General features: G+C 35.5%; 2 long non-coding RNA genes across 8 annotated transcripts; one reads left to right on the top strand and one right to left on the bottom strand.

Annotated features, from left to right (window-relative positions):
* Window positions 1–38,587: 38,587 nt before the first annotated feature.
* LOC131079911 (uncharacterized) lies at window positions 38,588–47,962 on the bottom strand. Its single transcript, XR_009114085.2, has 3 exons — window positions 47,828–47,962; window positions 47,589–47,654; window positions 38,588–38,695 (listed from the first exon to the last, which is right to left on the bottom strand). It is a non-coding gene; the product is annotated as an uncharacterized LOC131079911 (long non-coding RNA).
* On the top strand, window positions 39,478–47,371 carry LOC131079910 (uncharacterized). Of its 7 annotated transcripts, none has more exons than XR_009114079.2 (6): window positions 39,478–39,730; window positions 39,842–40,458; window positions 40,581–40,672; window positions 43,153–43,299; window positions 43,471–43,547; window positions 45,747–46,697. It is a non-coding gene; the product is annotated as an uncharacterized LOC131079910 (long non-coding RNA). The 7 variants fall into 7 exon arrangements; XR_009114081.2 differs by having other exon boundaries at window positions 39,488–39,730; window positions 40,060–40,458; XR_009114080.2 differs by having other exon boundaries at window positions 39,488–39,730; window positions 40,054–40,458.
* Window positions 47,963–72,089: the final 24,127 nt, after the last annotated feature.

The following is a 72,089-nucleotide window of genomic DNA, read 5'->3' as shown; positions in this document are numbered from 1 at the left end:
TTGTTCCTTCCACACACTCCTCATCTCTGATAGGCCCCCCTCATTTGGTTTGCCTTGTCGAGGTCTTGAAATAAAGTGTTTATTTGGCAGAGAGAGAGAGAGAGAGACCTTGATTATGAGGCATGGCAAGACTCAGATAAGGTGTCTATGTCGACCTGAATCTAGAAGTTTAAGTATCACCATAGGGAAAGGGCCACCAACACCCAAACTAAGAGTTAAATGCCATGGCCTTCCCCCAAAGCATAGGGAAATATGTCCCAATAAGTTGAGCCCAAGAACTGAGATAGTGCCCAAACCATTGCCTTAGAACTTTTGAAAAATCCAATCTTTGAAGCATGACTCTAAAATCGACATTTTTGCGACAAGAGATGAAAACACTTTGTAGTCACATAAATCTGTCCACTTAATTAAATGAATACTTAGTATTTATTTGATTATTTAACCATCAATTAATGAATTAATTAAATTAATATTTAATTAATTCATCTTAACCCTCTTGTCCTATTAATTAAATAAATTATTCAATTTATTTGATTTAATTCACTTAACCAAATTCAGACCATTAATTAAATAAATAAATCATATTTGTTTAATTAAATCTTCTCTCACATTTAAATAAATTAATATTTATTTAAATCCCCCAAAATCCCACCTCTCACATTTAAATAAATTAAAATTTATTTAAATCACCTTTATCCTCTATCCACTTGTATTTTCCTACAAAAGCAAGTTGCACAATTATTTTAAATAAATAATTTATTTAAATCACCTTTATCTTCCACCCACTTGTATTTTCCTACAAAAGCAAGTTGCACAACTATTTTAAATAAATTATTTATTTAAAATCCTATTTATCCTCACCCACTTGAAACCTTTAACGGTTTCTCTTAAAGTATTCAAACTTGATGGCTTCCTTCTATAGTCTTCTTAAGACTTTAATGGTTTTCCTTAAAGTCTTCAAGCCTTTAATGGTTTCCCTCAAAGTCTTCAAGCATTTTAATGCTTTATCTTCATTTTTCTCATTTAAATAAATTAATATTTATTTGAATATTTATCCAAATGCAAATTACACCATTTAATTGAAATAAATGATTTTATTTTAATTGAAAATACCAAAATTTCTCTCACTTGCATTTTCCTACAAAATCCACTTGCATGCCTAAACCCCTTCTAGAATTTTCTAATCACTTCTAAATAACCTAACCCCTTCTCTAAACTTTGTCACATTCCTAAGCAAAAGGGAAGTCACTTCTCAAACCCTCAAAGTCTTTGATAACCATTAAAGGCTTTCAACCTTCAACCACTAAATGGCTCAAAGTCTTTGATAACCATTGAAGGCTTTCAACCTTCAACCACTAAATGGCTCAAAGTATTTGATAACCATTGAAGGCTTTCAACCTTCAACCACTTAATCCCCAAAGTCTCCAATAACCATTAATGGTTACCTCAAACCCTCCCACATGGTTAAAACATTTGTTTTGACTCAACCTCTACCCAACCCAAAGGTCTCATTAGGCCATTAATGCTTTGACCATGATTATCTCTTAAACATTTGCACAAAGGTTTATCCTTGGATTAACTCTTAATCCAGTGGGTAATCTTAATTTGAACTTGACCTTTAGCCTCTAGATAACCATGAGGTCTTCTCAGGCCTTTAATGCCTCCAACCTCTTCTCTCAACCCAATCCTATGTTGACACTTGTCACCATTTTATTGGTGCCAATTGTGCACATGGATCCCCAACTTTCAAACTTGGCCCTTGATTAAACCATTCAATCTTAACCCTTCATTTCCCCATTTCTTCTATAAATAGAACCCTTCTCCTCAAGCAAAGAAGAGAAGCATTAGAGTATTGTTGTTAAACTAGCATTAGCATAGAGCTTTCTCATAGTATCACTATCTACACTTGCATAGCATTTGCTTATCATATTCAACTATCTTGAATCTTCATATGGCATCCATGGCTAGTGCTAAAAGCTGAGAGCTACACTCATTTGGAACTTGGAGAGGAGAGGAACAAGGGAGGAGCAACTATGAGCATCTTGATTAGCTATTTTATTCTATGTTTATATGCTTTCTATTTCATGCTTAATATCTCTCTTGATATGCCTGTTTAGGATAATTTTTTGTTGCTAACACTAACGTTTGTTTCTTGTGCTCTTGTGTGTGTTGCCATCAAATAGATTTTCTAATCCTTTTTGCAAAGCATCATTTGGTGAACCCGACGTGAATCCAAACACCACAAAGATCAACTTTTTTTTTTTTTTAACCAATAACATGTTTGAATGTTGAAAATGTCACACAGGTTGCACTTTTGACATTGTTTTGGCGCGTTTGACATTGTTTTGGTGCTATTCACCTTGTTTCAGCGCTTTTCCCTTCTCTGTCTTTCCCTTTCTTTTAGTGTGTTTGTGTTAAATAGCGCCTCTGTTCAAACGCAGACTAGCGCTATTGTAACAGAACGTTGTACAAATCACCTTGTAACCAAAAATAAATAAAAATTAGGCTTGTAGAAGCCAACCAAAACATGCGGATTTTTCTAACTAATTGTCTTTTATGCAGGTTCTAATCTTTTTGCGCAGGGGAAGGAGTTAGTTTAAATGCTTTAAAAGTTTCTTTTTTACTTTCTTTCAACAAAAGTTGGTTAAAAATAATCCATTTTTCCTTCTTGCACAAGTTAAAATAAACCTCACATTTTATTTTAGAGTGCATAAAATGAACCTCAAACTTGTTTTTGGTGCTTAAAAAGAAAATTCATCTTTCTTTATTGCAAAGTAAAAAAAACAACAAACTTCAAAATTTTGCTTTCATTGCAAGTTAAGGATACATTTTGTTTTGGTGCTTAAAATAAACAAAACAAATTTTCTTTCTTACATCAAACTTAAAAATCACAAGCCACACTTCAATTTTTGGGCAAATAAAAAGAACAATCCACTTGTTTTGATTTTTGCAAAAACAAATTTTACTTCAAGCAAACGTGTTTTTCTTTAAGTTGACCAAAATTTCCGAATTCTAGGTTACAAAAAACATTGCCTTTGAAGTTAAAAAGAACACCATGGCTGTTGGAGCAACATCTCCAAATAGTTAGATCACATTTGTAATGGTGGATTAAAAAGAACAAGTGTCTTTCGTACTTGGCACACTTGTGCAAAAAGTCAGTCGAGTGGTCCTACCTCTAACACACACTATCCTCTCCCTTGGCTTTCGTGGTCCTAGGTGCAAGAGAAAAGTGTTAGTAACACTCAAAATTTTATCTTTTTAAGAGAGGCCTGCCAAGGGATCGATACTCTTGGGAACGACCTCGAGCGGTAAATCCTTCGAGCCGCTATAGAAATCAGGTGAGAGCGAAAGCTATAGCCTTGGGTATAGCTGTTCCTACAGTATAACTGGCCGAAAGGACAAATGGGCCCCACCACTAGTTACAAGGCTCTTAAGTGAGTCACTGCAGAATGAACTTATGTCCAAAAACATCGAACATGACTAAACACCTTTTAGTAGTAGCCCACCTATTCTATTGATTGAGAATATTTGCGATATAATTTAGTGCAAGAGCATAGATGGTTTTGCTCCCAAGATACTCACCATACATATTTCCTTGCGTAGAAACATAGCTTTTTGAAAAGTCACTTGTGGCTTGATAGAAGTGGTGACTCCCCCATCATAGGGATCATCTATTTTTTATGCTCGTGCAAGACTTAGTATATCACATCCTTACCTGCCATGGCGGGATTCATAAGGTATGTAGTACCAAAGTCGAAGAAATATCAAGATGTGGGCTAAATTTATCACAACTGGCCATTTGACCTTAGGGATAAAAAGTGTTTGAAGTGTGTTCGTTTTAAAGACCAAGTGCAAATTGAGCCGACTTCAGGTTTTGGAAATACACCTTAAAATACATCTAAAGGAAGGGTTATATAAAAGTCCAAGGATTGGGTTGATCTAGACCCATACTCATTTGTGTCTTTGGGGCAACATTCTTGTGTTTGTGTGCTTGCTTTGTTTTTTTTGTCAAAGAAAAATCAGAAAATCACTTCCCAAAAACAAAGTATTCATCCAACCAAACATCTATCAAAACAACCAAAAACATCAAAAACAAGGTACAAACAACAAAAAGTCAAATTTTATGACCATTCTTCACATCTTGCGAAAGAAGAAGTGTCATCAGAATATCAACTTGAAAAGAAGACCATTAAGCTCAAAGGCTTTGATCAAAAGGAGGAAATTCTTCTATATAAATAGACAAATCTTTGTCTCACATAGAGTCTTTCTGCATCACATGCGTCTCTATCTTCAAGGCAAAACAAACGAATTTGATTCCGAATCATTGAACCGCAGAGCTTTCATGCAATATAGAGCTCTGAGTTATCACAAAAACCAAGGAGGAAAGATTAATCCCAACTTCTTCCCAAACGTCTGTATCACATACAACACAGCTCGAGAAATACCACCAACACCCGAAAGGGAAGAGATAGAGTTTGTCCCATTTATAACACAAATTTTTTATTGAAGTTGAAAACATTTTCATCCATCATCTCACTCATACATCATCACTTCATCATCAATCCGTCCCAACTCTCAAAACATTAAGAGGTTCTTGTCCCAAGTTCTCTTTTAGATATTGCTTGAAATCAAACACATCACATCACTTTTTAGATTGTTTCTACATCTAGGATAAACTCATCCTAAGAAACACATCTACGCAGGTTAAAACTAGTTCATGAGTGAATCTCTCATTACTAGGTAGTTAAATCTGTAACACATCTCAGATTTCTCTGCACCTTATCACATAAAATCTTATCAAAACAAGCAAGCAATTCAAAGACGGAATTTCGATAACATCTACCTTAAAAGTGTTAGAGATCCACGTACAACACAATTCACCAAATCATCAATCTTTCATTTCATCAAAAACTCATCATCATTTTCACACAACTTCAACAAAGGCTTATAAACAAAATGGCTCAAACCCGCTCACAGTCGAGACAACGAGAAATAGAAAGAGAAGAGGAAGAAGAGGAAAATCTCAATGAATTTCAAGAAGCACTTGGAGGAAATGCAGATGACGAAAACCCAAGTACTCCCACTCCTGCAACAATAGAAAGGGCTCAGCATAACCCTCTCTTTAACAGATTGTTTGACGAAATACTCAGGAGCAATGCGGATGCTCACTTCTTAAGACTCGCTCAAGAAGGAGCAAAACTCCCCTCTGACTTTGATCTTGCCCAATTAAGACAAGCATCAGAAAGACAAAGTCGTCATGAAGAGGAAAGAGGTAGAGATCCCATCAGATATAACATTCCTCGAGGTAACCCACCACCTCCTCCTCCAAATGAAATGGAAATGTTGCGGCAACAAGTCGAGACTCTCGCCCAACAGCTTCATAGTGGTGTCAAGATTAACCAATTCTCACTCAATGACATTTGTCCCTATCCTTTTGATAGGAATCTTTACATGCCACCATTTCCACGAGGATTTGAAACACCCAAATTCAAAAAATATAGAGGAAAGGGAGATCCTCGTGATCATGTCAGAGAATTTCATTCCGCTTGTCTTGAAGTGGCATATGAAGACACCTACCTAATGCGCCTTTTTCCCCAAAGCTTGGGAGGAACAACCACATCATGGTTTTCCCGACTACTAGGTGGCATTAGAACATTTGAGGAACTCATCCAGAAGTTCCTAGCTCATTACTCTCATAACATTGAACGCAATGTCACCATGGCTGATCTGTGCAACACCAAACAAAAACCAGGTGAACAATTCTCAGTATTCCTGCAACGATGGCGTCAAATGTCTAGCAGACGTTCTCTTCAGTTACCTGAACGAGAACTAGTGGAAATATTCATTTCCAACTTAAACGAAGAAATGGAATTTCACCTGGATGTCAAAGACACAAACTCTTTTAATGATATGATCACCAAGGGTTTGAAATGTGAAAGGGCACTCATCAAGAAAGGACTCATCAAAATCTTTAATGAACCAAAAGATGGTCCTCGCCCACGCTTCAAGAGCGATAAACCAAACTTCTGGAATAAAAACAAGAATATCGTCAATGATGGGGTTGTGGATGCCAGGACTATCCAAAATGCACAACCTGTGGTTTGGTTTGCAGGACAAAATCCTCCACCTCAAAACAACACAAATGTTCCTTCTAATCAAGGTCGCATCACATCTCATGATGAACCTAGACCTCGTCAGCAAAAACAAAAACGCACATACACTCCCTTAGGGGAACCCATTGAAACAGTGTTGCGACAACTCATTTCTCAAAATTTGGTCAATCTACCTAAGCTATCAAACTATGAGCCTCAGGTCAAACCGGCATGGTGGAGAGATAGTGAACACTGTGAATTCCATCAAGGAAGAGGACACAAGACAAGTAATTGTCACCGATTGAAAGATCTCATTCAGGATCTTATTGATCGAGGAGAAATTGAAATTGAAGGACATAACCCAAAAACAACCAATAATGATCATTTGATGTTCAAAAATCCACTTCCATCACAAGATCAAAGGGATCCTTCCACTTCCAGACGAGGCATTGATACCACTGATTATACGCAGGTTGCGTATAATTACACTGTAAATCATCTGTATGATGCCAATGAACAAGTTGCAACCATAACCTTCAAAAATCCCAACTCAAATTGCAATGTTGTTACACGTCGTGGCAAAGTTACCATCAAGGCAGCTCCACAAGGCACCACCTCCATCCCAAAGCAGTACAATCTTGTGGAACAATTAGACAAAACCCCTGCACTTATATCCATTTTAGAGCTTTTGCGTCTATCGCCATCTCATAAAACTATCTTGGATCAAGCACTCCAAGAAGCGTCAGTCCCCGCAAATCTAAATACGGACCAATTTCAAGCCATGGTTGGAAGTCTAAAGTCATCACCTTATCTCACTTTTTCTGAAAGTGACAACTCTTCCTTCCAACAACCACATAATGCCTCACTCCACATCGAAGGATTTATTAACCAGCATAGGATCAAGTGAGTCTTGATCGATAATGGAGCAGGCCTGAACATTTGTACACTATAGTTGGTCACAACATTGGGATATGCAGTCAAATCAGTGGATCCTCGTCAGAAGATCACAATCAAAGCCTGTGACGATGCGGAGCGTTCATCCAAAGGAGGTGTGGTACTATCAATCCGAGTGGGCCCCGTGGTAAAGCACATCATTTGTCAGGTTCTGGACCTTCCTCTGCCATACAATCTATTATTAGGGAGACCTTGGATACATGCCATGCAAGCCGTTCCATCTACCTACCATCAATGTATCAAGTTCCCACATAACGGTGTAGAGATCACAATTCTAGGCGATGCAAACCCCTTTGCATTTTGCCATAATATCAGCCATCAACCAGAGATTACTGTTCTTAATAATAGAGAAGCCATTTCCTCCACATCATATATAAGTCCAGCCTCTCTTGCTAGTTCAAACACCACTATACCCAAGCAAGAAAAGCTTAAGATGAAGATAGCAGAGGAAGGTCCTGGGGAATACAACTTGAGTCAACTCTTTTGTGTGGGACAAATGCCCACTTCTCCTCGAACACATGGTAAACCACAGCAGGTGCGCCAACAACCACTAGTCACGCCAGCATGTGCTTTGACACCTTTCATCCTTGGAAAGAGTCAAGAAGAAGAAACCCAAGAGGAGGACTTAGCGGACTGGATCTATAAAGATCCCATCACCACTGATATACCGCAAGTTAGACTTCCTATGGATCAGTATGGCAAAGGCCTCCTCATTATGCAAAGAATGGGATATGATGGTCAGAGTGCTTTAGGATATTGCAAACAAGGACGACATGAACCTCTGCTGCCAGAATTAAAGCCCAAAGGTAATACAGGCCTAGGCTTTGAAAAAGAAATCTTTCCTAAACTCAGATTCAAAGGAAAACCCAGCAAACCATTATGTCAACCTACTGCAAAAAGGACACCTTTCATCATTAAAGTAGCCTCAAGCACCATCCCGACTCCCCATCGAGGCTCACAACCCCAACACAGCCATCACCAATGCCACTCATCCCACAAAGTGAACTCGTAATCCCATCAACAACACCATTAGCAGCAGCAACTGTATTAGAACCTGCAGCAGCATCTATGGTACCAGCAATTCCCGCAGAAGCCACTGAGTCAACACTGCCGATACTTCCTATGCCAGATTCTTTTATCCCCATCAAACTTCCTGTAGCACCGATCACTACAAAGGTACATCAACCAATCACACCTACAGTGTTTAACTCAAAAGACATCCCAGTATGGTATAGCAATCGGATGCTGGAAAGTGATTCAGAGACTGACTCACATGAATGGGAATTTGATTCGGTACAGCTTAATACTTCAGATGAGGAAGACACATCACCACCTCCACCACGCAAAGACATCCCTGTTTACGGAGAAGCACAGATAAAGACCACTTGGGTTCCTGAACTGGAAACATCTTCCACAGACCCTACGTCTCATCCTACGCCTGATTCTGACAGGGAGAGTACCATTAACGACCTTCACCATAACGTCTTAACCCTCACTGATACATCTAACGCACTTAACCTAATCGATGAAGTAATGCCCATTATCCACCCTAAACTCATCGAATGGAACCAACCAAATCCCCCATGTCTTGACTTCTTCCAAAACGATGAGGCCATCATTGACTTTTTGGAATTAAGGGATAACCTACCAAGCGGGGATCACAAAGCTGGATTCGCCATAGAACTAAATAGCGCAACATACTTTGGGGCGGATGCCAAACCTTTCAGCTGCAAAAATATAACAATAAAACATGGATCTTCCAGTGAAAACCACACTGTGGCACTGTTTGATCCGACAAAAGTAAAAAGAAAGAGCGTATCCAATGGTGAAAACCTCTTTGAGGTGCCTGAGGATGAAGGGTTTGACATTCTCCCTGATAGTACACAACAAGAACGATCAACGATTCTCATCGAGGAAACCAAAGAATATAATGTGGGGACTCCTGAAAATCCTCATCTCATACATCTGGCATCTCTTCTCACTCCAGAGGAACAACCTAAATTTATAGAGTTCTTCCAGAAGCGTCAGATCAACTTTGCATGGTCATATGCAGACATGCCTGGGCTTGATCCTGATTTAGTCATGCATCACCTCACCGTAGCAGAAGGAGCCAAACCTGTCAAGCAGAAGCTTCGTTAGATGCATCCCCAGATTGCAATACTGGTCAAAACCGAACTCAAGAAACTCCTAGATGTTGGTTTCATTAGACCAATTGATTATGCAGAATGGATCTCCAATATTGTGCCTGTCGGCAAACCAAAAGGGGGCCATCCACATTTGTACTGACTTCAGAGATCTGAATAAGGCATGTCCTAAGGATGACTTCCCCTTACCAAATATCGACATCATAGTGGATCTAACAGCAGGACATGCCATGCTTTCACTCATGGATGGTTTTTCCGGATACAATCAAATAAAGATTGCACCAGAAGATCAACATAAGATAGCCTTCACCTGTCCATGGGGCACATATTGCTGGAATGTAATGCCCTTCAGTCTCAAAAATGCAGGAGCAACCTATCAAAGAGCAATGACCACCATCTTCCATGACATGATGCATACTATGATGGAAGATTATGTGGATGACTTACTAGCAAAATCACTCACCAGAGAAGGGCATCTCCACATCTTAGATAAAATCTTTGATAGACTGGAACAATACCATGTTCGACTCAACCCAAAGAAATATGTCTTTGGAGTGACCTCCGGGAAGCTTCTAGGATACATTGTCTCAAGCAAAGGTATTGAGGTCGACCCAACAAAGGTAAAAGCAATCATGGACATGCCACCTCCAAAGAATATCAGTCAGCTAAGGACATTACAAGGGCGACTTCAATCCATCCGAAGATTCATTGCACAATTGGCCGATAAGTGTCACCCATTTACACATCTGCTACACAAGAACATCCGCTTTCAGTGGGATGCCAGATGCCAACAAGCATTTCAAACACTTAAAGACTATCTCATGAATCCACCATTGCTGATGCCACCAGATCCAAGAAGACCGTTGTTATTATATATCTCAGCGACAAGTACAGCATTAGGTGTACTACTGGCACAACATAATGCAGAAGGAAAAGAGTGTGCTGTTTACTACATCTCTCACACACTGGTTGGCTATGAACTCAATTACACCCCTATTGAGCGAGCTTGCCTAGCAGTAATCTTAGCAGCCACTAAACTAAGGCACTATCTGTTAACACACAAGGTACAACTCATTGCAAAGATTGATCCACTCAAGTATTTACTCAGCAAAGCAGCATTGACAGGTCGCTTGGCCAAATGGGTGATGATTCTAAGTGAATTTGACATCGAGTATGTAGACCGTAAAGCTATCAAAGGTCAAGTTATTGCAGATCAGTTGGCTGATGCACCCCTCACAGGCGATCATCCTCTTATTTCCAATTTTCCAGATGAAGAGATATTCATGATCACAACAGCACAACCATGGAAACTATATTTTGATGGGTCATACACTAGGCATGGCTCGAGGGCAGGTATTCTGTTTATCACACCTCAAGGTGATAGCATCCCAAATCTTACAGGCTCACATTTCCATGCACAAACAATATAGCCGAGTATGAGGCCTTGATCACAGGACTCGGGTTATCCATCCAATGGAAATTACAAGAACTGCAAGTATATGGCAATTCACAACTGGTCATTCGACAAGCAACTGATGAATATCAGACCAAAGATGATAAACTCATGCCATATAAGCAAATGGTGGACACTCTAAAGGCATCATTTACTACTATCACTTTTGAGAAGATACCAAGAGATCAGAATCAAGCTACTGATGCCATGGCTACCATCGCATCTCTACTAGATCTTCCACAGAATTCAACACGCTACGAGTTCTTGGTAGAGCAACTTTGGATCCCCGCTTATGATATCCCTGAATCTGAGATGATATGTCACCTTGTCGGTTCTGAATCCCCATGGTACGGTGAGTTCTACACCTATCTCTGCGATCACACCCTTCTTCCCAACCAATCAAATAACCAACGTAAAACCTTCATTCGCCAAACTGCTCGATATACCATTATTGCCGAAACCCTATACCGACGCGGTCTTGATGGTACTCTCCTTCGATGTTTGGAACAAGGTGAGATAACAAAGGCTTTGGAAGAGGTCCATGAAGGAATTTGCGGGACTCACTCAAGTGGTCCATCACTAGCCAAGAAACTCCTGCGCAATGGATACTATTGGCCATCTATGGAAAAAGACTCCTACTACTTTGTCAGAAAATGCAAAAAATGTCAAGTTCATGGCGACCTGATACATGCACCAGCCCAGGAACTGCAACCAATCACAACACCATGGCCTTTTTGTCAATGAGGCCTTGACCTTGTGGGTAAGATTCATCCATCTTCATCTAATGGCCACAAATTCATTATTACCACCACTGAATATTTCACAAAGTGGATCGAAGTTGTTCCACTTACCCAAGTCACCGGCAAGCAGATCGCCTCATTCATCCTCAACTACATCATCTGCCGGTATGGTGTACCCATGTCCATCGTCACAGATAATGGTCTTCCTTTCAAAAATCAGGATGTCCGTGAACTTTGTAAGAAATTTCATATCCAACACCGCTTTTCCACCCCCTATTACCCACAAGGCAATGGTCAGGCCGAAGCATCCAATAAAAACATATTGAGGATCCTAAAGAAAACAGTCAATGATGTCGGCCGTGATTGGCATGTTCAACTCAATCCAGCGCTATGGGCATATCGAACTAGCATTCGAACCCCTACAGGTGCAACTCCTTATTCGTTGGTCTATGGTGCAGAAGCTATCTTGCCTATTGAGGTCGAGATACCATCATTACGGGTTTCCTTGCACAATCTCATCGATGACGAAGCCTACAGAGTCTCACGTCTTCAGGACTTAGAGTTACTTGATGACAAGCGACAAGCTGCATACAACCATCTCAAAGCCTATCAGCAGCGCATGAGCAGAAGCTACAATCACCAAGTTAGACCTCGTACATTTGAGGTAGGAGATCTTGTTCTTCGAGAGAATCCTCGCAACCAACCAAACAGAGAACATCAGGGCAAGTTTGAATCGAACTGGCTAGGCCCATATGTTGTCACTGCTGTGTTCGGGTCCGGGGCATATCAGTTGGCTACATCAGAGGGAGAACCGCTTGTAGATCCAATTAACAGCATGCACCTCAAACGGTTTTATACCTAAGGTGTACAAAGCATCAGGCTCCCCTGCATACCAGAAAATACCAAAAACATTCAGAAAAATGTCATGAAGAAATACAAAAACATTCAAAAAAGTAAAGAAAAATCATGCATCCAAATGGTGAACAACCACTCCGGTGGCACCTTGGGTAAGTACGATGGTGAAAACCTGGCAAACAGGCGTCACTCGTAAAGGCTCTGACTCCATTGTCTTTCAGACTTGTTGCGATCACATCTCCTTCATACATACATCCATCCATCCGAAAAACCATGGCTTGTTATTTCTCTGCAATTATGATAAATACTTCATGCATCTTGCGTCTCGCTTTTTCATAAGTCATGTCTAAAACTGGGGGCAATGCCTTTAACCTATTGATGGAAGTGGATTCTACATTGTCTTATGATTCATTAAGTTCTTCATTCAAACAATCATCAAAAATCCAAAAACATTCAAAAATATCTCGCAAAAATATCAAAAACATTCAAAACAATTCAAAATCCAAAAACATCGACAAAACCATTGAAAAATCACACAAAAACATGGCAACACCTTGTACATACCCATCCATGTAGATACCAAAATAAACATTGACAAACTACTCACACAATGACCATTTACCAATCAACCACACAATCAACATCAACAATCAAACTGTCTTCAACAAGGATGCATCCTTCCTTACCAAAACAAAGACAAAAGTGACGTTTTCTTTGACAAGAAAATTATGTTAAGCTATCAAATACTTGGTTGATTTGTGAGTACAATCGTTTGTTTATCTGTATCAGGATCTTGCAACATTGTTTTGTATCGTTTGCGCATTATTTCTGATGAAGTTCTAGGGCATGTACTAATGGTGTCTACGTGGGAAGTTTACCAACCTACGTGATCTTATGCCAAATGCAGTCATAGATCATTACGGCTTGCTGACTACAGCGTATACCTCGACCATATGGGCATGCACCATTACCAAGGATCCTTATTCTTTATTCTTTATGTATATACTGTTTGTTTGCAGGTACAATGCTCTTCCTTTGGTTCTTCCTACCTCATCCAAACTGGATAAAGGTTTTTATCTCTTAGTATGGTATGCACTTGTCTCAGGATATGATCAGCCTAAGATCAAGGAGGACGATCCAAGTCATGCATGAACAGAGATAATCCTTGTCTGTTCCGCAAGCAATACTCTGGTCAACTTGATCCATTATATCAAGTTGCTTGTATTAACTTGCTATATCAAAATCCATGTAAGAAATACTCTGGTCATCTTGAATCTTTATACCAAGTTGCTTGTATTTTCTTACAACATTTTAAAGCTCAATGATGAAAAATAAAGCACCATGGATCATCATTCCATCTCATTTGTATATATTGCATTCCATTACATTCCATCCATCCATACATTCATAAATAGTTGCATATCATTCATACATAGTAATGACAATGGATACTCTATTTTCCTCTTCTTCCATAGGAATGTAATAGGTCCTTCATTTCTTCTATCTAACATTGAACCCCTCCCCACCCTCCCCATCTCGATAATCACCATCACATACCCTACATCGTGTCCCAATCAACCTAATCAAGCCACGTTCATCACCATCCATCTCTAAATAGGAGGGATTGTGTTTCCTATCCTAAGTCATCCAATAAGTCAAGAAAGTTACTCTATCTGCACAGATACATCGACTCCCAAACACCTAGACTATCAACAGATACTCTGATCAAGTATCTTCGGGTCTCAACAGGTAATCGATCATGGTAATCCTAGACTACATCAGGCATTTATTATAATGACCTAGTCTCAACGGGGCTGCTATGATTCACCACAATCATCCATCCCACGCACACACTATCAATTGATCAACCAATCAAACACAATCCAATGGACAATTACATCAATTGTCTAAGTCTCAACGAGTATTTTGCTTCATATACCTTGACTTCATCGGGCAATTACATCAATTGTCTAAGTCACATCAGGTCACTTTGATTCACTTAGACTTTATCATGTCCAAGCGACCAACTGACATCAACTGTCACGCTTTGACTTGACCGGGGCAATTAAACCGATTGCACCAGATTGTCTAACCAATTTTGATCAATTGTATAGCATCAATCCAAACCCCACACTACATCTGCTATGTATCTCTTGCATGACCTCAGGGTACTCGCTGGCTTGTTGTTTCTTCATATTCACTCCATTTTCTCTCATTCTTTCATCATTAGTTCTAATTTCTTCTATTCTACATCCCCTCCACTTTTCATTCTTTTTCGAGAGATCGCCCGATTTTTCAAAAAAAAAAAAAATTCGGCCCATCTCTCGAGGGGGCATACCACCCATTAAATTTACATTTTATGGGGCATTTCTTCACACCTATTTTTCTTTCTTTGAAACGACGCGATAAACCGCACCGTCTCAAAGAGGGGCAAATGTAGTCACATAAATCTGTCCACTTAATTAAATGAATACTTAGTATTTATTTGATTATTTAACCATCAATTAATAAATTAATTAAATTAATATTTAATTAATTCATCTTAACCCTCTTCTCCTATTAATTAAATAAATTATTCAATTTATTTGATTTAATTCACTTAACCAAATTCAGACCATTAATTAAATAAATAAATCATATTTGTTTAATTAAACCTTCTCTCACATTTAAATAATTTAATATTTATTTAAATCCCCCAAAATCCCACCTCTCACATTTAAATAAATTAACATTTATTTAAATCACCTTTATCCTCTACCCACTTGTATTTTCCTACAAAAGCAAGTTGCACAATTATTTTAAATAAATAATTTATTTAAATCACCTTTATCTTCCACCCACTCGTATTTTCCTACAAAAGCAAGTTGCACAACTATTTTAAATAAAATATTTATTCAAAATCCTATTTATCCTCACCCACTTGAAACCTTTAATGGTTTCCCTTAAAGTATTCAAACTTGATGGCTTCCTTCTATAGTCTTCTTAAGACTTTAATGGTTTTCCTTAAAGTCTTCAAGCCTTTAATGGTTTCCCTCAAAGTCTTCAAGCATTTTAATGCTTTATCTTCATTTTTCTCATTTAAATAAATTAATATTTATTTGAATATTTATCCAAATGCAAATTACACCATTTAATTGAAATAAATGATTTTATTTTAATTGAAAATACCAAAATTTCTCCCACTTGCATTTTCCTACAAAATCCACTTGCATGCCTAAACCCCTTCTAGAATTTTCTAATCACTTCTAAATAACCTAACCCCTTCTCTAAACTTTGTCACATTCCTAAGCAAAAGGAAAGTCACTTCTCAAACCCTCAAAGTCTTTGATAACCATTAAAGGCTTTCAACCTTCAACCACTAAATGGCTCAAAGTCTTTGATAACCATTGAAGACTTTCAACCTTCAACCACTTAATCCCCAAAGTCTCCAATAACCATTAATGGTTACCTCAAACCCTCCCACATGGTTAAAACATTTGTTTTGACTCAACCTCTACCCAACCCAAAGGTCTCATCAGGCCATTAATGCTTTGACCATGATTATCTCTTAAACATTTGCACAAAGGTTTATCCTTGGATTAACTCTTAATCTAGTGGGTAATTTTAATTTGGACTTGACCCTTAGCCTCTAGATAACCATGAGGTCTTCTCAGGCCTTTAATGCCTCCAACCTCTTCTCTCAACCCAATCCTATGTTGACACTTGTCACCATTTTATTGGTGCCAATTGTGCACATGGATCCCCAACTTTCAAACTTGGCCCTTGATTAAACCATTCAATCTTAACCCTTCATTTCCTCATTTCTTCTATAAATAGAACCCTTCTCCTCAAGCAAAGAAGAGAAGCATTAGAGTATTGTTGTTATACTGGCATTAGCATAGAGCTTTCTCACAGCATCACTATCTACACTTGCATAGCATTTGCTTATCATATTCAACTATCTTGAATCTTCATATGGCATCCACGGCTAGTGCTAAAAGCTGAGAGCTACACTCATTTGGGACTTGGAGAGGAGAGGAACAAGGGAGGAGCAACTATGAGCATCTTGATTAGCTATTTTATTCTATATTTATATGCTTTCTATTTCATGCTTAATATCTCTCTTGATATGCCTGTTTAAGATAATCTTTTGTTGCTAACACTAACGTTTGTTTCTTGTGCTCTTGTGTGTGTTGCCATCAAACAGATTTTCTAATCCTTTTTGCAGAGCATCACACTTTATTGCCAAGGTTTTGGAAAATGCCAATAAAAAACACCAACTTTTGTTTTAAAGCGTTTAAAGTCAAAATCTCAAAAAAAATGGAAAATGAATCAAAGTTTGACGTTTTATAAAGCTCTTAGGTCGTGTTGTTTTTCAAACCCCCACTCACCTGCCAAAATCGATAAAAACATCGAGGTTTGTGATTAAAGCAATGAGAGGTCGAATTTTCTACCATAAGTCAAAATCAACTTTTCTACCAAGGCAAAAATAAAATAATTTTCTTCCAACACCCTTGTTATCACATAAGAAAACACCAAAAAAGGTATGACTTTATTACAATGAGGGTGTATTACATTCACATAATTGATGCACATACATGTGTTAATAAAAAATAGAAACATTAAATTTGACGTGTTTGTGACACTTAAATCCATGGAAAATAAAAAAATATTTAATTTATTTTCTCCTCTTAACTACTATTCACTAAGTTTAACTATTAATCAATTTTGTCTATCTCCATCATATTAAGAGTTAACTTCATAGGGGGGATGACCCCACAACGTAGCAATTAGCTACGAGCCTCCTACATGGGAGGTCTTGGGTTCAAGTCTACTCAAGGCGCATGTGTCTCACACATAGGTAATGGAGAGATAAGGTGATGCTTGGGCACCTCAAAAATGTGGTCTCACTGGTTCATAGCTCCAATCAAAAGCAAATACTGCTTTAGTTGTGATTGATAAAAAAAAAAGAGTTAACTTTGTGATTATGTGAATCTAAAATTATAATAATAATATAAAGATAAGATAATATAATAATAATTAATATTTTTTGTTTTGGTAAAGAGTTTGATAAAAATATAAAAATATAGTAATATCATAATAATAATTTAATATTGATTACAATATCATAATATAATAATAATTTAATAGTAATTACAATATAATAATATAATTATTTTGTAAGTGGAATAATGAACAAATATGATATCTGTAGATCAGGAAATTGAAAATCATCAAAACAATAGCAATTAGGACAACCACAAAACCTAAAGCTGCTATGAAAGCAATCCCAATCCAATCAATGAAGAAATAAAGACAAGATATTCAAATCAAATAAAATTGAAGCAAACTGATGCAAATATCTCCTTCATGTGGCTCCATTGTTCTTCTTTCACCTTCAAATTTGATGTGGATCTCACCTACAAGTGCAAAATGCAAGTGGAAAGCAAGTTGTTGAGAGATGCAATTCGTAGCATAAGGTTACTCGAAAATGTGATTTATTTCCCTTCATTGAAGAAAATCATCCAATTTATAGACAAATTGGAGAGAGGACAAGATTAGCATGAAGAGATTTGAAAGGAAATTCAAATCAAGAATGGCAAAATTATGACAAATGTATGATAGTTTCTATGCAAGGAGTGTGACAAATTATGACAAATTATAACAAGATTGAAATAGAAATTAGGAATTAGGAGAAATTAGCAAATTAGAAAATTGAGGAAAAAGATGAAATAGAAATTAGGTGAATTAATTAATAGGTTTTCATCCATTAATTAATTCATGAAAGAGACCTAGGACTAAATAAATAGATTTATTTAACCCATAAAGAAGAAGAAAAGGATTAAATGAACAAATCATAAAACCCTAGAAATAAGAGGACAAGGAATTAGGTCAAGGCAACAAGAAATTAATGTAGGTTCGATCATGATTCTGATTGACAAAGGACCAATGTTGATAAATGATTGAGATTGGTTGACAAAAATCAATGACAAATTGACCAAGATTGACAAGAAGATCAAATTGATAGGGACCAATTGACGAGGAACAATGACTAATCGATCCAAATTGACATGATTGAAAAGGACAAGGATCGATGACGAATCGATTGCAAAATGACAAGATTGACAAGGACAAGGATTGATGACGAATCGATCGCAAAATGACGAGATTGACAAGGAGAAGGATCGATGACGAATCGATCGCAAAATGACGAGATTGACAAGTTGATAATCGCAAATGATTATTAACAAGCTAAAGATGATTGAAAGATTGACAAGAGGATAAAACCCTAATTCTATCATCGATTAGGATTGACGATGTCCAAAATGATGATAAATGAGCACGCACCATGATGCGACAGGATAAGATCGACCAAAATCATGACTGAAGATTGCTATCGACAAAACCTAATTTGAAAGCGATAAATATGAGGAATGCAGCAGAAGGACTCGATGCTCACAAATGATAAAGACCAAGTGCGCAACATAGAAGAAATGTTAATGTGACGCAAGAACCCTAAAATAAGGCAATGCGCAAATGTTAAAGTATGACTCCATAAGCGTTGACCATTTTTAGACGTCTACATTTTGCCCCTCTTTGAGACAATGCGATTCTAAGCATTGTTTCAAAGAACAATAATGAAAATGCCTCAAACAATAACAATGACATATGCATGCCCCCTCAAGGAATTGGCCAGAAAAATCCAGAAAAGAGGCCAAGTGATCGATAAGAATGACAGAAGACGATAGGTTCAAATGAAAGAAATGTTAGTAAGAAGAAATTAGACAGAGGACAGTTAGAGATGAAGGAAAAATTGCTTTCACAAATGCACATAAGTAGGTGAGAACCTTTATTTATTGTAGCAAAGCGGATGCAGAGCATCATGGCATTGAAGGCCAAAGCTGGAACGCAACCCCTTTTGCAAAAGACAGACACATCGCACACAAGGAATGAGTGAAGCATCCTAGGGTGCATACATCAAGGGTCAAGGTATGTGCGGCGTTCACAAAGCGAACGTACTTATCACAGACACCCAATGATATAGGTGCCCCAGTTTGTGACAAACATTCCACAAACAACAAACACAACAAAAAAAAGAAAGGGACCATGAACCATCCCGGTCACTCTAAATCACTCAGTGACATCATCGAGCAACATAGGAACATGATCGAAGCCAAAGATAAATCAGTAAAAAGATAAGACACACAAATTCAACCAAGTCAAACAAACAGACTGATCGTCATTGTCAAAAGTGGAAAACAAGAATGATCATGTTGTCTGGTTTCAGGGAATGCGGTACCCCGTCTAAGACAGGACACAGTCTGGTTTCGAGTATACCACACCCTGTATAAGACCCATGATAATGTTGGCAAGGACCAATGGTAATGTTGATGCTATTTTGATTGATGTGACAACTGTGATCAGGTTGAATGCTTGCTTGGTCGAACAGTTTATCTGTTAATGTGTGATTTCATTAAAGCACAATGTTTGATAGATTGTCATTGGATGTATGCTCAGCGATCTATCTATGCACAAAGGGGACCATTTATTGACAAAATGCAAAATGCCAAAGAAATTGTTTTTGGATTTTGATGTTTTTCACTTTGTAGGAATTTCGAGGTTTTTACAATTTTTTGTTCGTTTTTCAGGACTTTATTTGACTTTTTAGGGATTTTTTTTTTTCAGGACATTATTTGATTTTTAGGGATTTTTTCAGGACATTATATGATTTTTAGGGATTATTTCGAGACATTTTTGGATTTTTTTTTTGGATTTTTCAGGACATTATATGATTTTTTTAGGGATTTTTTCAGAACATTATTTGATTTTTAGGGACTTTTTCAGGACATTATTTGATGTTTAGGGATTTTTTCAGGACACTATTTGATTTTTATGATTTTGCCCCCAGTGTCTAGCAAGGCAAGGAATATGACAGGTGAATAAATAGGCTTGTTGAAATGTTGGTAGATAGAGCGAAGACAATGGGACAAGCAACTGGATATGACAATGTAAAGCAGTGACATGGCATGAAGGATATGTCAAGAAGTTTTGAAAAACATGTTTTGCATTTCATTTCCTTATGTCAGGTCAAGATCAAGGGAAATAAAGAGTGTATGGACGATGGGATATGGACAAGATAAGCAAGACCAAGAATGGATAAAGGATATGAATAGGATAAGGATATGATAGACTAAGGGACAATGACAAAAGGTTACAATAAGCCAAGGAATATGGACAAAGGGTTGGTGATAAGCCAATGGAATATGGATGAAAAGTTGTAATAAGCCAATAGATAAAGACCAAAAGTTATGATAGACTGAAAGTTGTGACTAGGATGCATGACGCTCATGAAGATCCTCAGTCTTGTCAAGATCAAAGGTGGAAAATGGGATATGTACATGAGGGACAATAGGATATGAAGGGTAATGACAGGGGTGTGATAGGATAATGGAACAATGAAGGACAAAAGGATATGATAGGATAAAACCTGTCCCCAAGTATGGTATGCAAGAAGTTCATAGATTACGCATGACGCATGTTTACCAGGTTTTCATCATGGTACTTTCCCAAGGTGCCTATTTGCCAAGTTTTCACCAGTGGACGAATTATTTTTGCTTTTTTTTCTCATTTTTTTTTTTTCTTTTTTGGATTTTGACATTTTCAATAGAAGATGGACACATGATAGGGGATGGAAGAAGGACTCAAGCGTCTTTTTTTTTTTTTGGATAGTAGCCTTAAAAAAAAAATGGACCATGACCTTTAAAAGTATGCTCAAAGATGTTGGTAGGATAAGGACATGGAAAAAGAGATGAAACTAAGGCAAGGATTTATGCAAAGGAATGGACCAGAGGGATGGAAGGATGGAAAATATGCATTGGATAATAGATAGGGTATTGGAAGAATTGGGCTTCAATCGATGGAAATGAAGGCAAGATCAACATTGGCACACACCTTGAGGGATGATGGACTGATGGAGGAAGAGTGGGTTTTGGATATGGAGATTTTGATGAAGGAATAGCTAGGGATTTGTGGACATAAGGACCCAAAACGGATGAACAAGGTGATGTAGGAACAAATTTGAGAGGGTTGGATGGAGGAATATCAATTTTGGATGCCAAGTTGGATTTTTCTTTAGGCTTTTGTGCTTCAAGGAGCCGCTTAGGGATCCACATGTTTTTTGATTTTTCATGCTTTTGTGGTTCCTTGGAGTGCATTGCCAACACAAGGGATTTAGGAACCCATATAGATTTTAACTTTTGTTTTTGAGCAATAGGCCTTTGTGACCTTTTGGATTTTTCTGTTGCTTTATAGATCAAATTTTTCTTTGTTTTGACATGTTGATTATATTGGACATGTTGATCCTTGAATACATGTGGGTTTCTAGACTTATGACTTTTATACTTGGCATCCAAATTGCTTGGAGGGAGAAAGGAATGCATGGATGGATATGAATGAAATGGAGTTCTTTTGGATGGATAAAATTTACTCAAGGATTTGTGCCTTTGCTGACCTTGCATAAAGGATGAAGGGATATAAGGACCTAAGATGGATGGAAAGTATGATGGGGAAGGGATATGTTTGGATTTTGAAGGGATGTTGGATTTAGTAGAGGTACCCACGTCTTGAGGAATTTCACTGAGGCCATGACCCTTAATATTTTCTTTAACATGAATGGATTCTTGCTTATGGAGATCTACTCCTTTGCCTTTATGAATATCTTGACTTGTAGGATACTCTTTTCTTTGGGAAGAAAACGCGAGTCCATTATGAGGTGGATATGATATGAGAGAAATAATGAGATCTTGAAGTGGATCGGATTGCACCAAAGTGGAAGAACCCATTATGCATGTCGAGGGTTCATGAACATCTTGCACTGACACGTTAGAATCATGAGGGGGATTAGGATCATGAGGGAGATTAGGATTGTGTAGTGGACATGGTTCAAGAGATGGAATGGGAGAAATAATGGGATCATCAAAAGAAATGAGATCTTGGAGTGTATATGGAGCATTAAGACAAGGAGATGGAGGACCAAGTGGATCTTGTGGAGGATCTGAAGGAATGATAGGGTCTTGTGTTGGAAATGAATTTGGAAGGATTGACATGATTAGCATCCTCCCCTTTGTACAAAATTATTGATTACATGAAATGAATTTTTTATGTCATTTTGCAATATACCATGGTTGTATATGTTTATACGTAAAGTTCTGAATCCAAAATTGTCAAATAGATGTTACATAGATAACAGTCTTTCCTTCTTGCTATCTATTATAGACAATGGAAAAGTTTCCATTGTCCTTTAATTCTCGTATACATTACTTGAACCATGCCAGAATTTGATGTTGCAAGATCCAAGATGGATATTGCATAACATAGAGAAGCCATCATTTGAAGGAAACAAGAACCGAGTGAAGACACTAAGAGGGCATGAAGGCACAACCAAGGGCCATTGAGTAGAAGACAAAGGAAAAATCTTGGAAACAAGAGGAGGAGCACTTGGAGAAGAAGGTAGGGAAAATAGCAATCTGATCAATAGAGAAGCTGAACTCTGAGGGCAAACTACCAAAAATAGCAAGAAACTCTCCAGCCAAAGCAAGGGAGACAAAACCAACAATCTCTGCTTAGGGGGGAGCTCTAGACCCCAAATATGAAGAAAGAAATAGAGCTAAAGTAAGTGAATTGGATAACAACAAGAATGTAAAGTGCACCCCTGATTTGCTAACCAAAATGCTCAAAATTAAATGAAAATCTTTAATGAATACACAAAATTATTTACATATGCAGGCACACCATAGTTGAGATGGTCCAACTCCCTAGTCTCACTCTACGACTAAGCTCATTCCATATCTAAATCAAAGACATCTCAAATACATCGTCGGTGGAAAGCTACAAAATGTCATTTTCATACATAAGCAAGACATACACAATTGGGCACAATCAACAAGAGAACGGTAAAAAGTGTGTTTGAGATCATTGTCCTAATTGTGGTGTAGTCATGAAGAGATCATGTGTGTATAAATTGGAGAGCTTTCCAAAAATATAAGAAAATCCAAAAAATTCTCTCATTTGCTTTCAAAAAAAAATTTATGAAAATTCATAAAAAAATTCATAGAAAATACAAATATGCTCCACAAATTCTAAATTTTGGATTGAGAGCTCTTGATACTGTCTTCAACTTGACAACAAAGTTTGGTGCAAAATTTCCAAGTCATTTGTGAAAATGGATCAGACCTTTCCAAGATCTTAATTTTGTGTCCAAAACCCTAACTGCACAAGCTTATTCTTCAAATTGTTTTACAAAATAACAATATATGGTTAGAAAAATCTGCAAAAAACATAGATCTAACAAAAATTCATGTCCCACTGAGCATGTCAAAATGTTTATGGTAAAAATGGAAACAACAATATTGAAAGACTAAATGAATTCAACCACAAAACCTTAGCCTAACAACAACAAAGATCCACCATAATATATGAAGATTACCTAAGACAATGTAAATCAACAAAATCACAAAGATTATACCATCACATGTCCAATAGGGTTTGGATCTCCATTCTTCCTATCTCTATTGATCTTGCTTGATATATTTGCTCTCAGATTTTATGTGTGCACAAGAGCTCAACAAAGAACGGAAATGTGGTTGATAGTTTGATCGCATATGAAAGTTTGAATGTTAGAATGCTTATGAGTTTAATAGAATGATTAGGAGGTTGATAATGAAGGAGAGTATCATTTTATATAGAAGACATTGCAAGAAATGAATGGATAAGATTAAGATGTGTAAAAGATAAATAGTTGGTTAAGATTAGAGGGTGGGTAGAGGAAATAATAAAATAATAAGAGGGTAGGTAGTGTAGGAATTAAGAGACGAATGACATGTGTCATGGGTAGAAAAGACTAATGAATTAATTAAAGATTTATTTAATTAATAGAGGAAGTGGGATCAATTAAATAAATAAAGGTATTTATTTAACTTGGAAAAAGGATAATTTAAATAAATGAGAAAAGGCTAAAAGAGGATAAATTAATTAATTAAATAAATAAAGACTAAAAGAGGATAAATGAATTAATTAAGTATGTATTTATTTAAATGAGAAAAGGATAAAAAAGGATAAATTAATTAATTAAATAAATAAAGATTCATTTAATTAAGAAAAAACTTAAGATAAAATAATTAAATAAATAAAAATATTTATTTAATTAGACAGGACAATTTTAGGTTTCTACAGATTGATCTAGTGGTCTCAATTCGTAATCTTTCTCTTATCTATCTTAATGTCTTCATTTTGCACAAAGTCCAACTGCAATGTGGTATGTCCAAACTTTGTGTTCATCTAAAATGACTCTTTGTGGTTCTTAGATTGACTCAAATTCAAAGCACATTTAAAGCTCTTTATGATCTAATTTATGGCCTCTTTTGAGTTCAAGATCCTTGAATAGGTTGGGAGATCGAATTTCTAATATGTTTTTTACAAACTCATCCGCCATGGAGACTTCCTCCTCAAAGTTGAGTTCCTCTAGTCCAACTACTTCTTACCCTCGGTAATATCATTCAACACAATCACTCTTTTTATCCAAATAATATACAACTAAGCCTTGTCTAAAAGGTCCTTAACATGTGAGCAAGGTTTGCCACACATTGTGCTTTCACACCTACACTATTTTCCACTCTTCATTCTTTGTGGGTCATAGCTCCATTGGTTTGCTTGAAATATGACACATGCACAAACACACTTTGTTATAGAGATTATACAACTTTAATTCATAAGACTTGGCTATTGATTTGAAAGCATTTGACACAAACTATGTAAGTTGGTCAAATGAACAATTGACTTAAATTCAAGAAGATCAAAGAAGAATATGCTCAATATATTATGTTGAAGAAATGAACATCCTATGGGTCACTCCAAAATAGATGACATCCAACCAAATTTTACTAATTGACACAATTGAGATTCTCTAAGTTATAATCTTATCCCTTTTATAAAAGTATGTTTATGCTTAAGAACTGCTTATTTACAATCTTGTTTTCAACTTTTATTGTATGTATGATTTATCTATTTTAAACCATTACAACTAGTTGTGAGTGACTCGGTTTTCTAATGATGTGTATATAATAATGAAAGAGTTTAACAGGTCTAGCATTCACAATCTAGTTTAACTACACCTTTGAAAGAAGTGTGATGCAATAGTCATCCATGAATGGGAGAAAAATTATCTTTCATACTACCTATCTGTCACTAAATCTTCAAGAAAACTAATGCTTCAACTTCCACTATTCCCTAGCTTTTGTTGAATTCCACCATAATAGTAATAAAAAATTTGTAGTCAAACATATCTAATTGACTTGAAATTGATAACACATCCTTTTTGGATAACCTGAGCTTATGTGGTAACACATGACACCATGTGACATCATCTACCATTGTAGTTATATTTGATTTACTTGGTTCAATAACAAATAAGCCCTTAAGTGCATCCCAACTAGAAAGAGGAATCTCAACTCAACCTATATTAAACCAAGGGTCTCATCATCTTCATTGTTCATTTTTTTCTATGTTGACAAGACAAGCACCTCTCAACTCAACCTATTTATGTGATCACTAGAAATGACATAAATATAACAATACATAACAACTAAGGGCATTATTACACAAGTACATAATGATTAATTCACAAATAGTGTTCAATTGACAATAGGAAGTGGATGCAACTTTATTGTGTGCATCATCTCATTAGTTGGTTCACTACTCACCCTCTAAATACATCCCAAATAGAAATGGGAATGTTAATGCATCTCACACTACATTGTAGGTTTTATCCTTCTGAATTAATTTTTAGCTATATTGACAACAAAAACATCCTTAGAAGTTGTCATAACCAAGGTGTCTTTCAAAATACAACATATAGAAAGAAAATTAATGATATTCAGCAACTTCTAAACATTTGATTTAGTGGATCATAACTTCTACCACCTCTTTACAACTAGCAAAAATCGGTCTAAACTAGAACAAGGTAGCTTATACACACATCATAGGTACACATAGTGGTTAACTCATGCATACATCCTATCTTTTGTGTTTGAGATAAAGTTCTTACACTACTAAAACTAAATGAAATAATTATAGCAAATCATAATGAATAATTAAAATACACTTTTATTTTTGCCTTTAAAATCACAAATTCTTTTTACTTTGAGAATTTCAACAATCTTATAATGACTTATATAAAACATTATTTATTTTAAATGAATATATTTACACAAGCTTCTCTTAGTTTCAAGAATATTTATTCAAACATTCTCTACTAACAAGGTCAACCACGTGAAGGTGGAAACTTGTTTGGCCTCTCCTAATTGACCTAAGACAACCACAAGACAACACAACACAACATGACACAAAGGAGCTAAGGCAAAGAAAACAAAGAAACAGGAAGCAAACTTATGTTGTGAATAATTGATTAATTTATTTTTAAAATTGTGATTTCTTCTAGAGGTATCCTAGCGATCCACCCCAACGTCTGGTTCACCTTAACTTGGTCTTACTTATTGTCAAATTGGGGTCAGGAAAGAGTTGAGGCAAAGAAAACAGAGGAATAACAAACAAGCTTATATTATGAGTAAATGATTAATTTATTTTTAAAATTGTGATTTCTTCTAGAAGTATCCTCACGACCCACCTCAACGCCCAATCTATCTTACCTTGGTCTTACTTATTGCCAAGTTGGGGTCAAAAAGGAGCTAAGGCAAAGTAAGCAGAAGAACAAGAAACAAGCTCATGTTGTGAATAAATAATTAATCTATTTTTAAAATTGTGATGTATTCTAAGGTATCCCCACGACCCACCCCAAAGCCCCGTCTGTCTTACCTTGGTCTTATTGTCAACTTGGGGTCATAAAGGAGTTGAAGCAAAGGAAGCAGAACAACAAAAAACAAGCTTATGTTGTGAGTAAATGATTAATTTATTTTTAAAATTGTGATTTCTTCTAGAGGTATCCTCACGATCCACCCCAACGTCCGATCTGCCTTACCTTGGTCTTACTTATTGCCAAGTTGGGGTCAAGAAGAAGCTGAGACAAAGTAAGTAAAGGAACAAAAAACAAGCTTATGTTGTGAATAAATAATTAGTTTATTTTTAAAATTGTGATTTCTTTTAAAGGTATCATCGCGACCCACCCCAACGTTCAATCTGCCTTACCTTGGTCTTACTTATTGCCAAGTTGGGGTCAAGAAGGAGCTGAGGCAGAGTAAGCAGAGGAACAAGAAGCAAACTTATATTGTAAATAAATGATTAATTTATTTTAAAAATTGCAATTTCTTCTAAAGGTATCCTCGCGACCCACCCCAACGTCTGATCTGTCTTACCTTGATCTTACTTATTGTCAAGTTAGGGTCAGGAAAAAGTTGATACAAATCAAACAGACGAACAAGAAGCAAGCTTATGTTGTGAATAAATAATTAATTTATTTTAAAAATTGCAATTTCTTCTAAAGGTATTCTCGCGACCCACCCAAATGTCTAATCCACCTTACCTTGGTCTTACTTATTGCTAAGTTAGAGTCAATAAGAAGTTGGGCAAAGGAAGCACTGAAACAAGAAGCAAACTTATGTTGTGAGTAAATGATTAATTTATTTTTAAAATTGTGATTTCTTCTAGAGGTATCCCCGTGACCCACCCCAGTGTCTGATCCGCCTTACCTTGGTCTTACTTATTGCCAAGTTGGGGTCAGGAATGAGCTGAGACAAATCAAACAGAGAAACAAGAAACAAGTTTATGTTGTTAATAACTAATTAATTTATTTTTAAAATTGTGATTTCTTATAGAGGTATCCCACGATCCACCCAAATGCCCAACACAAACATCCTTACTTGTTATCATAACTAAGGTGTAAGTCTTTCAAAATACAACATATAGAAAGAAATTAATGATATTCCACAACTTCTAAACATTTGATTTAGTGGATCATAACTTCTACCACCTCTTTACAACTATCAAAACTCGGTATAAACTAGAATAAGGTAGCTTATACACACATCATAGGTACACATAGTGGTTAACTCATGCATACATCCTATCTTTTGTGTTTGAGATAAAGTTCTTACACTACTAAAAATAAATGAAATAATTATGGCGAATTATAATGAATGATTAAAATGCACATTTATTTTTGCCTTTAAAATCACAAATTATTTTTACTTTGAGAATTTCAACAATCCTATAATGACTTATACAAAATATTATTTATTTTAAATGAATATATTTATACAAGTTTCTCTTAGTTTCAAAAATATTTATTCATTCTCTACTAACAAAGTTAATCACGTGAAGGTGGAAGTTTGTTTGGCCTCTTCTAATTGACCTAAGACAACCACAAAACAACACAACACGACATGACACGAAGGAGCTAAGGCAAAGGAAACAGAGAAACAAGAAGCAAGCATATGTTGTGAATAATTGATTAATTTATTTTTGAAATTGTGATTTCTTCTAGAGGTATCTTGGCGATCCACCCCAACGTTCGATTCATTTTACCTTGGTCTTACTTATTGTCAAGTTGGGGTCAGGAAGGAGTTGAGGCAAAGGAAATAGGGGAACAACAAACAAGCTTATATTGTGAGTAAATGATTAATTTATTTTTAAAATTGTGATTTCTTCTAGAAATATCTCCGCGACCCACCCCAACACCCAATCAGCCTTACCTTGGTCTTACTTATTGCCAAGTTGGGGTCAGGAAGGAGCTGAAGCAAAGTAAGCAGAAGAACAAGAAACAATCTCATGTTGTAAATAAATAATTATTTTATTTTTAAAATTATGATGTCTTCTAAGGTATCCTTGCGACCCACCCCGACATCTGGTCTGCCTTAACTTGGTCTTACTTATTGCCAAATTGGGGTCAGAAAGGAGTTGAAGCAAAGGAAGCAGAACAACAAAAAACAAGCTTATGTTGTGAGTAAATGATTAATTTATTTTTAAAATTAAGATTTCTTCTAGAGGTATCCTCACGATCCACCCCAACGTCCCATCCGCCTTACCTTGGTCTTACTTATTGTCAAGTTGGGGTCAGGAAGAAGCTGAGACAAAGTAAGCAGAGAAACAAAAAACAAACTTATGTTGTGAATAAATAATTAGTTTATTTTTAAAATTGTGATTTCTTTTAAAGGTATCAGCACGACCCACCCCAACCCCCAACCCCCAATCCATCTTACCTTGATCTTACTTGTTGCCAAGTTGGGGTCAAGAAGGAGTTGAAGAAAAGTAAGCAGACCAACAAAAAGCAAACTTATGTTGTAAGTAAATGTTTAATTTATTTTAAAAATTGTGATTTCTTCTAAAGGTATACTCGCGACCCACCTCAAAGTTCGCTCTGCCTTACCTTAATCTTACTTATTGTCAAGTTAGGATCAGGAAAAAATTGATACAAATCAATCAGAGGAACAAAAAGCAAGCTTATGTTGTGAATAAATGATTAATTTATTTTAAAAATTGTGATTTCTTATAGAGGTATCTTCACAACCCACCCAAATGTTTGATCCACCTTACCTTGGTCATACTTATTGTCAAGTTAGGGTCAATAAGAAGTTGGGAAAAACAAGCACGGAAACAAGAAGCAAACTTATGTTGTGAGTAAATGATTAATTTATTTTTAAAATTGTGATTTCTTCTAGAAAAATCTCCGCGACCCACCTTAATGTCCAATCCACCTTACCTTGGTCTTACTTATTGCCAAGTTGGGGTCAAGAATGAGCTGAGACAAATCAAACAAAGAAACAAGAAGCAAGTTTATGTTGTTAATAACTAATTAATTTATTTTTAAAATTGTGATTTCTTCTAGAGGTATCCCACGATCCACCCAAATGCCCAACACAAACATCCTTACTAGTTGTCATAACCAAGGTGTAAGTCTTTCAAAATACAACATATAGAAAGAAATTAATGATATTCCACAACTTCTAAATATTTGATTTAGTAGATCATAACTTTTACCACTTCTTTACAATTAGCAAAAATCGATCTAAACTAGAACAAGGTAGTTTATACACACATCATAGGTACACATAGTGGTTAACTCATTAATACATCCTATCTTTTGTGTTTGAGATAAAGTTCTTACACTACTAAAACTAAATGAAATAATTATAGCAAATTATAATGAATAATTAAAATGCACTTCTATTTTTGCCTTTAAAATCACAATTTTTTTTTACTTTGAGAATTTCAACAATCCTATAATGACATAAAATATTATTTATTTTAGATGAATATATTTACACAAACTTCTCTTAGATTCAAGAAATATATATTCAAACATTCTCTTTTAACAAGGTCAACCACGTGAAGGTGGAAGCTTGTTTGACCTCTCCTAATTGACCTAAGACAACCACAACACGACACGACACAAAGGAGTTAAGGCAAAGGAAACAGAGAAACAAGAAGCAAACTTATGTTGTGAGTAATTGATTAATTTATTTTTTAAATTGTGATTTATTCTAAAGGTATCCTAGCGATCCACCCCAACGTCTTGTTCGACTTACCTTGGTTTTACTTATTGTCAAGTTGGGGTCAGAAAAGAGTTGAGGCAAAAGAAACAGAGGAACAACAAACAAGCTTATATTGTAAGTAAATGGTTAAATTTTTTTTAAATTGTGATTTCTTCTAGAAGCATCCCCGCAACCCACCTCAACGCTTAATCTGTCTTACCTTGGTCTTACTTATTGCCAAGTTGGGATCAAAAAGAAATTGAGGCAAAGTAAGCAGAAGAACAAGAAATAATCTCATGTTGTGAATAAATAATTTATTTATTTTTAAAATTGTGATGTCTTCTAAGGTATCCCCGCGACCCACCCCAACGTCCGATCTGCCTTACCTTGGTCTTACTTATTGCCAAGTTGGGGTCAGAAAGGAGTTGAAGCAAAAGAAGGAGAACAACAAAAAACAAGTTTATGTTGTGAGTAAATGATTAATTTATTTTTAAAATTGTGATTTCTTCTAAAGGTATCCTCGTGATCCACCCCTACATCCGATCCGCCTTACCTTGGTCTTACTTATTGCCAAGTTGGGGTCAGGAAAAAACTGAGACAGTACACAGAGAAACAAAAAACAAGCTTATGTTGTGAATAAATAAATAGTTTTTTTTTTTAAATTGTGATTTCTTTTAAAGGTATCACCGCAACCCACCCCAACGTCTGATCCGTCTTACCTTGGTCTTACTTATTGTCAAGTTGGGGTCAAGAAGGAGCTGAGGCAAAGTAAGCAGAGGAACAAGAAGCAAACTTGTGTTGTAAGTAAATGATTAATTTATTTTAAAAATTGTGATTTCTTCTAGAGGTATCCTCGTGACCCATCCCAACGTTGGATCCGTCTTACCTTGATCTTACTTATTGTCAAGTTAGGGTCAGGAAAAAATTGATACAAATCAAGCAAACGAACAAGAAGCAACCTTATGTTGTGAATAAATGATTAATTTATTTTAAAAATTACGCTTTCTTCTAGAGGTATTCTCGTGACCCACCCAAATGTCTGATCCATCTTACCTTCGTCATACTTATTGCCAAGTTAGGGTCAATAAGAAGTTGGGCAAAGGAAGCAAGAAAACAAGAAGCAAACTTATGTTGTAAGTAAATGATTAATTTATTTTTAAAATTGTGATTTTTTTTAGAGGTATCCCTGCGACCCACCCCAATGTCTGATCCGCCTTACCTTGGTCTTATTGTCAAGTTGGGGTCAAGAAGAAGCTGAGACAAATCAAACAGAGAAACAAGAAACAAGTTTATGTTGTTAATAACTAATTTATTTATTTTAAAATTGTGATTTCTTCTAGAGGTATCCCACGATCCACCCAAATGTCCAACACAAACATCCTTACTAGTTGTCATAACCAAGGTGTAAGTCTTTCAAAATACAACATATAGAAAGAAATTAATGATATTCCACAACTTCTAAACATTTGATTTAGTGGATCATAACTTCTACCACATCTTTACAACTAGCCAAAATCGGTCTAAACTAGAACAAGGTAGCTTATACACACATCATAGGTACACATAATGGTTAACTAATGCATACATCCTATGTTTTGTGTTTGAGATAAAAAATTTACACTACTAAAAATAAATGAAATAATTATGGCAAATTATAATAAATAATTAAAATACACTTTTATTTTTGCCTTTAAAATTACAAATTCTTTGTACTTTGAGAATTTCAACAATCTTATAATGACTTATATAAAATATTATTTATTTTAAATGAATATATCTACACAAGTTTCTCTTAGTTTCAAAAATATTTATTCAAACATTCTCTACTAATAAGGTCGACCACGTGAAGGTGGAAGTTTGTTTGGCCTCTCCTAATTGACCTAAGACAACCACAAAACAAGACAACACGACATGACATGAAGGAGCTAAGGCAAATGAAACAGAGAAACAAGAAGCAAACTTATGTTGTGAGTAATTGATTAATTTGTTTTTAAATTTGTGATTTCATCTAGAGGTATCCTCGTGATCCACCCCAACGTCCGGTTCACCTTACTTTGGTCTTATTTATTGTCAAATTCGGGTCAGGAAGGAGTTGAGGCAAAGGAAACAAAGGAACAACAAACAAGCTTATATTGTGAGTAAATGATTAATTCATTTTTTAAATTGTGATTTCTTCTAAAAGTATCCCCGCAACCCACCCCAACGTCCAATCTGCCTTACCTTGGTCTTACTTATTGTCAAGTTGGGGTCAAGAAAAAGTTGAGGCAAAGTAAGCAGAAGAACAAGAAACAATCTCATGTTGTGAATAAATAATTTATTTATTTTTAAAGTTGTGATGTCTTTTAAGGTGTCCTCGCGACCCACCCCAACATCCGGTTTGCCTTACCTTGGTCTTACTTATTGCCAAGTTGGGGTCAGGAAGGAGTTGAGGCAAAGGAAGCAGAACAACAAGAAACAAGATTATGTTGTGAATAAATCATTAATTTATTTTTTAAATTGTAATTTCTTCTAGAGGTATCCTCCACCCCAACGTCTGATCCACCTTACTTTGGTCTTACTTATTGCCAAGTTGGGGTCGAGAAGAAGCTGAGACAAAATAAGCAGGGGAACAAAAAACAAGTTTATGTTGTGAATAAATAATTTATTTATTTTTAAAATTGTGATTTCTTTTAAAGGTATCATCGCGACCCACCCCAACGTCCGATCCGCCTTACCTTGGTCTTACTTATTGCCAAGTTGGGTCAGGAAAGAGTTGAGGCAAAGTAAGCAGAGGAACAAGAAGCAAACTTATGTTGTGAATAAATGATTAATTTATTTTAAAAATTGTGATTTCTTCTAGAGGTATCCTTGTGACCCACCCAAATGTCTGATCCACCTTACCTTGGTCATACTTATTGTCAAGTTATGAATCTATAGATAGGGTGAGAGCATCCAACCGAGCCATTCCATTTGGACATGGGTAAACCATGGCGCCCCACGAATACTATCCAAAATATTCGAATCGGGGAGGAAGAGAGAAGATTGTCCGAAAAGCCTTTACCACATAACCTCAACGCACCCAAACCAACCTCCCCAGATGGGGCAACCATTCCCCATGAACCATAGGGATCGTTTCTAGAGAGTTGTGAACCCCGATTGGGCAAAGATAGATGGATTGGGACTAGTCGACGACATTCGATGCTCCACTTCCATATGGACATCTTTCCTAATTAGCAATGCTTGAAGAAGATTAAGAGAGCGCTCACTTCTCTGCTTGTGGCCTGAGATCTTTCATTAGCAGGCTGCCCCCCCCCAACCCCCAAGATGATTGAGCAACCGGTCGTAGAAGCCTTTACCCGAGGAGGTGCCCCCAGTCCGGTCAATATTGCTTATTCCGGTGTTTATCAGTGGTGGTATAGGAACTAGAATGAGAATTCGGGGTGGGAGGAGTCGACGTTAGTTTAGCCGCCTGCCCTGAGTACTTAATCTCCCAAGTATAGTTATAATAAGATTTAAAAAAATAAATAATAATTAATGATGTTATGTGTGAGAGAGACAATCATGAGGACCATAGAAAAATAGAGAGGTATGGGATGTGAAAAGAAAAGATCAAGAATCCATAAGTAGCGACATTATTGGGAAACAAGTGTGAAGATAGTCCATCCCATTACTTTGTGAGACAAATCGATGGAAAAATAAAAGCCAATTAATTTTAAAGAAGAGCAACATGAATGAAAAGACGTAGGAACCTGAACAAAAGTCTCAAACAATAATAATATTAAGAGTAATTATTAGAGAAGCAAAGCGAATCAAATTATTTTTATTTTTGTAGATTATAATGATGAAGTGGAAACGCCTCCTCTAGGACTACACTACGTTGGAAAAGATAAACAATTTTAAGGCAAAGTAGACAAAGGGGCATAGAATTTGAAGAAATTCTTGACTAGAGATGGCATAAGAATGAGAGAGTTATGTTTAAAACAAAGTTACAATTTGAGAAATGGGAGAGAATCATAGTAGAGTGTGCAAGGAAGAGAAATCAAAGTTGTATAAGAGTTGAATAAGTTAGAATGGTAAAGTACGTAGAAAATAGAGGAGAATGTGGGAAGAGAGAGAAAGTGGATTCAAATGCCCAAATTGGGATTAAAATCTAGAGAATACAAAATAAAGAGGGAAGGCGTCCATGCTAGACGAAGAAAGAACTTGTAGACTTAATTAAACAGAAAAATGAAGGAAAGTGATATTAAAGAAGAGAAGTAATAAATAAGTGCAAGAAGAAAAAGAAATACGTGTGCAAGGAAGCAAAGGTTAAAATGTATAGAGAATGAGGTAAGGAAGGTGAAGTGAAAGGTTATTAAAAACAGAGCAGATGGAGAAAAGAAATATATGTTGGAGTTTAAAGAATTAAAAAAAATCAAACCCAAATGTTTAGCAAGCAAAGGGCATTGGATTGGGAAAGAAAACAATTTAAGAGTGAAGTTGCAATTTCAAATATATTGAAAACTATGAAAAAAATATATCAAAAACTATTTTGAACTTTAGAGAGTTTTGTTTTGCATAGTAGCAATAGAATGTAAATGATGTTTGCAACATAGCAAACTGTGAGATAAGTTTTGTTTTGCAAAATAAAAATAAACATGTTTGAATTTTCTATTGCTTGCTTAGATTATAGGCAAGGGAGTTCTCTCTCTCAATTTGATCTGTATCACAGTCAATATGGGAAATGTCCTTTTAAAGGGTTTTCAGTCTGTTTGTTAGACAAAACAGATGTGTGTAGTGTTGATTTTAAGGTTGTTCTTGTTAACCACAGGGAAACATCAGATATGTTGCCTTCCCAACCATTGACGATAAGCTCTTATCGTCACCCCCGAGCACGCTACATATATTTATCACCATCAATTGATCTACTTGTACATGAATTCGATCTTCCTAATTATTATCGAACTTGTTGTCTCATCTCTATTTCAAAGAGGGAAGACCACGTCCATATATATCCAATGAAAGGAGATATACAAGAGTCAGCACTCATCAAGGAGGCACGACCTTCATGAAACATTGCATGCCTTCAAATGAGGGGTGGCAGACTTTCACCAAAAGTCAGCCCCCTTGAAACAAATCTGATGAGTCAAACTCGATAATGTATGTTTAATCATTAAACCTGACAATGCATATGTGACTTAATAAAGACATTAAAAGATTAATTTAAGTTGATAGATTCATCAAATGTGTAAGGCCAATAGGCCATTCACACATTTGATCTTGTTGAGTCGGCCTGTAGGATTTCTACTGACGATATATCATCAACACTCCCTCTTAGCTAGGGAGGAATCCTTCTTAATCTCTACAAGTCAAATCACCTCATCGTGATGTTTGACCACAATGGCTACTCTTGGAGGGTGAATACACACAAATGCTAAGTCATGGAGTCTCTCACATGACATACACCATACCTACTCTGAGAGAATGGAACAAGGGCTAGAACCTCAAACTTCTCTCACAAAGAAGAATGCACAACAAGGGTTGAAACCTCAAACTTCTCCCAGAGAAGCATACATTAACAAGGGATTGCACCTCGAACTTCTCTCTCACAGAGAAGAACTCATTAACAAGGGATTACACCTCAAACTTCTCTCTCACAAAGAAGAACTCATTAACAAGGGATTACACCTCGAACTTCTCTCTCTCAAAGAAGAACTCATTAACAAGGGCTTTCACTTCAAATTTATCCATCACAGAGAAAAATGCATTAACCAAATCTTCATTACGACGTGGCTCCCTCTGAAGCTGAAATGTCAGGCTCCCTCTGAATGTTGATTCTTCCTCTACGAAGAAACGCAAGCAATCTTCCTTCCTTGAATAGAGATTCGTCAATGCTTGAACCTTGGGTAGAGGGACCATCAATGAAAAGCATAATTCTGGTAGCAGTGCCAGGCATATAAGCATCAACCAGCCACGCTGAGAGCAATGCCAATGCAACATGCAGCTCTTGCATCCGTCTGCGCCGCCCACAAATCCTTCTGCAACTCTTCCAAAACTAAATTCAAAGTGAATTCACACTGGAAAGTTGGCAACAAGAATCGGGTGATGCTCTGAGCAAAGAGGTCATCCTTGACATTGATTACATCGTCAGCAAACTTGTAGATGGCATCAAGCATTCTGTCAATCTGCTCCCGCAAATTAGGATTGGGAGCAATACTAGACTTACTGAGCCAATAATGTCTGACCATGCGGCCCTCGTTAGGATTGGCAATCGAACAGCACTTTGAAACTTGGGTTCCAATGCCTCCACGAATTCATCTGTAAACCCGATTAGAATGACATCGATATACAATATGAGTTCCTTGTGTTGATAAAGCCAATCCAAGTACCAATTCCACAGAGTTGTGGGCTCTGTCTCTAGCCCTTTCTTCTTCTTCAAAGAATTTGTATCCAGCACACAAACCTCTCCAACCACAGCAACCCGAGTTTGAGTCATAAGTTGGCATATTTCAACACTGACAATGTCGAGCTTTGAAATCTTGGGCGAAATCTTGTGACTATGTAGCAGGCAAATTTTTGCATAGGTTGTTGTCTACATTTCCCCACGGAACTTCAAACGCAAAGGATTTTGGGCCATCATACTTGTTCTCGAGGCCTGGGGAGACTCAATCCCCTGATTGTCACCTTATTTGTTTAGACGCCTGACCGATGCCATTGAGAAGGGTGGACGTCAGCGAGTGTAATCATTGCATTATCCTCTGTAGTCACCTTTCGATCTGGAAGAGATCTTAAATTTGCAATTGTTTATGATTGAATTTCGCTTGAGAGCACAGGATCTACCTTCAAGTGGTTAGGCTTCTATAGAAGGAACCTGCTCTGATACCATGTTGATTTTAAGGTTGTTCTCATTAACCACAGGCAAACATCAAATTTGTTGCCTTCCCAACCATAGATGATAAGCTCTTATCGTCACCACTGAGCACGCTACATATATTTTTCACCATCCATTGATCTGCTTGTACATGAAATTGATTTGTCTGATTATGATAGAACTTGTTGTCTCATCTCTATTCCATAGAAGGAAGACCACATCCATATATATCCAACGAAAGGAGATATCCAGGAGTCAACTCTCATCAAGGAGCCATGACCTTCATGAAGCATTGCATGCCTTCAAATGAGGGGTGGCCGACTTTAACCAAAAGTCGGCCCCTTTGAAACAAATCCGATAAGTCAAACTCGATAATGTATGTTTAATCATTAAACCTGATAATGCATATGTGACTTAATAAAGATATTAAAGGAATAATAAAAGTTGATAGATTCATCAATGTAAGGCCAATAGGCCATTCACACATTTGATCTTGTTGAGTAGCCTGTAGAATTTCTACCAACGTTATATCATCAACATGTAAGACATATTTTATAGAGACAAAGAAAAGAATATTATAATGTAATAAATTATCATATAAATGATTTAATCTATCAATCTCAATTTTTATTGTAGTTCACTTATATTCAAAGCATCAAAACAAAGTAATGAAATGTGTACCAATATTAAAAATTCCAAATTTATAAAATTACTCTTAAAAATTTATCATAGAAGGGTATACACAAAAAACACAAAGAACAAAGCATGGTGGTCACACAAAGTGGTCGTGAAAACAATCTAAAACATTAAGCACATGTGCATACCGAGTTTCATATTTAATCATTCGCGTCAACCTCACCTAACACGTCAACTTCGACGATTGCAACTTTGTTGTAATTAATGGAAAATCCTTTGTCAATCATAACATTCCAAATTTTGACAAAAAAATACTTAAAATAAAATTCAAAAATATACAAAAATATATCCAAAAAGACAAAATTTCGCACCCTAAGTTTTTAAATAAGAAAAAAAAGGGAAAAAGGAAAAAGGAAAAACCTAAGTTGATGATGCAGCTCAGTAATCCTCTGTTGTTAATGGCCTATGCGAAGTGCTAATACCAGCAAGAGAAATGGACCCAACCCATGAATCCAATGTGAGTGCCATGAATGGCTGAAACATAAACATGAGTCAATCTATAAGAAATTAAACAAATCAAAACATTTATTATCAAGAAAAATAAAACATGGTGTAAAAACTTAAAGAATAAGAGAAAAATATTGTTTGAAGTGGTCAAATCTATAACTTATTATCTACAAATTTATACTATTTTTATCAAAACAATGAATTACATCCCAGATCTAACATGTAATGCCCACAATTATCATCATAATGTCATACAGAATACATCACATCATAATAGTATAGCGAGTATGCCACGTCAAAAGCAACAAAGATAATAATACTAAGGATGAATAAACCATAGACTAGCTATGGTACTAACAGTATAAACAATTTTAATTTCTATTTTTTGTTAAACTTTATCACAATTCTTGTTTTCAAAGTTCTATGTCATGATATTTTCTGAAAATTATTTTCAACTCCTATATTATCTTACTTTCACTAAACCATTTAGACTAGCTATGATACAAGCAGTATAAGCAATTTTGATTTCTATTTTTGTTCAATTTTAAAGTTAATGTTAAACTTTACTACTATTCTTGTTTTCAAAATTCTATATCATGATATTTTCTAAAAATTATTAAATTATATTGAAAATTTGACATCTCCAAGTAAAGAACATGTCTCTGCTCTTCTGGAAAACATAAATATTATCTTTCTTTAACTTTTTGGGTCGATTAATTAATACAAATTGTTGCAGCATTTGTGGGTTTGATTTTTTTTTGGTGGTTTTGTGGTCAATTCAGATGTCGGTATGTTGGAATTGATATTTCGGAAAGTGTGCTGAATAAGGATAGAAGAAGCCTGGCAGAGCTTGTGGCAGGACTGGAACCTAGTGCCATAGAGTTTGTACATGCAGATTTTATCAAGGGTTTGCACCAGGTGAAAAGTTGTTATCCTGAACAGCAACTCTGCCTTTATGGCTTGGAAGCAGTGTTGGCAATTTGAAAAGAGAAGATGTTGTAAAAAAATGCAAGGATGTTCTCAAAGCTATGGGATTCACTTGCCAACTACTTGTCTCCATGGGTAAGACTCTAGTAATACCATATTCATTGATTTTATGTAAATCTGAAGAAGATTTCTAATTTTACCCTTTGATATAGCTTTATCAATATTATTGTTTCTTGATTCAAAAAGTAGAAGCAATGGATTCATTACTTATTATTAGTTCCTGCTACGCATGGAACTATACCGGAGGGTGCTATGGTAAACAACGATTAAACCAGGTTTTAACAGCCAATAGAATCATTTCTTTGTGGTGTATTATACTATAATCTTTCATAAGAGAAACCGATCAAATTTTAATTATGGACTATTAAAAATTAATTTTGTAAGTTTATGACTGGAAGATGTAGAGGCTTCACATTTCACCATGCGAGAGAACGCACGACTATCCAAGGGCTGACAAAACAAACAGGCATGCTGGAGCTTTCATTTATGGGGTTTAGCATACCTGGAGGAGGCTACACGAAATAAATCTTGGTGGCCAAGTGGCATTTTCAGTGTAGTTCACATGTCTTGACTCTACTATCAGCATGGTGGCTAAGTGGCATTTGCAGTGCAGCTCACATGTTTTGACTCTATTATCACTGCTTTCCCAGTTTGTATACATGTGAGGGAGCTCAAGATCGAAGCAATACATTTGGAAATGATCATTTTGTTTCCTGCAAGCTTTGCCCAACAAATACAGTCATCGCCACTTTTGCTAGTGTTTGTTGCAGAATGAGCTGATAAATCCTTTTTTCCTACAATTGGTGAGTTCATCAAGCCTTGTTATTTGTAATTTGATCTTGAATGTAATTTCACTTTTTCATATTGATAAATATTATTTCTTTCAGATGGATCTAACTATCTTTGTATGTAACCCCAATCACAGCTCTTGCAGCTGCATCTTCCCCACTAGGGGTTATTGGAGGTGCATTAGCTGGCCATGGTGTTGCTACCTTGGTACTTCAATCATTCTAAAAGGTGTTTTATTGCAAATAATTGAATGAATATCTATTATGATTTTGCAATAATCATTCTAAATGCATGTGAATGTCAGCTCATAAAATTTAAAACAAAAACATTTTATCATTTTTGTTGTATTTTATCATTATTGGATATAATACAAATCTCATCCTTATCCTCAGCACATATGGAATGTGTCATATGAAAATAACTAGCAGTAAAGATACAAAAATGAGGTAAGAGCTTCATGTAAGAAATCATGATTTGAAGATTAATAGGAAGGGATCTTGGTTTAAGTTCGTTCTCAATTTGCCCAGAAATTCCAATCATATCAACATTGACTAAAATGGTTCCATTGGAAGATTTAAGAGCTTGAGCAAAGTCTGTATTATTGTTCACAAAAAAGACAGATCATGAGATGTTGATAATTTATGTCAACAGTTTTACCTTCACCGCAATTCACATTACATAGTAGCTTAAAATTAGTTATGCTCCAAGCTTTCTATTAGAAGGCGTTCATAAAATGTTTCCCAGGGAGAATAGGAAATGCACCAGCTATTTTCTTACCTTCATATAGGATCTTTTCCAGTATTTTCAGAGTCTTATTCAATTGATGGGTCCAGTGAACTTCTCATCACTTGACCTCCAAGAATTTTTGCAACTACAAGGTGCCAGGTGGTACCAACGATTCTGGACTTGGTTTGTTTTTATTAGGGCTTTTCAAATGCCCATGCCATGCATTTTCCTTGTATTGGTGCAACTTTTCTATTTATCGAGAGTTTTGGAAGTGGGTGTTTCGTCAGGGTTGTGGGTATTTTATCATGATCATGGCAGGGTGTGATTTTTGTCTTTATTTCCTAGCAAAGATTCATCAAAAGAGGGTGATGTTGATGGGAACCTGGTATTGAAGCTTGGAGCGAGTTGTTACTCTTATGTTGATGATGCAAGCTCATCCAGGCAGACCAAGTGCATAAGATCAGGCTCTCTAGGTAGCTCTTATCCACTCCTGCTACCGCAGGCACCACAAAGTCTGACGATTGTAATAGGAAATGGGAATGAAATCCAACAATTTACATATATAATTATTATAATCCCTGGACTCACTTACGCCTTTGAATTAGCTGCTTTCTCTAGATTTGTAACTTGTTTCCATTTTGACATCTAATACAGACAGATGCACTTTGTTAACAAAAATTGGGATATGTAGGTATGATCAGCTTTTACCTAGTTTACAATAGCTTTCTAGAGATGCATCTTTATCATTTCGTTGCATTGAAGATTTAATTGATGGAATCGACTACTCTCCCTAGGTAAAAAGTACATGTACTTTTATTGTCTGAATTCTACAAGCAATCCTTAATTAGTGGCCTACTGCTTAGAAAATCTCCCAAACTATCTTTTCAAATTTTTGGATAATTAGCCTCGGCGTGACCTATCTTGTAATCCATACACCATGAGTCCCTGGTTCCTTTGGTGGTTGCCCTTTGGAGATCGTCATTCATAGCATGTGTCTTCATAAATCTTGAATCGTTTTTTTGGGTTCACTGTCATTGTATTCAAGCATTCATCCTCTTCACTTCCTCAAGAGCATAAAGGCATAAGAACATTTCACTTTTTCTATCAATGTACATTGCTCCATTGTATACATCTTCACACGATGGTGGTGCAACCTTCATGTTCCTTCTAAATGAAGGTCTCAAATCTTTGATGACCAATGTTTCTTCAATCCATCTATTGATTCTTTTACTAGTTTCCTAAGAAGTTCTTTGAGCGTACAATTATATGCATGCACATTCTCATGCTTCCTTGAGAAAAGAATTATTTAATTTGTATATTGGAATGCCAAAATAATTGTGCACTTCTTAACTCGAAATTGTTTTCTTTCTAAGATGTGAGCACTATGACACGTCGATTATTTTAACTTTGAAATGTGTTGGCCTGGTATCTAGATACTTGTTAGGATCCAATGTTCAGTATTTTCAAAAAAATTGGCAAAATTTATTGCCAGCCCCGATGGAATGAATCACAATATGCTTAAAAAAAAAAAAAAGAATATGAATCTTTCACCAAAAATGCTAAAGGAATATGATGGAGGCTAAGACTGGTGGTTGTATTTTTAGTCACTGTTGCAAATTAGTAACCCCCTTTCATGAATTATGTTATAATTTCCTGCTGCCTTGGTCAAAGTTTGGAGAAAGAATCACTGATAATGTGAAATTCTAGTTACCGATTTCTCTATGAATATTATTTATTCCCTGCACACAATATATTCAACTTTATCATTTTTTTCTCTACTTAAATATGCAATGGTTTAACGTTGAAATGGTCAAATATCAAATTTTTACCTCATTTACAAGTCAATGTGGTAAATAATTGTCCTATTTTAATTAGCAAAAGTTTACCTTGATTTGTTAAAACATATCATGTTTGAAAATGACCCATTTACAGATTTGATTACATATGATAATATTTTCAAGTGTTAATGTGTTTGCTTATAGGCTCAATAGGAGGGCTTTTGGTATCATCGTGCAGATCCAACATATGTAATGCTTACTTATTGGATCCCTCAAACCTCTTGTACACTCCCACCTAATGCTTCTCATCAAGTGGGAGTTGGATGTTTTGTGCTTAATGATCAAAATCAGGTATGTATGTCAGTGCAACGTAATGTAAAATGGAAAGATAAATACTACAGTTATTTTGATAGGAAGATAAGGGTGTGCTGCAGTCACTTTTTTGGTAAATCAAAGTGGCTATTATATTTTTAATGCTAGTACATTTTAGTAATTGGACCACTAAATCTATCATGTAATCAGGTGCTAGTGGTGCTGGAAAATAATGGACCATTTAGAGGCACGGTGTATGGAAGATTCCAACAGGAGTGATTCATCAGGTATGTCATGTTTGTCTTGGGTAGACAAATGCTTGGATATTCATTTAAAATCACTGTTTGAAATGATGATAAATTTGGAGCTGCTATGACATGAATCTTCTATCTGCACTGTTCCATTTTGCTCAACATCAGTGTTTAAAATGATGATAAATTTGGAGCTGCTATGACATGAATCTTCTATCTGCACTGTTCCATTTTGCTCAACAGGGTGAAGATATTTTCACTGGAGCAATCAGAGAAATCAAGGAAGAAACAGTAGTAAATGATATTAGACTAAAGCTAATGGTTGATTTTAAAAACCGGTGCAATCAAATGATATTTATGATCTCTGGAAGCTAAGCTTGTATTACTTAATAGCAGTGGTGTCAAATCTTTTAAGTGGTGTTTAACGTTTGTTTCCCCTTGGAGATATAGGGTTGATACACAGTTCATCGAGCTGGTAGGATTTGGGTGAGGAATCTCTTTTTTCAGATAGAGATACCAAGCAATGGAATCCTTCATCTTATTTATCGCACTTCGAATACAATAAATATTCTTTCCTTTTTGGGATTTTACATTGGTTTAAACATTAGACATAGCCACCATGCACCATTTGAGAAGTCAAATCTATTCTTTCTTTATGTACTGCTGCCAATTTCTTTTGAAATTGTTGTGCAAGAGTTAGAAATTGACAAAGCTCAGGTGAGTCACTACATTTTGCTAATTACATATACTGATTTCTGTTATCAGATCCTCGATCTTATTTATAATTTATTCCTCACATTGCCTGTTCAGTGGATGCCACTGGAGGATTTTGTGTCTCAACCCCGCTATAAGGAACATTCTAGTCTAAAGAAAATGCTAGAAACATGCATTTCAAGCTAAGAAAATGTATATTTAAAAAAAAAAATTGGGATTATCAACTGTTGAAACAAAGTCAACAATTTCCAATCTTCCAACTGTATCCTATTACAATAATGCAAACATTAGTTGATGCAATTCATTGCATGGCTCAAGCTCCCAATTATGTAATTTTTTAAATTTTTATGAAAAAGATAAACTCTTACTCCATGAAAATTATTAAATGTTTTTATAAAAATTGATTTACTGCATGAAAATTATTAAATGTTTTTATAAAAATTGATGCATATTTGATGTCTTTATTTCCTTCTTTAGTATGTGATAACGTTTGCATGAAATTACTAATGTTACTTACATTGTGTTTTTTAACACAATGTTATGCTTAAGATTCCTGATTGCCCAATGATGCTAAGAGAAGCCACCTCAATTAACCATTCTCCCTTCATTTTATTTGGAAGCAAGAATATTGGCTCTATCATGCTACAGTTGTATTCAGTTCATATAGAATTTTATATTTAGAGAACGTTAAACGTAAAAGCAGTACATTTGTGGTATTTTTATGCCTAACCTAGTTCTAATAAATTTAATTAATCCACATATCTAGTTTTATTTTGTTATAAAGTATGGAACAACTAGAGTTTAGAAACCATGGTGCATCTTTCCCTAGTGTGGGTCGTAGGTAATCCCTTAACACTCCATTTTAAATCACACTCTATGTCATCCTAGTCTTGCATCCAACATTCTGTTAACTTTTGGTTGATTAGTTATGAGTCAGACCTAAGACCTTTCCTTTTGTTGTTAGGGTGTTCTACCACTGAATTGTTTCTCAATCTTGTATCAATATTGTATTGACATATTGTTTCTCAATGATTCTTTCGATTCAGTTAGTCGACAGATGCACAAATTCAAAACTGTTCTTTCAGTCTCTAGTAGGAACTTCGCTGCCCTGCAGCCCTTGTTATTATATGCTATTATCAAATTTCTACCTTCTTAAACATACCCATATCAACAAGGTATGAAAGTTCTGTTAGTTAACATTCACTTCAATGCTTGTGCTCGAGTGATGATAGTCTTTCTTGGCTCTGCACTGACAATATATGAATAATTAAGTGGTAATATCTTATAATGGCTCTTTGGTTTTTTTGCTGGTTTTTCTTAACTATTAGTGGAGTTAGTGCGACTACTGTCACATTTTCATCCATCCCCGGTGTCTAAAGTGTAGGTCCTAATTATTCAATTTTATGGTATGAGTGCCATGACATGTTTTTCATTCTCTAAATCCCCTGCTATGTTTCCATTGCCAAAATGAGTATGAATAGAAAATATATTTTCTGACGATAAAGGTTTTATGTTGGCCAGATATGTGGAGGAATCCTGAAACCCTTTATTCAGCGTACCATGACAAGAAGGGAGAAACTGAGCACTTCATCAAGCATGGTATGCAGAAGGCACTGTCTTGTTCGGATATGCACCAGATGAGGACTCTGTAAATCTTGGTGTTATGATGTGGAGATTGACAAGCTTCTTAGAAGAGTACAAATGTATATCTCATTCGCCCGAGGTTTGAATCTCAATAAACATCAGATCCAAATCAGTTAACAGCTTCTTCCACAAAAAAATTCATCGTGTATCCTCTTCTATAATAAGATTTATCTACATCTATACATGATCATGAATTCTGATGTATATATACTATTTACATTTTGACAGACCTGGGGAGAGGGTTTTGGTAGAATTCTCCACGAAATATAATGTGGATGATATAAAAAAAAATTGCAACCAAAGCCTGCTGCCAGGTTCCTAGATGTTGGGGAGACAGCTCAGATTACACCTGTCAAATATTCCTGCCTGTCAGTCATGCTTTGGTGCAGTGCTGGAGGGACACTGATAATTTGTTTGCAGGCATCTTGGATTGAAACTCCAAGCCAATTGATCTGCGACATCCATATATCTTCTTCTAGTAATCAACCAAAACCACTTAAAAACCATTTTGCTAGATCAGAATTTCTTTATAGTTTTTTTGAATGTTTTTATTTTGTAAATAGGCTGCTTTCAGATCAGTTAACTTGTGCACAACTCAATTACCTGCTTTGGGTTTAGCTATCAGCACCGTGGATATAATCGATCAGATCAAACTAGCATATAAGATTAGCTCATCCAATAACCTCTGTTCTGAGTGTTCTCCAAGGATATCGGAGAACCCAAATTTTTGAAGGATTTCTTGTACATGAATGATAATTTCTTAAAAAGTCAAGAAAGTAACATGAAACTCTTCGGACTGGGGAGTTTGCATTATATTTTCTTCTGATATATGGTGTGTAAATGTTGTGTCATTGCGTGCAGTGGTCATGTTTGTGCCTTCACAAAGATAAAAATGATAGAAAACCAGGAAGAATCAGAATTGGATACAATATTTTCAAGAGGAATTGATCCCAACGTCCTGGATCCATCGCAGTGCCACAGCCATCCAGTTATACCCTCAACATGGCCCTCAAAGAAAGTTGTGATTGACTATATCAGAAAAACAAGAATATGGATACAGAATGAGGCTGCAAAGGAAAAATTGGATACCAGGATTTTCTCCCTGGTAATTGAGCATGAAAGAATGCATCAAGAAACCCTGACCTACATGGTAGTGATTGACTATGTCAGAAAAACAGAAAATATGGATACAGAATGAGGCTGCAAAGGAAAAATTGGATACCAGGATTTTCTCCCTGGTAATTGAGCATGAAAGAATGCATCAAGAAACCCTGACCTACATGGTAGTTTTCATCCATGGTTTTAAAGCAATTTTACAGTAGTTTTCAATAGTGGAAAGTAGAAAGTGATTACGATTTCATTTACCGGCTACTACGTCTATCCAAAGAATGATCAGAGACTGCTCTTGTACCCTAGCCTCATATATTCAATGGAGAAGAATGCCAGGAAACCTAAAATTAATGCAAAGGATTGAATCCTAGAGAGGTCAATTTTTCATGCCATTTTGAGCGATCTATTAGTAATTTCGTAGGGTTTCGATCAATGCAGTGCATTTTACTGGGCAGGGTACACAATCCTTTCGCGGGGTTTCGATCAATGCAGTGCATTTTACTGGGCAGGGTACACAATCCTTTACTCTACCTCTTCATCTGCTACCACATACATAGTTAAAATATAAATAAATAAATAATAAAGAAATAAAGAGGTACAAAGAATTACTGAAGAAGAATTTTGCCCTCATCCAATTGCTATTTTTCCTGATCTTCTGCTTTGCCTCTTCATCTTCTACCATAAACCAAAAAAAAAATAGATGAAAATCCTGGACAGACAGATCAGTGCGCACAATGCAAACAACCTCTTACAAGAAAAAAAAAACCAAGAAATAACCAAACAAACAGAAAAGAAAAACATAGAAATGACAGAAGAGAAAAATTAAAAAGGAAGAAAGTTATCTGTACCGATGTGCCAAGGGTTATGATGTTCACTTCAAATGCTTTTCCCCGCTCCATGCCATTTTGAATTTTCTTTACCGTTGTAGGCTAGTTTCGAACATTCTCTCAATACCGTTGTAGGTTTCCAACATTCTCAAATCGTTGGTTAGTTTCAGACATTCTCCATTGCTAAGTATTTGAATACATATTTAAATAACAAATTAATCGCTTGATATTAATTTTTTTTAATATTTTTATTAATTTATGTGTAATTTAATTTTTTATATTAAGATTTTTATGTAATATTAATTAGTATTTTAGATGTGTAATGGATTTGTTATATTAATTTATATTTTATACAATTGATTAAAAAAGAATTCATTTGTAAGAGTAGTAGTGGATAAAATATTAAATCTTAGAAACAATATCCAATGGTAGTATGATTCTCTATGGTTTGACAAACAACTTTTAGCACTTACATGTTACAATTACACAAACTCAAAGTTTTTTTTTCATTTAACTTAATCAAAAAATTTAGAACTATTATTGACATTGTTCCATCCAAAAATAAATACCCATCACCAAACATTGTTCATAAGTATGTAATATAAGGAAACTAAGGCAAAGATTCCTAGAAATTCAAATAGAACACAATATTTTTTTAAGAATGAAATTATTTTTTAGATTCAATAAAGTTTATGTTCATTTCTTTCTTACCTGGTAATTTTGATGAGAAGTGAATAACAATGACAATAGTGACTTTCAAAATATTTTAAAATTCATGTGCATGCTCTTGCTTAAGTTATAGCCAACAATCTAATTCCTACAAGGCACCCACTTCCTCTACCCTCTCCACACCTCTTCCTTGCATACTATTTTTGTTTTTTCATCTTTATATATACTTGTTATATTTTATTATTTAGCAATAGGAAGTATCCTAATTTTTAGTATTTCATCTTTAAAAAAGAAGTCTCTACTCATAGCTTTATTATTATTAAATTGAATAGGCTTTTGATTTCTTTTGGAAAGGAGATAAATAAGATTATTTAACATTTATTTTCAAGACATTTAGCCAATAAATTTATGGTTCCCTCAATCAAATAGGTATGGATCCTTTAGTGAGGTGTTCTATCCTCCATCTAGCCTACTTTTCTCTAAGGGCAAGTAATGAATGTCACACTTCCCACCATATTCTAGGAGTTTCTAGATTATTAGACCAACAACTATCCTCTCCAAGAGGATGGTCATGTGCCTAGAATGTTGTCGTTCTAACCAAGATTCCTATCTTCCAAAAGGAGTTGAAATTTCAACTAGACAAAGAGGTCCTCGTAACTTGGAAGAGGTTCCACATAGGGTACTTCTACATCTCTAATAAAACATAGAAATTAAAACTTACCCCATCTATAAATTTGTAAGATATCAACTTGGAACAAAGTTGTGAAGCAAGGTGAAGATGTGAAGCCTAGGGGAAGACATAAAAAAGTGTAGTGTAGCATTCGTGGCTTTGCGAAGATGATAGCATAGATAGAGGTGAAACGTTTGAGCATGTTGCATGGCTTAGGAGGGCTCATTATTTCATGTTAGTAACATCCTCATCTCTCTCATATGCCTTTATGCATCATATTATTTCATGTTTGACTTCACCAAATCATCCCTACCACAAAGTGAGAGGATTTTGAAATACTGCAACTATCATCCCCACCCTCTAATTTCCTCTTCCACCTTCCTTCATTACACTCAACAATTGAACCATTGTGAACGGGTACTTGAGCTCTCCTTATGAGTGCATTATGCAAATTATTTAAATTCTCTCTTACATAAATTACAATACAATACACACTTTAATTTTTTGTTTAATAAATACAATTTAATGCCTTGTTATATTTTTCTTTGTCTTTGAAAGATTTGAATTTTGTTTTTCTCCTCCTACCTACATTTGGGTTCTTATTTTTCCTACTCCGTAAAACCTCGAACTATCGATCCAATTTGTATAGAAATTCATTTAAGTTATTGTTCCAAATTATCTACAAAAGATAGCACGGGGATTTTTTTATGAAGGTATTTGTAATTACCTCCATAATTTCAAAATAAAATAATTTCCATAATTCATAAAAAAAATCATAACATAAAGCATTTAATATTCCACATGTCTAGATATATAAGAATGGAGACTTAAAATTACATTTCAACATAAAGTTTTAATACACAACCTATAACAAGGTTGAACATAAGGGAGCATGTTCCTTTGCAATAGACCACAAGGTCAATTTTAAGAATACATGGGAAACGAATCATGAAGATCACCAAGACAGGAACTCTGACATCTATCTCCTTTGAACACCTTAAGGGCGAGAACATTGTTGGAGCGTGTATCTGCCCTACCACGAAGTAGTTACACTTCCCCAGAATCTTTCATGATACGAAAGATACCCGACCTGGCACAAGGTAGACTAACAATGCAAATCCGGTAAGAGTAATGGAATAGTATAATATGACTTATCTATTTTTAATCTATTTTAACAACAACATGGTTACATAGAATGCATACTAAGCATGCATAGCTTACATGAACATATATGCGCATAATATCATCAATCCATGCACTTGATAACTTATCAAGGATCTCATTTTCAATTAAACCTCCATTAATTTTAAAATTATTAGAACCATAATTCAATTTACTCAACTTTTCAAGAAATATACAAGACTAGAATAATAGGTGATACTACCACACATCTCTACATACATAAGTTTACAAGAGTATTCATGAGTATCTATAAGAAAGCATATAAGAGTCTCATAAAAAGCATATAAGGATATCAAACATGAAGACATAGAATGGTCAATTAAGAAAAGATCATGTGCTTAATAATGACTATTTACTCACTTACAATCATATTTAAAATAATAGTGGAAATGATACAAAAATGCAAATTCTAGAGAGTAACAATATAAACATCTATCATTTTAAGAGGGTTAAAGCACTAAATATACCTTGACTACAATAATTCCAGTTTCCTTTTGCAATCAATTTATTTTGTGCCTGCAAATATATTGTATTTGTCTTCACAAAGAAAAAGAAAAATATATTTTTCTCATTATAGCTTATACTTTTTACCAACAAAATTAAGCTCTAATTACTGATTTCTCCTTCGAGACTATGTATGACTCTATCTCTTTCTTTCTTTTTTTATAATATATTAGAAAAAGTATTCATTATATTAATAAAAGATTTCTAATAATATATTTAGATAGAGTTTTTATTTTATGTATGTTTTTTTTTTTTAAATAACATTTCTATTTAATTTATAAATGCCTTTTAATAAAATATTTAATATATTTTAAAAGATTTGTACAGTTCACATAAAAGCAATTATAATATGAATTTTATATTTTAAGTTTCAAAAAGTATTTTAAAAGAAGCTTGTTTTCTCTCTCTCTTTTAAATTTACTTTTCCTTTTAAATATTCTATAGAAACTTTTGTTTTAAGTTTCTTTTTATCTTAAAAAGATTATTTTTGTTTTGTTTTATTGTTATTTATTGAATATGATGTGTGTGTGTGTGTCTATATATATATATATATATATATATATATATATATATATATATATATATATGAAAAATAAAACATTAAATATAATAATGAAATTTTGTTCTGCAATTAAAAATACATATTAATTAAAATATTAAAATCATGCAATAAGAAATCATATGTCATGATTAAATAATTAAACAATTAATTTCATTAATAAATAATAAATATAAAAAATAAGGGATGTGATCATCCCGATGCATTATCATTACATTCAAAACAAGTTAACTAAATTCATATTAGACGTAGTTAGTATTCTTATCAATTAAATGTACACACTATCTTTCATTTTTACAAATACCCAAGATAATGCAAACACACACATTCATCAAGTATTCATTTCCTTAGACAAAACCTAAGTGAGTGTGTGTGAATTCCATTACTGCCATTTAGTTCACAAAGCTAGGCTACCTCTCTCCAACAATGTTCTCTTCCTTTTGATGTGTCATCCCATCTATCACACTGATAAGAACAACACCAAAATATTAGTTCAAGTTAGCACCATAATCAAAATCAAAATTCCTCAAAACATTTTTCCTTGTTCAAGCAAATACTTATCTCGATGCTTAAGAAAGCAAAACAATTGTTGCATGTTTTCCATACCTTCATATTTACATTAATGCACACATACGTGTGCTTACCATACCTTGGTAGTTTGATGAGTTGGCCAAGTTGTTAGGTATTTCTCACCAACATTTCTAACTTGTCCTTCTACATACTCACACTAAATTCAGCTCATTCAAAGATATTAATACCCAATGAAAATATCATTTTAATGTTCAATCTTTCAGGACACAATATAACCATTTAAGAATTATAGATTCTCATTAGGAATAGCTTTAAGCTAGATCATAACTTGATAATATATCAAAATTAATAGATGAATAATTCATATGTACCCTTTCACACATGGTACATAGATATGTAAGAGATCTTCCATGCATAGTCGCATATCACCTGCCAAGTTAGTGGATCCACATAACTATTCATGTGACCTAGGCCCTCATGCCCACTTCATCACAATAATACAATTAGAATACAATCACTTGTAAGGTTAATATACCCATCTTGCTGATTTATGTGACCTGGGCATCATGCCTCACTCCTCACATCATTCTTATAGCACAAAATCCTTAATACTGATATCATATTCATGTAGAAATTCAAATACAACTTATAACATTAATATATAGAGTTCAAGACATGAACACAATTCATTCAAGGATAACCTCATAAGATATATATATCAACTCATGATTATGCACATCATCAAGGGTCTCACTTTTTCCCAATTATTTCCATAATAAATTTTACACAATTGACAAAATCAAATGATATTTGTATGCATATAAATGATAAATTTACATTTTTCATGAAATTTGTCCTAGATCCATGTACAAGCACATATATATAAACACAATAATTTATCTTATCTCTCATGTCATGCAATCTCATCCAAACAATTATGAAATACAAGTTCATAAAAATATTCAACAATGGTACCAAGACAAGAACATGGTTGAGGTGCTTTTCCACCCTACCATGAAGCCTTACGCTTCCTCGGGATTCTTCCTACTCAAAGAATACCCAACCTTGCAATGCCTAACAACATCTCAATACATGTCATCATTGTCACATGACATAATATCCAAATCAAGAATCGTAAGCATAAGATTAAATATGGTACAATAATTGACTTAGGTAGTCTGTCGCCAAGTAACTAAATAATACAATAATGTGTGCATCACTCAAGTATCCATAGTCCAAATTCAATACTCTTTCACAATCAAGATGAAACCATGGTCAAGGTGTTTTTTCCACCCAGCCATGAAGCTTACGCTTCACCAGAGAGTTCTTCATGACATGAAAAATCATTGGCCCTACACAAGATGTTGTGAACATGAGGGAATCCGGTGTGTGCTTGATATTATCTACATGCATAATCCTATCATGTAAGGACATGCTATGATCGAATATCAAGATATGGTAGTGAGCAATATATATAAATAAATCCATCTATTTCAATGGTCTAAAATAACTTGGCCAAGCATATACCGTATACGATAAAATAAAAGTAGAATTGGAAAACTTGAAGCTCTACGCTCCTGTAAACCCATATTTAGCACTCAACCTGAAAGATAAACTTTCCTCAAACACTCATGAATACAAACTTTTCAAATCCCACAATCACTCAAAACTAATGTATGCCTGATATCTATAAAAACAACTAAGACAATAAAATATAACTAACCCTTTTGAAAAATAAATAAAACTAAAGAAAACTTTATATGTTTTAAATGCAAAAATTTATGTAATTGTTGGTATTTTGCAAATCAATCCGCTTATCTATTATTGCATCTATTACTAAGTAAAATAATTATTACTCATTAACAAATGGCATACCAAGATCATATTAAAGTATTATGGACAACATATTAATTCATTCATAAGATGTCTATATTTATATAATTATACAACCAAATTCCATATAATTTTTAGTTTTCAATTAAATTTTAAAGGAATACATAGAATATATTTTCATTTTCAGATCTATATTTCACATATAACATAATTTAAAAATCAATCACATATAAATATATTTACATTAGCCAAGTGAAAAAGAGGTTGTAGACAAGGACATGCACCTCTTGCATAAGAGAGAGTCCTTGAGCAAATGAAAACTTCACACAAGGAATGACATCAAATCATAAATAAACACTACTCAACAAAGGAAAAGTGGATCCTTAGAAAGGATAATAGAGAAAAAAATCATTGCCCCCAAGTGTAAGGACAATGAGAGGAATTACACAACCTCTAAGGAGAGATTAGACATAAGCCAATGCACAATATACTCACATGAAAGACTATTCCATGAAAGAAAATACATTAATATATGTAAAATGCAACTCTAAAGAAGAAGTAATCTTCAAAGGGAAAGAGAGAGAGAGAAAGAATGAAAAGATCACAAACTATCATAAGGAGATATTTATCATAAGAGACATACCATTTCCATGCAAGAAAGGATATCAAAATATGAAAAATGTAACCCTTAAAAGGAATAATGACATTTTAGATAGAGAGAAAGAAAAGATAGAGGCAAGGATGAACCATGTTGTTGCCCCAAGATGTTTGATTTTGAAAAAGCATCACCTCTTATAACAAAGAGCCCCTAATTAAGCTAACTACTTGTGTCATAGTGTGAGGAGCAACATGAAGGGTGAGCAGAGTGCTAAAGCACTATTTTATCACCAAGAAAGAGAGCAATATCAATGGAGAGATTTATTTGAGCCTTATCAAATTGTTCTTGAACAAATTCCTTAAATGCTTTACATTTTCCAAGAGAATGACAATAGCTACGATGAAAAAGGCAATGCTCACTACCTTCTTTATGCTTTTTTCTAAACTTTACGAGAGGAAAAACAACATTCTTATCATACTTTAATTTCCAAAAGATTCTAGTTGCCAATCTTTCCTGATCATCAATAGGATTAGGCCTTGTCTCTTGTGATGTAGGACAATGATTGTTAGAAGAAGAAGGATTATCATCCATGATTTTAACTATGCGTCTATCAATGAGTTCTTCCATTTCATTTTGAAAATCAAGACAATCATTGGTAGTGTGATAATTAGTTTGGTGATATGAGCAAAAAGGAGTTTTTGAAGAAGAAGCACTTTTAGCTTAACGATAGGTTTGTTGTCTTGCAAGATGATCTTTGAAGTCTTGAATCTTAAGGAGATCATCCATAGGAGAATTATGACAATGTCCTAGGCCTTTTGTGCTAGTTTGTGTAGTAGGGTTTGTAGGGACTCTAATTCCGTGTTCAAAATTTTCAAGTCCTTGTCCTCTAAAACCTTGTTTTGATATTATGTTAAAGCCACTCCTATAAGAATCTCTTAATTGAAAAGGAGGAGGAACATTAAAATAAATTTCCTTGATATTTTTAGTGTAAGTGTGTTTAGGAGGAACACGGGAACAATTAGATGAAGAAGGAATATCTTGTGGAGGATTTTCCTTCCTATCATCATTTATATCTTCTTTGGTCAATGGGGAAGGAAGATCCTTATCATCTACGGCCTCATCTTTTCTTAATGTTATATTGGAAGATAGATCATGAATAAAATGTCTAACATCATCTTCTCTATATAAAAAAAAATTTATTAAGATAGGCTCTAGGAGAATAAGGAGGATCTAGAGAGACTAAAACACCAATATTTTGATCTTGCCCCCCTTGTGCTAGAGTATGTGGAGGAGAAGAGGATCGTGTCATGTTGTTCTTCAATGCTTTCTCTCCATTAGAGAGATCATTGATAGGAGCGTTAACTTGTTCTTCATTTATATTAGATACCCTAGGAGAGGTACAAGTACTAGGTTTTCCATTAACATCTCTAAAATTGGGATCTACAAAAGCTTTAATGTGATCTATATATGCAATGCATTTCCCTAAAAATATCACAATAAAACAACATGAACTATAAATGAAAGCTTTCAGATCTAATTGATTGAAAGGAAGACATTTGGAAATTCTAAAAATGCAATATGTCAAAGTGCTATGGATGAAAAGAACTAATATGAAATGAAAGAAGTCATTGTGCAACACATGATTATGATAAATATAAGTGAAAATCAAAGTAATCATATGTGAAATAGAAAATAAATCAAATTTATTAAGTGCCATTAATAATGTTTAAAATCAGATCTAAAAATTGATTTGAAAAATGAAGCAACTCACAAATCAAATTAACCAAAATAAATTAGGGTTTTTATGAATTAAACCTCTAAATTTATGTAATTTGATTAAAATAAGATCTATGAAAGTAAAATTGATAATTGGGAATGTTTCTAAATCAGATCTGAAAAAATTAATCCAAATTAGACAACCCACAAGCTCAATTTTAGAATTAAAAATTAGGGTTTTTTTGAATTTAACCTCTAATTTTTTTTAAATTCAATTGGAAATTAAACTTGTAAATGTAAATTTTAAATTGCATAAATAATCAGATGTGAGAACATAAATCGGAAATAAAGTTGCAAGGAGTCAGGTTCACCAAAATGAAAAGGTGAAAATACTAGGGTTTCCACCATTAGATGTATGAAAATCACTAATTTATACTTGGGGACCATTACATTAGGGAAATATAGGAATTAGATAGATCTAGATTCTGATCTAATTCTAGGGGGGGTTTGAATGTGCCTCTTCTTTCCCTTGAGTTGAATTGATTTCTTGAAGATGTTGAAATTACCTAGGTAAATATGTTGAAATTGAAGTAGTCGTGCATGAACAAGTGAGCTACAATTGTTAGATCGAGCCACGAACCTGTATCTAAGGTTATAAGAGTATTCGGACCTGTTCCCAGAAGGAGCTCCTGATTTTTTGAGACTGGGGTGGTGGTCTCTTTGGTCCTCCACACTTTTGGCACTGCAATGGTGGATTGATTTGTCACTGTGAATAAAGACAATTCTGAAGATCGAAGCTTCATACATGTTCCTACACACACCAGAGAAGGGAAATAGGTTGGGAATAGGGGTTTGCCTAAGTCAAAACCCAATTTAGGAATTAACCTTGAATGAAATATTACAAATATTGAAATAAATAATGAAAATATATAACTCGGATATGCAATGACTGATAATGATACTTTGCTTCTTGAATGTAATCACATATGTTGTATGAAATAGCATGAACATGACAAAACCCTAATCACACACAAATGCTTGTATGTGAATGTTGTAATTTGCTCCACAATGATTGAATGAAGGAAATGTAACCTTGAATATCTCTAGAAATGCTTGATGATGAACATTGCAATGCTTGAATGCTTTAGGTCAAATGCTTGGAGTCTTAGAATGCTTAGGATGAAATTAAGTTGATCAAATGAATTTATATATGAGGATCTAGGTCAATTTACCGATTAGGTCGACCTTGAACAATCACATAGAGCCATCAAATTCATTTCCCACTGGAGGGGTAGGTCACACCTTGCTCTTAAAAATTGGGTCCCATTAAGAGGGATCAGGATGCTAGCACCTTGGTCCTCCTCAATCAAGGACCTTAAATTGGCCCCAAGGAGAAGGACATAGCCCGAGAGGATCATTTGGTAGGTGTATGTGACATAAAAGTTGGAGTTAAGGCACTGAACAAACCCAGGTAGGAAATGAGGGAGAGACATGCTAAAGTAGGGGCACAAACATGAGATGTAAATGGCCCGACGACAATTTACGACACTACAATCTTTATACTTTGATACTTTTGAGTTAGCTCCAAGCTCTAGTGTTAAATGGTAGAAAACTATATGATCGTGTTCATCTTTCTACCAAAGACTTATTTACTCATAGCTTTGGGTATAAACATAATGATAAATTTTAGAATTTAAAGTTTTATGGAATCTATTTACCTTTTCAATCCTCTTCTCTTTGGAGTTCTTTGATTGCTTGAGTTGAAAAGAAACTACATTAGTAGACATCCTAACCACTCTCTTGTCATGAAATGTTATCTTTGTTTAGGCATACTTACCAAAATGCAAGTTTATCACTCTTCTTTGTGGGATCCTAGTAAGGAACCCTACTAGAAACTCAAAAATATTTTCAATAATTTAGTATGGGCTTCTCTTAAGCAAGGAAAGGGCTTCCACAATGTCACCTAGGAAATGTATTCACTTAACCATTACTTTTGAGTTTTTGGTCTTATTGATACCCAATAGAGTTAGAAAATGTAAGTTTGTTTAGGTCTCTAATGAGAACTATTCCTCATCTAAAGAAAGAATTTTAAGAAGTTGTGATTAAGGGATGGAAGACAATTTGTGATAGGTGGGGCCTCCTCGATGGTTAATGGATACCCCTTCAATGTGGCTTGTTGTAACTACCTCATAACCTAAAATCTTAGGAAAATAAATATTTTTACTTTTACATAAAATAAATTACATAACAACAGTGAAGACATAAAAAAAAAATTCAATACATAAATATATATTTGAATATATTTAACAATACTTGACAAAAATCATAATGAAGGAAAACTTTTCTTTAACGTTTCATTGCATTGGAAATCATGAAAACAAATCATGGCATTTATAAAAGTTTACCACATATACTCACTAGGAAAAGTACTATATTTGTCTTGCAAGCCTTGGCTAGTCAACTGCATAAGGGAGAGCATCATCTGAGCGCTACACCTCCAACCACAGACCAATAGTTTCCCACACATCCTCCAACTGGAGGTGGTCCTACCCTTCATGAGGAGTATAGACAAGGGGACCTAAGTGGTTCCATTTGAGTATTGGTGTCATGTGCTACATATCTCAATCCAACCATACTACAATAGACTATCTTTTAACTAAGTGTGACCATTCTGGATGATCTATGTTTTGGTAACACTTGTGAACTGACTTGTCGTATGTCATGACTAATATGACACTTTGGCCAAAGTTTTTATATTTCATAAAAAGGAATGTTCCCTAGTTACTCGACTTGGAGACTACTTTCTTCCTAGGGTTTGGTAAGTAAATATTGCAAGACCAAAAACATAAAAAGTACTTGCTTACATGAACACTTAATGGTATGGACTTTCCCTTTGCAACAACAACTTGGAAAAATAGAGTCACTACCCTTAGTCCAACTTAAGTTCATTTTAGGTTATCCTTCCATGCATGCCTTATAGAGACTATAAGAGTATAATAAATTCCATTACTAGGATTCTACAACCCACTGGTCTCTCGAGTTCCTAGTTCTTCCAAAGGACATTCCTTTGCCAAAACTAAGAACAAATATATATCCATAGTATATTTAGTCATAAAATTACTTAAATGCATTTTAATTCTAATGCATTACAATATTACAAATATCTCTATCTTCAAGTACCTATGAAAAATACTCAAACAAAGTTTAAATACATTTTCATTTCAAGAATGAGGATTCATGTAATATTGAACTAAGAAAAACACAAGCTTAATTTAGGAATTTACACTAAATTACATTTCTTCTTTTAAAAACTATATCAAGCTTTCTCTTCATGAACACTTCATAAAAGTACAACTATTCTTGCATTCCAAAGAAGACATAACAAGTGCAAGAATTAAGCTATCAAACAAAAACATAGAAAGTAACTGAATGCTTTGGAGACCAACAACGGAAGATGAATGTGAGTCTTGGAGCCCTTCCTCGAAATCTCCTTCACAAGCTTATCCATGCCTTATTCTAACAAGATAAACAAGAAGAAACCCCCTTGTAACTTTTCTTCTAAAAAGAAAGGGGGAAAAACATTTCCCTTCCAAGACTTCCTAAAAACAGAAACAATTCTTTTGCAAATTCACATAAGAGAACCTTGGATCATCATAGCAAGAATTTATATTTATAAGTTCACGAGGTCAACTAAACACAATCCAAAAAAGAATATTTTGATTATGATCCACATGAATGACTATCTTGAACATTTAAAAAATTTAACCATACCAACTTCGTTATCTTCATCAATCAATAGTCAATCTTTGATCATAATATCAATAATATCATATTTCATTAATTACTATTTTACGATAAGATTATATTTAAGACTTAATATTTACTATCAATTGATCCTTTCTAATTCACTCCATCTAACCCTCATCAAACAACAAAAACTTAATTCAATAAAGTAAATTATACTTGAATATGGTTATCTAGTTAGTTAACTTGACAACCCAAATTTTCCAAATTCTAAGTAAATATAGTTAAGAATAAACTCTCAAATATAATTTGCCAATACAAACGATATGAAAGATCAGACATGAATTCTCCTCAAGTTATCTCTCAATCACAAAAAATTAAAGTACCTTTTTTTTTATTGATTCAAAATAAGATTACAAATAATAATCAGCTAAAGGAGATAGCTGAAAGAAAATCTCAAAGAAAGGATTGCCATAGACTTTCATATGAACATGACATAACCAGTCATAGTAGACAACTAAGATGATTACAAATACCATCAGATAACACATTAAAAAACAAGACATTAATTATTTAGTTTGAACACTTTACATAGATCTATCTTGCAGCTGTTCTAAAGCTTGTTAGCTCCATCTTAAATTTGCTGAAGCCTTGTCATGAAAATCTGAAAGCTGTAAAAACAAAAATGTAGCCTAAATAATTATGTCATAAAGCAGTACACCTTACCTTATTTGAAGTAATCTCAACCTGGAAAATGTCTTTCGATCACAAAAACTATACATAAGTCTTACTAGATTCCAGAGTAATTGTGCATGCCTATCATAGACGCTAGATTCAAGTCCTTACCAAATTAAACAAATTAGGCCAGATACGGATCATAAAGACCATTACAAACCATCAAGACCAGATACAGATCGTCGCTTAACTCCTATAATAAACACAGCCAAAGACGGAGAAAACGCTCTGACATCTGGTTGCAAGTATCTAAAACCCTTTTAACAAATCCATTTCGTTAATATCCTGCAACCAGGGCGTTCCACGAGATCAGTGTGCTTCGAGGCATTCTACAAACAGTTCAGGTTCCTTGTCTATGCTTCCACATTTTGTATATCCTGGGATCATGGCATTTTATCAAGCGATTCTTGAAGTCATTCTGTCAAACAGTTCACGTGCCTGTTCTATGCTTACACATTTTGGATACATGTCTACAAGGGAAGTTGGAGCTACGAAATCTGACAAAAATCCTCTTTGCTTTAACCTGTAACGGATGTCCACATCCCGTTTTAGAACTCCGAGTTTGTCGCAGGCAGAGAGAATGCTGGTAAAGATTGCGGAGTCCTGGCTCAAGACCTGCCAATTACATTTGATTGGAAGTTTCTGAATCCTCTTCAACAAATGCATTTTGTGCATATCCTGAATTATAGCGTTGCATGAGATCACATTTCTTTGAGGCATTCTGTCAAACAGTTCACGTGCCTTGTCTATGCCCACATTTTGCATACATGTTTACCAGAGCATTTCGACTGTAATATTAATGGAAGCCCTGATTGAAGTTGCCGGATTATTCTGTCTGACGTGTATGCAAAGGAAAGATGAAATCCAATGGAGATCAAAGGCTTACGGGCATCCACTGACCTACATGCAGGAGCTGTTTGAAATTGAAATTGAACTTGAACAATTAACTGCCATAACTTTTTGAACAGAAACGGAGGGTGAAAGAAACTGGGCCCACACCAGCCACCTAAGAGGTCAAAGCTTAGTGTGTGCTGGTTAAGCCCAGCCAGGGAAGAGGACGGGGAGACAAACCCACGGTGCAAGTATGAGTCTTTTCTATCGTGCCATTAATGAGAAATGTCATCCCCTCTCTGCATTCATCAAGTGTACAGGAAGGGACGGGGAAAGCAGGGAAATGGATTTGATAATAAGAGTTTAGAAACCAGGAAGCAATTGCAGTTGGCATGCATAGAAAGCCGGACTCCACAATCTTTGATGGCATCCTCTGTGCAGAACTGAGGGCGATGGAACTGGTTATGGACTTCCATCAAAACGTAAAGGATAGTGGAAATTTGGTGGAAAACACAAGGGACTGCGAGGGGATTTTTGAGTAGAAGTGAAGGAGTTGCAGATTCAGGAAGGAGAAGAGCAAGCGTGAAGGTGTTGCAGGTTCAGGGAGGGGAGTGAAGAGCATAACAGAGCAGCATAAGAGCTGCGAAGTCAGGTACTGTCATTGCTATTAAATTATTTTGGGTAAAATCAGAAGTCAGCTTTATGTTTTCCCAGCTATGTGTTTGCCATTTCAAGTTGGCTATTGGACATGTAAGTAAAGATTTAACAAAGAAAAAAAGGGGGGATGATGGTGGTGGGGAAAGAAAAAGACTGCAAGTAGGAAATATGCTCAGTAGCAGATCAACTAAATTTTATAGCTTCTCTTTTTCTCTACGCATTCATATAGGAAACATGAATGGAAATGGAGAAGCATAGATAAGGCATATGAACTGTTTGACAAAATGCCTGAAAGTAATGTAGAACGATGGAACACCTTGACAGAAGGATATGTTTAAAATAGGTATGTAAAAATGGCTTTAGAAACCTTTATTTGAATATAAAATGGTATCTTGCCTCCTACGCTTAAATTGAAGTTGGGGAAAATGGGTATAGATACCCTTCAAAGTCTAAAGATTGTTTGAAAATTGATTTCTATTGGGATGGTTGTCATCCCTACTCACAGCATGGCTATGACTCTTTTATTACTTAAGAACTCAAAATTAAACTGTGTCATCTGCTCGTGATCTTGTGTAATCTGATTTCATATAGGAATTGTTAGTATCTGTAAGAAGCATAACAAAGATCACTTTTTCGATTTGGCATGGATGGTGTTACTTTACTGTGCATGGTGAAAAGTGAATGCTTCTCGTGTCAACTAACACAATATAGTCCATAAATCACTATAAACTTGACATAGTCAGGGAATGATTCCATTAGGAAAGCTATGGTGATAAAAGTTGTATTCATCTGGAAATGCAGTCCTACATCCTCTTGGTTAAATGGTAAAATAGTTAGAATAAGGTAGAAATTATGATTTCCAGTTGAATAGTGTTGTACTCTAAAGCTTTTTAGAAATGGTGTAAAACTTTGGTAGCCTAATGATTGAAAGAGTGGTAGATTGAAACATGATAATCATACTTAACATCGAGACAGGTGGTTGATAACTGGCAGAAGTATACTGTTGTCTTTGATTGTGTGGACTATCTGCAATCTTGGCTACTGCCCTAAACATCAGGCTGATATCAGAAAAAACTGCTCTGACGTTTTGATTAATATTTTTAATTCCTTTCTAGATTTAATCTTGCTCTTCCTTAGCTTTATGAAACATTTTAAAGTTTTGAATTCCGGGGAGAAATGAGGAAGTTATACCAATTTTATGGCTGCCTGGTATTTATGTTTAAAACTGCTAAGTTGTCTAACTGATTAGACAAAGTACTAAAAATTATTAAGCTGTTATGAGTCTACTAGATAGTGATGTTTGGTTAACTTGAGTTTCAGTTTGGAAATAGTGTGCAAACTTTAAGTGTTTAAGAGGAAACCTAACCGATCATGGTATGGTTTTGTTAACCACATAGTAGAGAGTTGAAGACGCGTACCTTCCTTTAAGGGCTTTTTTGGCAAACTCAAATGGAGTTGTAATCTCCCTAAGGCGTGATCTTTGCAATAATGCTAAGTAGAAACGAAAATTGCTTTGTCTACATATCTTATGTATTAAGGTTTATAATTTTGGGGTCATAAATAAACTTGTTGTCCATCATTATCTTGTGGAATAGGGGAAAGCGATCATGTTGTTGACTATACCCTTGATATGAATAATGTACTTAAAGATCATTGAAGCAATCTAGAATAGGATTATAAAGGTAGATTAGGTTGGAAAAAGAGAGAGTTTATTTTATTAATAACAATTGTTGTTAGTATCCTACCTTGTGTTATGGTATTAATAAAGTTCAAACAGATATGTTAAGTTGCTTTAAGGTCCTGCCCGCATGGGTGGTAGAGTTGGTTTGGGTCGTGGGTTTGCTCCCCATTGGTCCCAAGTTTGACTCTCTGCCTGGATTATCCCGATGCACAGGGCTTGCAGGGACTTCATGCATCCTCAGGGGACTAGTCTCGCCTCTACTCACCTCACGAATCGAGGACGCTGGGTAGGGTCACGGGGATACCCCTGAGTTTTTTTTTTTTTAAATGCTTTAAGGACCTCTATAGAAGGGTTGTATCAAATATATTAAAATGGAAATTACTTGAGGAGATATGATAGCACTCATTTAGATATCATCCTAAGAGTTTGGGCATGATTATAAGTTTGGTTTTGCTCCATATCTATTAAGTATATCATGTTGAATTTGCTAGATTTATTAGTGGCCTAGATTAATTGTGAGATCCTTGATTAACTTCTGTAATGTCCCCACTTTGAAATAAAATTTAATAATAAATGATAATAATAAAATTAAAATATTTAAAATTAAAATATTTAAAATTAAATTAAAATATAAAATAATATAATTAAATATGATTAAGTAAAAATTAATTAAGTTAATGAAAAGTCAAAAGACATGAAAGGAAAAGTTGTAACTCCCTCAACAATGAGATATAAAAGAGAGAAGAGAACCTCATTTGAGAGGGGGAATAATTTGAAAATGAGAGGTGCAGATCTGATTTAAGTAATAAATGCAGATCTGATTATGAGAGGTTGTGTCCCTTTCAAAGGGCAGAAATAATGAAGAGTTGCACTCTTTCAAAGGGTGCTAATGGTGAAAGTGTTGATTTTGTAACTAGGTTAGGAAAACAAATGGATTCGGATTGCCTTAAGGCAACATCCAAATCCTTATAGGGCTGGGCCCAAATGCATTAAGCTCACCAAACGTAGGGACACACCCCTTCATGTAACGTGTGGCCCTAAATAGGTGCGCTCCACTTGCAATATAACTTAATCATTATTAGGACGCCAAAATAGGGCAAAACATAAGGTAACATGTAAGCCTTATAATTGTAATTAAGTCTTGGCACCAAAACTTAAGGTAAAGCCGACTTGAATTGGTCTCCACGCCACATATAAATAGAGATTCATTTGTATGCATTTATCACTCAGTTTTATCATCAATAATGTGAGGTTAGCTCTGCAAGTAATGCGAATTTCCAGTTGAAGATTAAGGCAAAGTCTATGCTGCTGTCTCTGCTCCTAAATAATGCAAGATCTGCCCACTCATTCTGGAGGTTAGCGAATCTTCATTGAAGGCAAGCGAACCACCTCTGAAGGTCAGCGAACCATCTTGGAAGGTCAATGCATCACCACTAAAGGTCAGCGAATATCTTAGAAGGCCTGCAACTATTAGTGAAGGGATTGCAAATCTGGTTCAGACTGGAGCATCATCATATACCTGCCGAGTTCTGATTCAGACAACAAGTTCACCATTCCTTATCAGCTAAGTCTTTATATTTATGCCCTAAGGCAGGATAATGCTGTAATTATTACTGGATCTACATCAATAAAATCAGGGACACTTAATGCTGGGTTTTTCCTCCAAGAGGGAGGTTCTCCCAGGGTAGACTTGTGTTGTGTACACTTCTAGTTGTGTATGTTGTTTCCTGTTACTGTGCATTATCATTTTTCTGTTCATTCTTGTAAATCTGATCACTAAATTCAACAGAAAGGGTGTGTCTCTTGCCAAAGGGTATACATGATGAAGTTGTGTGACCTCTCCCTCACATTGAGAGATATAAAGGAAAGGAATCAAAGCATCCAATAACATCACCATGGATTGATAAGATCAGAACTGTTATTATGTTACAAGCAGTAACATCTTTGTTCTTAGTGGTATGCATGGGGATGAGCTGAGTTGTTCATTCACATTTTGGCATAAAGTGGTTATAAACTTATATATACTTATGGATAGAAAACCGGAAGAACACCACCATCATTGCCTAGTTGGGTGGTTCTATATGCACAGAGTCAGTAAACCAGATTGCATGAAGACATGGATTGGTGTCAAGGATGACAGTATATACATAGCATAGTGGCAAAGAACTACAACACAAACCACGACAGTACAGTTTCCATTACAAAATCAGTCATAGACACAAATTGCATATTCATATCAATGAATGACACCTTCAGAACTGCTGGTATCATTAACTCTATCAGTCATAACATATCCTCAATTATCAAAATCCGGAAAGCTGATCAAGATAAGTTCCATTATTCGAATTAATCTCTGAATTTTATAGTAAAATATATCTAATTCTGATAAAATTGTATTTATTAATATATTACTATTCTAATTTGCGGTCAGAATGGATGTCTCAGGTTTAAATTAAGGGATATCCCAAGTGGGGACATTACAACTTCATAAATGTAGTCTTCTTTACCTATCTGGTGTTTGATTGGAGTAGTAATAATGGCTAAGGAAAAGATATACCTACGTTGTAAGATGTACAAGGTCACATGTACTTCCTCTATGGCTTACTGATATCTATGACTGAACTTTATGATGATGGTTAAAATATGTCATTGCAAACAAAGAGAATTTATTTTGTTAAGTAATTAACCTACTCTCTATTTCAAGGGATGAACCTATAAGATATTTTGGAATGTTCATATTGAATTATGAAATAGTAATCCAAGAATTTTGAGTTTTCTTACTAATCAATAAACTCTGTGAGCTATGGAATTGTTTCAGAATGGATATTACTTATTAGTAAATAATGACATGTTACATGGTGTTGTGACATATTCACACATCGCCCCATTGCAAATGGGGATCCCTGCTTTTTGCTTTCTAGGGTTAGTCTTCCTAGCTTAGTCTTTTAGGTTCTTGGCTATTAGTCTTTGCATTGAAGGGTCGCCAAAGGGCTCGTTAGGATAGGATGGTTTGCTTAGGCTCAAATGGGTCAGTAGGTGGTCCAAGTCAGGGTCTTTGTTGAAAGTTTCCTCTTGGTTAGGCCTAGGTCTTGCTTCTAAGGTCGAGTCTTGATTGAGTTTAAGGAAGTCTTTGTATCATGTTAGGAGTCTTGCCTTTTGAGGCCTATGTCATTGAGTTAAGGAAGTGAATGGAGGTATGTGAGCGGGTGTTCTCAAGGATTCTTCCCTTTGAGGGTTTGAGATTGGTCCAGTTGAGGAATAATGCAGTTCTTTTACTTCTAGGCATTGATTGATGTGAAATTGACTTGATTATCCTTAGGAAACGCCTAACAACCAAGCCTAGACTTGAAAACTTGAGAGTTGAATGAGAAATTTGAGCTAGATTGTCAAAATTCGCTCCTGACCCTTCCAAAGGGACAGGAGCGAAATCTTCCTTAGCTCCCTTTTGACTCCTATTTTGGACAAAACCTTCGCTTTAAGGCATGAATTGAGGGGAAATTAGCTTGAATCCACCCTTGGAGACGCCTTGGACAAACTTAGACATGGAAATTTGGAGAAAAGAAGAATTTGAACAACATTGCAAATTTCGCTCCTGACCCTTCCAAAGGGTCCAGAGCGAATTTCCTTTGATCTCCTTGTTTAGGTCAAAATCTTTGGCGTGATTGAGGCAAGGTTGATTCATGCGGGCCTTGTGAGTGAGTTGCAACCAAGTGAGATGAAGTTCTACTGGGAATTTGTGCAAAAAAGAGAAATTTCACTCCTAACCCTTCCAAAGGGTCCAGAGCGAAATTCCTAGAGGGGTATGTACCTTCCAAGGGTACACAAGCGAACTTGTCAATAGTTGCCTTTTGATCCCAAATTTGAGCAAAGTAAACCCTTAGGATGCCTTCCTAGCGTGGACCAAGGTCAAAACATAAGTAAAATGAGGGATAAATTGAGTGAAAATATGAATTTCACTCTTGACCCTGCCAAAGGGTCCAGAGTGAAATTCCTCTTTAGGTCCTGTCCTTCCAAAGGTACCTAGGCGAGATTGTCAAGATGCACTTTTGATCCAACGTTTTGAGCTAGGCACCTCCTTAAGGTGATTTGTTAGCATGTCCTAAGGTGAGACCAGTGTGAATGAGGGTAAAGTTTGAGTGTTTGGATGATATCTAAGACTAATTCCTCAAATTTCGCTCCTGACCCTTCCAAAGGGTCCAGAGCGAATTTCCTTGGATCTCCCTTCTTGGTCCTAATTGGCATCATAAACCTTGTCCCTATGGTGTTATTGAGATCGAATTGATGTGTGCAACAAAGTCAAGTGATGAGAAAGTCACAAATTTGGGCATACTTGCAAATTTCGCTCGACCCTTCCAGAGGGTCTAGAGCAAAGTTTATCCAAGCTCCTGACCCTTCCAAAGGCTCAAGAGCAAAATTCCCCAAATGACCTAATTCTTCACCAAAGTCATTGAATGGTTGTCATTCTGAGCAAAAGTAGGGGAAAATTTGCAAGATCATGGAGAGAAAAGGATCAAAGATCAAGTTTAAGACAAAGCTAAGTGAAAAAAGGATGTCAATTGAGCCAAAAGGAGCAAATTCGATCCTGACCCTTCCAAAGGGTCCAGAGCAAATTTCTTCATAAAGCATTATACCTTGCTCAAATCTTTGAACTAATCCATTCCCAAGCATTTTTCAAGGCAAAACACTTGTTTTGATGGGGAAAAGGTTGAAAATGAAGTCAATGATGGAAAATTTGAGCCTAAAACATCAATTTCGTTCTTGACCCTTCCAAAGGGTCCAAAGCGAAATCCTTAGAAAGACTTATTTCCTCACCAAGAGCATTGAGTGGACATCACTTTGAGAGCAAGTTGGCTTGAGTATGATAAGGTAGGGGTGGAAAAGACAAGTCCAACGTAAATTGAATGAGACTTGAGCCTAAGAATGCAAATTTTGCTCCTGACCCTTTCAAAGGGTCCAGAGCGAAATTCCTAGAAAGACTCTTTATTTCGCCTAATGCACTAAAAAAGATCTTGTTTTAGGCTAAGTTGAGGGCGAGTTCACTTGATGATTTTAAGAGGAGATTTGATAAGTCAAGTTTAAGGTGATTTGAAGGAAAAAGAAGTGTGAAATGAGCCTAAGGAAGAATTTCGCTCCTGACCCTTCCAAAGGATCTAGAGCGAAATTTCCTAAACCTCTATTTTGCTCCTTGTTTTAGACCAAGATCTTTGTTCCTATGGCGTAGTTGAGGGAAGATTGATGTATACTTGCCTTCCAAAGGGTCCAGAGCGAACTTTTGCTCTCAATTTTGTATCAAGCCTAGCGTTGATTGAGGTGGATTGAACTTAGAGGCATCCTTACGCATGCATTTGAGTGAGTTGTGGTCACAAAGTGTGAAGATTTTGTCCAAAAATGCCAATTTCACTCCTGACCCTTCCAAAGGGTCCAAAGCAAAATTCCCAAGAGGCCTTTTGTTTTGCCTAGGCCCTTGAGCGAAACCTATTCTTAAGCATTTTTGGAGGCAAAAGATTTGTTTTTGATGAGAAAAGGATGAGAAATGAAGTTTTATGAAGGAAAATTGAACAAAATTGCTAATTTCGCTCTTGACCCTTCCAGAGGGTCCAGAGCGAATTTCATTATAGGGCATGTCCTTGGAGAGGGTCCAGAGCGAATTTCATTATAGGGCTTGTCCTTCCAAAGGGTCTAAAGCAAAATTGATCTTAATGCCTTCTTGTTAATGGTTTGAAGTGAGAAATACCATGTTAGGATGAATATATCATAAGTGCTTGACACCATTTTTGTTGTTTTGCAAATCAACAAAATCAAGATGGAGGAAGATCAGGCCAGGACAAGGGCGACCTCTTCAAGTTTCATCATCATCAAGGACACTTAGATGCATGAGAAAGTACCCAGGATGCTGCTAAAATCAAAGGACTTCAAGTGTTAGAGCTATTCTCAAGGAGTTCACAAGATATCAAAAGAAGGATCTTATAAACATTTCGAGGCAAGATGAGTTACTAGAGAAGGTGACTTGACCATGACTTCCTATCACTATTATGCGAAATCAAGAAAAGGCCTCATCTAACACAAGAGAGTCAAGGAAAGGTACATCATTCCTCAAGTGCATCAAGGACGAAGGAGGATCAACCAAGGTCAGTGCGAGGGTACATTGAAGAAACAGATAGCTTCAGAAGAGTTAATCAAAGTTAGCTTCTCATCATCACCACATTGAGTATCATGAAATATTGCTCAACATTCATTGAATAGGTAGGTGTGAGACGAGGTGGCATCCCAGTCACTATTCCTCTAGTCAAATAGCTCCACCTCAGCATGTCCAGATTCAATGTACCTGGCTCACCAGTGATGGCACAAACTTCGAGGCACCTACCCCTGACATCTATTGGTCCACACTCATGAAATGTAATTTTCTCATTGGCTAAAGGAGTTTGTTGTAACAAACCCTAATTAGGGTTTTCATCTTGTAATCCTAGCCATTGATTGTAAATCAATCTAAGCCATTGAAATGTAAGGAGCTCTCTATATAAAGCTTTGGCTCTTCATTTGTAAGGGTTAACGGTTGGTTAATGGTTAATAGTTAATAGCTAATAGTAAGTAGAATAGAATAACAAATAGAATAGAAATTAGAGTAGAGTAGGAAGAGAAGGCAAGAAATTGTTGCCTTGATTGTAAATGAACCCCATTTTCATTGAAGTTATGGTGAAGTGTGTTGTTTCTTTGCAATATGCATGGTTTCTTGTTGAATCTTCGTTCTAGATGGTAAACGATTAGATTGAATGAAAAAAGTTACTAAATGCACTCGTGTGGAATCTGCCTAGCCCAAACCACTAACCTCTTACTGACTGTAAGTGCACCCTGTGTGGTCAACTGGCATTGAATGAACTTAATCTCGAATTGCTATGCGTCTATTGTTCATGCATTAACTTGAATGGTGATCAGTGTCTGATGGTGTAACGATTTGAACATATTCGACGCATCCCTTAGAAGATTGCACTGAGTTGGTGTCGGATTGTTCAACCTGATGGTGAGGCCCACCCCAGTAGAACTCCACCTAGTTGTTCATCTACCTTCTTACATTCTAGATCTTAGAATAGATTTCCTGAACCCTCAATCTTTTGTTATTTCTTCATTATCCCGATGAGTAGATAGGACTTGAGTTCCAGCAAAACAAACGCTCAAACAGTCGAACGTAAGTCCCCTTGTGATTCCAACATAATCACATCATACCACAAGAGCTTATCCACACGTAGAGACCCTACATATAAGAACCTTGGAGCTATTTCAATTGATCCTTAGGCAAAACTTCAACATTTGGATAACTTTGTTCAAGAGAGGGTAAGATACCTTGGTATTTTATTCTGTGTTCGCATATGCATGAAAAACACATCAACACATGGTATGAACTTAAACCCTTCTATGGTTTTCCTTCTATAGTTTCTTTCTATTTCACCTTTTGGAGAAGAGTTGCTTGAGTAGCTACCAATGTAATGTCCCCCTTCAAGATTAACCTATTATTTACCCTAGAATCACAAATTCAAATAAACACGGAACATAATATACTTAGAGATATAACTTTACCCGAAAAGATGTAAAACAAAATTAACTCCTTGCTAAGATCTTGCAATCATGTTAGACAAATATTGACGATGCAATTTATAAGGTCAACCATTAATAGGGTTTAAGAGTATATATCCATAATCATTTTAATCGTATAACATATCTAATTTGTTATTAGGGTTCAACCATAATGGAGTTTAGATAAGGAGATATGATAAGGTGCCCAAGAGATCCTCTACCCTAGGCCCAAGAGCGGATATACCATCCCTCTTGGCCTCATGTGGCCTTTCGGTGTCTCATATGAGGTGGTGTACCTAGTGAGAAAACCTATAAACGTCCCCCTTCGTCATGCCATCCCTATCCTCCTCCCTATGATTGGGTTCCTTAATTCAATGGTCAACCATGGTAGAGGTTTTGAGGTAAAACTACAATAGGTTGTTCCAAATGGAGCCATCTATTTTCCATACAAAACAACCCATGATTAAAAACACAAAATCTACAAATCACAATTGATTTTTACGTGATTTCTATTGGATCGATCCTCTTAATCTACCTTCTCAATGCTGTAAAAATGCAAAAAGTCTGCTGAAAAACAATTGTGTTATGCAAATTTGTGTTTTTGATCAAGTGTCATGTTATATGGAGAATAGTCGTCGCCATCTAGAACATCCTTCCCTTCTAAGCCCAAAGGCGGAGCACTCCTTGCACCCCCTTGGCCTCATGGGACTATTAGTCACCACCATGAGATGGTGTGCCTAGCGTTGTCCAATTTTAGCCTCGCTTTAAAATTGCATGATGATTTAGTATTTTATCATTCTTGAG

The sequence above is a fragment of the Cryptomeria japonica genome, chromosome 10 (genome assembly GCF_030272615.1).
Source record: "Cryptomeria japonica chromosome 10, Sugi_1.0, whole genome shotgun sequence".
In the NCBI taxonomy this organism is placed as follows: Eukaryota; Viridiplantae; Streptophyta; class Pinopsida; order Cupressales; family Cupressaceae; genus Cryptomeria; species Cryptomeria japonica.
The sequence above is the reverse complement of the archived record's forward strand: the minus strand, read 5'-3'. Positions and strand labels throughout refer to the sequence as shown.